General features: G+C 41.5%; 3 protein-coding genes across 3 annotated transcripts in view; 2 read left to right on the top strand and 1 right to left on the bottom strand.

Annotated features, from left to right (window-relative positions):
- The window catches only part of LOC145410629 (uncharacterized), a 47,314-nt gene extending 42,523 nt beyond the window's left edge, over window positions 1-4,791 (top strand). Inside the window, exons 9-11 of the mRNA XM_080280742.1 lie at window positions 678-907; window positions 2,813-3,003; window positions 3,515-4,791. Of these exons, the coding sequence (XP_080136868.1) occupies window positions 678-907; window positions 2,813-3,003; window positions 3,515-4,791 (1,698 nt within the window). The remainder of the gene's footprint in view (window positions 1-677; window positions 908-2,812; window positions 3,004-3,514) is intronic.
- Window positions 4,792-13,398: 8,607 nt separating this feature from the next.
- Window positions 13,399-49,394, bottom strand: LOC145410630 (uncharacterized). The gene is made up of 8 exons (XM_080280743.1): window positions 49,193-49,394; window positions 44,003-49,054; window positions 43,500-43,526; window positions 40,257-40,474; window positions 39,417-39,592; window positions 36,861-37,071; window positions 35,848-35,988; window positions 13,399-13,826 (listed from the first exon to the last, which is right to left on the bottom strand). The coding sequence occupies exons 1-8, from the start codon at window positions 49,392-49,394 to the stop codon at window positions 13,644-13,646; spliced, it is 6,210 nt and encodes a 2,069-aa protein (XP_080136869.1). The 3' UTR covers window positions 13,399-13,643.
- LOC145410831 (uncharacterized) lies at window positions 27,211-32,454 on the top strand. The gene is made up of 4 exons (XM_080280952.1): window positions 27,211-27,572; window positions 28,424-28,612; window positions 29,949-30,179; window positions 32,015-32,454. Exons 1-4 carry the CDS (start codon window positions 27,378-27,380, stop codon window positions 32,195-32,197), a joined length of 798 nt encoding a protein of 265 aa, XP_080137078.1. The 5' UTR covers window positions 27,211-27,377; the 3' UTR covers window positions 32,198-32,454.
- Window positions 49,395-72,089: the final 22,695 nt, after the last annotated feature.

A 72,089-nucleotide genomic window follows, 5' to 3' on the forward strand; every position in this document is an offset into this window, starting at 1 on the left:
TTATAGTTGTGTGTAAGATTAAAATACACTTCACAGCCAAACTAAAGTGATTATCATGGTGAACACACACACACACACACACACACACACACACACACACACACACACACACACACACACACACACACATGAAAAAACAATTCGATTTCTGATTACACTGCATGATTTTCGTTTACCTTACATACTGGTTAGGATCTTGAATAAATAAGTGGACAATCTAACTCGGCAATGAAGGTGATTGTGATGAGACATCTAATACATATTAATAATGAAGTGTAAACATTCAAGATTAACCTATGGTGCATCTGTTCCAACCTGATAATGATCCTTAACTCCTTTCAGCAAATTTAATTAGATTGGTGGGTTTATTTAATTAGTAACCTCATAACTAAGGTTCATCGAAGTTCATGCAACCACGACTCTGTATTTAATTTCCATCAGGAGAAAACGAACTGACTATAATTCCCTGGTATGGTACACAAGAGCATTGAGTCCTGTTTACCCTGGCGGCTTATAGAAATACCTTGATAAATACAAACCCACGCACACCAGGGAAATATTATATCAGTGACAGTGATGACCTCCATGATGACGACAGTGATGGTTTTTTAACCCAAATAAATAATCTAAAGTAATGAAAACCATAAAAAAAAGAAAAAAAATCTCACCTATTTCAGATCATGGAGACGATCGAAGCGGGCGGGCGTCCACCATTGCCTTCAGGTGGCGTTTCTCCGGAGCTCAAGGAACTCATCACATCCTGCTGGGCCCAAAATCCTTCACTGCGGCCGAGTTTTGAGGAGATCCTGGGGGCCCTGGATACGGCGGCCGTTCCTGTATCCTGGCGGGGAGTCCTACAGAAAGCCAATATACCGAAGGCGTTGCTCTCAGATGTTATGGCAGCCAGGTGAGAGACATCTGTTTCGGTTCCGGCATATGGAGATGTTTTTTGTCTGAATCTGGTCTATTTAACGCCTACCTTGATATTTATACTTTTTCCTCCATCCATTTGATACATTTAGGTCTTTCCTTCCTTAATTAAGTTTCCAAATGTGTTAGTCTGGTCACAGTACACCTGAGAGACTTCGGTTCATCCGACGTCCGAGCTATGATTAGTTAACACTTTGAATCACATGTTACACATCTACTACGTGGTCATCGTTCTGATTTCGGTATTCACAGTAGTTTATATATATATATATATATATATCTGACCTCTTCTTATATATAATCTGCATGCTTTTTCATTTGTTAGATTTATCCGGGCCCTTTCTTGCTTTCGATTTTTTTTTTTTTAAGTTTCATTTAGACGCACGGTCCTGAAATTAGGTGTATTTTGATGTCTCCATGCAAGGTCTAGTATTTCACTAGACCTTGTTTCCATGTAGCCTATCTAAATCTATCATTTCATGTAGCTCGGTTGGATTCTTCCATCATCCATACGATAGAACTCATATTTACGTCCATACATCGACATGCATAATTTTGCATCTGATGTGTAGCTTCACATTACCTCTGATTATCCCATTTTCTGAATCCTACCCCCATTGCTGTAGTGGGATATTGGTTTCATTTTTTTTTTTTTTTTGCACCTACCTATCTATCTATCTTTAGTCAAACGCCTTAATCCCATCTTTTTTTGGGGGTGGAGGGATTACTGCATACTACCTCCGAACTTTTTATTCAACATAAAATGATGATTATGATGATGATTGGTCGGCAAGATGATCATGGTGGAGCAGTGTGTCGAGTTGATAGGTAGTTCACTTCAGCTGTACGATGGAAGAACTATTTGTAGGTTACTGTTTGCGGTGTTAGGTCTTACAAGCTGCACGTAAGTCTTACAATTTTGCCGCAAAGGGAGAGAAACTAGGCACTGATGGGATTGATTAATGTGTTCGACCAATATTATAACCTAATCGACTTCTTCCTTTCCTTTGCAGGCTAATATTTCATAACAGAGAGAGGCTTAGTATGTTTCTCTGCCCTTAGATGATGTTCTTCAATATAATACATCATGGAGGAAAGTGAGGACATGCCCTAAGTGTGAAGTAGACGTAGTGGAGTACTAGGAAATAATTTTCCACACTGAACTTGTGGAACGCGTCCGAGCTCGCCCGGTGCGATTTTTGACACATAGCTACTAGTAACATTTCACACCTTAATGCTATTAGAGCTCCCCCCACATGGTGATAGTAGCCCTCAGAGATCCCCCCAAATGGCGATAGTAACCCTCAGAGATCCCCCCAAATGGCGATAGTAACCCTCAGAGATCCCCCCAGATGGCGATAGTAACCCTCAGAGATCCCCCCAGATGGTGATAGTAACCCTCAGAGATACCCCCAAATGGCGATAGTAACCCTCAGAGATACCCCCAAATGGCGATAGTAACCTTCAGAGATCCCCCCAAATGGCGATAGTAGCCCTCAGAGATCCCCCCAAATGGCGATAGTAGCCCTCAGAGATACCCCCAAATGGCGATATAGTAGTACCCCCTAGAGATCTCCCCAGTTGGCGAGGGATACCTTTTTGCAGCCCAAGCTGAACATTTCTTAAGGTGAACTGCGGCTAAAGTAAGTCGTCCTCGCTCTCGCTCGGACAAATAAGCCCACTTTTATCTTTGACTGTACAAGTGACTGTACATATTTTCGTAATCTTACTGCAGGAGCTTGGATTCCTGGAGCTTGAATGGTGAGTGAACGAGTGTGGTTCATCCAGTTGGGCATATTTTGGCTATCATTTTTTTTTTCTGGGTCTTTGGACCCCACCACACCCTAAAGGAAATCTGGATGATGATGATGATATACCGCAGGACGATCATAGACGTGGTGGAGCAGAGTGTGGAGTTAGTTCGTCGCTCACTACAGCTTCAGCGAGCCTCCAAAAACTCGAGTAATGACGTGAAGAAGCGCACCAAACAGCATGCCAACCTCGCCGAAAGCGATGATACGGTCCAACTTATCGCCGAAAGTCCAGCAAGACGGTGCAGCAGGGAAAATAAAGGTGGGTTATTAATATTTTGTTCATTATGCTCTCCTTAACTGAAGAAAATTTGCTGTGGACTCACTTAGGTATTTTATATTCGGTTTGTGTTCACTTGACATGTGGGCCGCTCCCACAACTTAAAAAAACTGGCTACGTGAACATCGATGAACCTCAGTTATGAGACACTTCCTGCTTAAAGTAAAATTAGCCCACCTGTCTGGCTACATATGGCCATCAGCTGACCTGAAAAGGGTTGGGGATCCTTATTAGAACAGACTGCACCTTAGTGAGAGAAACATACTTAGCCAGGGAAGTCATCTGTAGCCGCAGTTAATAATTCAGTTGTCCTCTCACTTGTATTGATGAATTTATCACTTGCGATTACCAGTGCTTTTGCATTTTACTGTGGTTAAAAACATTAACTGTATTAACTGTTGTGTTGTGAAAGATACTGTGACCAAAGCTGTCCTGTCGTGTGTATTACTCTCTTATGCTCTGCCAAAGTTCTAGTACCCTCCATACTTTACAGGAAGGCCACAGCGTGACTCTAAAGTGGGTCCGTCACAACGCAGCTCCCCCTCCCGCCGTCCCTCCCCCAGCAAGCAGTCACAGGCACGGGAATCGGTGTCTGTGGCTGGTGGCAGTCCAGTGAAAGGCGGGCAGAGAAAGACGGAAGCCCGAGAGGACAACAGACAGCGCTTACAAGACAAGAGGGCATCCCATTATAGTAATTCAGGGAGGGAGAGGCAGGGAAGGTTGGGCCGGGATGGGAGAGAAATGGAGGAACTGATGATGGAACGGAGAAATGACTCCGAGGATATTCGAGAACGCCACAACAGACGAAGCTCTCGTGAAAATAGGGAAAGCAGGAAGAAGGAAGGAAGGGGTAAAGATGAACGTAAGAGAGAAGGACGCAGAGCTAGCTTGGCATCACACAGTCCAAACAAGAGAGACAGAGATGATCAGAGATACAACAAAGCAAGACGTCCACATAAAGAGCTCTCAGACAACCGAGATGGCTACGAGGACTACCAAACTCATCAGGGGAAGCGATCAATAAGTTTAGAGGGACGCAGAGTGAGGGAAAGTCGACCACTGAGTGGGAGATACCATCAGTCTAGCAGTAATGAGCGCAGATTTAGCAGCAGTGATCGGCATTCTGAACTGAGGAGAGAGATACGCCGTGGGAACTTTCATAAGGATAAGTCGTCCAGGGAGAGATGGGGACAGGGAGGAAGACAACCTTATACTCGTGAACACTATGCAGACAGCAGAGACAGTCTCGGAGAAAGTCACGACGAGTCCTGGACCAGTCTGGAGGGAAGTGCCACAAGTTCTAACAATATTCCAGATGACCCCACAGACAGTCTCATGGTAAAAGATGCCAGGAGAATTTCATCCAGCCCAAGACGGCGTTCACCAGAGAGGCGACACTCCCCTCCAAACAAGGTATCGGAACACTACCATCAACGCAGCCCAGAGCGACGCCACATCCCTCGGAGTCCAAACAGACAACGCAGAACGCGCAGCCCGCAAAGACGCACCTCTGAATCTCGAAGAGGTGAATCAGGCTCCCGTCTGGGACCCCTGGTGACCTCTGAGCAGCTGATGAGCCAGAAGCAGCGGCTGAGGCCCGTGCGCCCAGCAGCACTGTCCGACCTGACACACATCCCTGAAAATTCCCTCAACGACATCTCCCTCATCCTCAAGACTGCCATGACCAAGCGTCGGGATGCTATGGACCAGGAACTCAGTGGACGGGACACATTCCGATCAGAGGATATTGAGTGGTCAGACTATCACTGATCCCTTATTTGATACAAGCAGTCCTCGTTACAAGCAATATTTTGTTATGCACATTTCCCAATAAGTCCACATTAACTACAGAAAAATTACCTGTTAAAATTCCAGAGCTAACAACAAAGATGATCTGCTACTTTCACTATTTACAGTAACAACTGTAAAGAAAATAGTTGGTATTTTGGAACACATCTCTAAATTATAACGTGAACTACCTGTATCATCATTTACAATTACTGTACTGACAACCCTCGGAACAACCCAATAATTCCTTGTTACCCACACTGTAATGCCACCCTCATACCATGGTACATTCACACGTTCACAACTCTGCAGAACTCAGCAACACCTTGTCAAAATATTTCTGGGTGTGTCCGGCTGAAGTGGCCAGATGTTTGTAACCTACTGAGTTTCCATCCATATGATCCAGGAGCATCAGGATCACCTCCAGTACCCTATTCTCGCATGCCACTCACACTTCGTCAGTAACTTCCCTTCCTAGTTGTTCTTCATCACCCTGTAACAATATACATACTCTCCACATCAGCTACTCATTTGCATGCCACATATCATGCAACTGAAAGTTTTTCTTATAGGTTATGTAAGGTAGATTCCGCAATGAATCTACAGATATTCATATATTATTCTGTGTACTGTTGTACATGCTCTTGTACATACTATATGACCTGTTGATCATATAAAAAATGGTCTTCAAAATTTCTCTTGGATGGAGTATGAAAACTTTATCAGGTTAAAATTCAGATCATTTTCTGCAAGGCTGCATTAAATTTAAGGTACAGTGCAACACAATTTTTACACAGCACTGCTCGTCAGAATAAGTTATACAGTATTATAATGTAAGCTTTCTATTACAAAACTGCAGGTAAACCAGTCACGGTGCAGTTTTACAGGTATTTTTACTTGTTCGTTTTGACCTCACAACCATAGTAGGCTCCATATCATTTTTTATATCAATTACAGCAGTAGCAAGTGAGAAAGTATTTCAATGAAGACTTGTTTCTAACCATTTTGATCAGAATGGCCTCACATGCTGAACAATATCATCTGGCAGTGGCTGTCTGACCAATGGAGTCAATGTAGTCTCAAAGACTCAACTGAACTTCACTGCCAGTCATTGAAAAGTGTAATATATCATGTCAATTATATCTAAACTGAAATGACTTAATCTTTCTAGTGCTGTGGGTTTCATACCTTGTCTGCTACCAGCAACGTATGGAATGATCAAGATAACAAAACCATTTGCAAAATATCGACCCAACCATGTAGTAAGAATAACAGACATTAGCAAAGTTACAAATACAAGGCTATCGCCACTAGCCAACAAAATGTGCTAAGTATATGTGTAAGTACCTTAACACACTTTTCCTGTACAGGTGGATAAGCCAAGACATGTAAACCTTACCACCCAGTACCATAAATCTTGTGATCATAAACTTAACACTCAAAATCCTATGACTCAGTCTCAGCTGAACTGAACTGTACAGCACACGACTAAACTTGTCCTAACCATGAAAGGCTTCATTGTGACAGTATTTTCACTCAGCTATACTAAATTTGGCATCAACTCGAACAAAATACTGAGCTGTCATGACTATGGTGACAGTACAACTCAGGATCCTATGATTCACTCTCAACTAGAAAAAAAATAATGATAATTTGACATCAACGAACAAAATAATGAGTTGTCATGACTATGGTGACAGCACTAATTCTCAGGAGCCTACGAATTACTCTCAGCTAGAAAAAAAATAATAATTTGACATCAACTGGAACAAAATAGTGTGTTGTCATGACTATGGTGACAGTACTAACATTCTCAGGATCCTACGACTCACTCTCAGCTTAAAAAAAAAAAAAAAAAAGAAAAAAAAAAAAAAAAAACGCTGCAATAAAATGCCGAGTTGTCCTGATCTTGAGAAGGTTAATAGGCGCCCATGATGGTATATAAATGCTGAAACGACTTTGTTTTCAAAGTGGTCATTTAGCATTATAATGTATCGACTGTAATATAGGTTATAAACATTACCTTATCATTTACAGACTTACTGATGCTTTTACTGTACTGTACATTATCAAAAAAGTGTAGTTATTTAATGTATCCTCTTTATTTCTTGTTATTCCCATCCACCAGCCTTGCAAAATAGTCTATCCAATATTACCTTCCTTCCCTCCCTCGGGGGTAAGGTGGCTCAGTGGTGGAGCACCTGACTTGAAACCAAAGGGTCAAGAGTTTGCCCCGGACCCGGGTAACTGCCCTGCCGGGAGGGGTAGCGTTCTCCCATCACCTAGTGGGGCTATATGATCTATCAAGGCCTAACTCGAGGAATTCGTTTCTCCATATAGAAAAAAAAATCCTTTTCCTCCCATTTGTGATGATGTTTCTTTACACTGGCACCTATTCACCCATCATCTGGTCCTATATTGACCCAACAGGAGCACAGCTAGGGTCAGAGGCTAGGTTACTGACCCAACATGAGCATAGGAGTCAGGGGCTGGGCTACTGACCCAACAGAAGCACAGAGGTTAAGGGCTGGGCTACTGACCCAACAGAAGCATAGGGGTCAGGGGTCAGGGGCCAGTTTATTGATCCAACAGAAGCTCAGGCATCAGTGGTTACACTACTGACCCAACAGGAGCACAGGAATCAAGGGATAGGTTACGGTTTGTGTACGAACAATTAAGGCAAAACTTGCCCCAAGTTCATTATTTGGTCAGTTAACCCTCGATCATCCCTCATGCTTAAACGCCTATGGGTAATATTCAGTTGAAATACCTTACCCCACTACTCTACCACATGGCCATTCTGTGACAAGGCAAGTGTTTTTTCATAAATGACATACCGTACAGAATAACTACTACATAATGCTGTGCTAGGGCATGATTAATCCCTTCATTCTTGGAGATGTCCTTTTACTTTACACTTGCTAACATATTTTATTAAAATTAAGACAGACCTCACGTACTAAAGGGGTTCTATCAAGGCCATATGTAACCCCTCCAGTTTGTGAAGTCTATCCTCAGTTGTACAGACTGTAAGAATAAAATAAAAGGCATCCCGGGACTCAGTGGGTTCATGAAGTTAATATACCAGAAGACAGTGAATGTTCAGGTAAGTATGAAGAATCACAACAGCGAGAAGTGTGTTAACATATGGATACAAAGTCTGATGTGAACATGCTGCATGCAGTCATTACTGTGTTGTCCGAGGAAAAACTTTACCTACTATTCCAGTGTGTCTAACGCACACTTTAAAACCATGTCTGTCACATGTCTCCCTAATATATAAAGGAGAATTTATCTACTGGCAGAGAAATATACCAAACTTCTCTCAGCTATTGAATATTGAGCAGCAGAGGAAAGTTGCAACATATAAAATTGCAAACTTTTATCCCCAACTATACCATCATCATCATCATCATCTAATCCTGTGTTGCCCCATGAGAAGCACAGGAGCCCGGGGCTAGACAAGTTGGTCCTAACATTTTAAGATGAGTGTGATCAGCCTCACACATCCCTGAGTGGCATTATGTGAGCAATTAAAACCAACTGTAACACCCTCTAAATATTATCTTTATCCAGTATGTAACTCAGCAACAGTAATGGCCAATACTCTATTATCCCCATCATGGTATATGGACCCATGGTTGGGACATTGCAGTCCAATACATGTATGAGTACGCTAGTAATCTCTCGATTATCCAATGTCGCAAGATCCGGCCCAACGCAGTATCCGGTGCATTTTGCTCAGCTCTATTAAAACAATATCTGGCAAAATTAGGCAATATCCGACTCAGAAACAGGAAACAATCGGCAGTACTATGCACTTTCTGGCGGTGAGGTGTATCATTCAGCTCACACTCAGGACCCAATTGGTGAGTGTGAGATCCCTCAAAACACCAGCCAATCACAATGTGTTGCGGAAGCAGTCCACCCAACGCACCAAGCCCTCTCCAAATGTCTCCCATGGGTGCTGCACAGTGAGGATGTATCTGTGCACTCTGCATTTGTGACTCACGCAGTGGCTAACCCCTAGTGCTGTGGCATAGTCTGTGACCTCACTTGTTGTAGTGCTGTGACTAACCTTGTGGCTCCTCAGTGCTCTGTGCCCTAGTGTTCTGACTACTGTGTAGTGAGGATATATCTGTGCATATCTACCCTCCACTGATGCAAACACAAGGTAATTACAGTATGATTATGATTATGTACAATACTGTATTACTGTACTATATGTACTGTATCAACACTATTGTTTTTTACGCTTGATTTTAAGCCGTTACTCATGCATAATAATGTTGGAAAGTTATCAAGATGGATAACTTAGGGTAATGACACATTATGGTTCAATGCCAAATGGATAGCCGATAGGGCATACCTATGCAATAGCTGGTGTGGGGGTTGACTGAATGATGCCGGATAATTGAGAGATTCCTGTATATGACCTGACCTTATCCCTCAACAGGGTTATGAGAGAGAGAGAGAGAGAGAGAGAGAGAGAGAATCACTTCTTGTGGATCAAACCCATGCAAGGCTGTAGTTCAACTGTGGCATTCTAAGCACTAGCAGCCCTAACCATCCCTGTCTCATACTAATACATACATCCTGAACTATAGTGTACATGCCATATTATGAATGGCATAGATGCCTTTGCAGCATCTCTTTCTTGGTGATAAATTATATATATTACACTTTAACATCCTCTTGTATCCTATCATTTGAGTATCAACACAAAATACTGTACATCAAAAACATACAAGGGGATACTAAGGTGTACCACACAAAATAAATTGCAAAGAAAGATGTGTTACAAGATCTCCTAAGACACTTGGAACACGACCTTATTTTAAAAGCCACCAATGGGGACAAATAACTGCATAGGATACTGGTGAAAATATGCATATATTTATACTTACAAACAATTTAAGTATATACAGTGGGTCGTGTACTACCAACAGAGAGTGACACAAGGGAACTAAGGCAGGAGCAAAAAGGGAAAAATGTCTGAAGTGGAAAAAGTGTGGTGCACATAGCAAAGATTGTACTTTGGGAAAATCCTCTGAGATCCGTTACAATGCCACATATCTTTGATTAAAAAGGGCTAACTAAATGAATTGAGGGGAAAAAAAATCCATAAAGCCCAGGGGTGTCTGATCAGTTTTACTCTTGCTATCTTGTGGGGATTTTTTTCAGCTCAGGACTGACTTTTCTAACTGGAGGTTTGATATAGACTCAATACACTTCTTCAATACTAGAAACTTTTACTCAACTTAGAATAAACTTTCCAAAGTGAAGGTGTTAGCTACAGCCTTAATAAACCTCCTCATTACTAAAGACCCTTCCTAAGCTGAATAAAATAATGGAACAGCAAGAATGAACCAAAAAGGACATCTCTTGGATTCTTGACGTTAACGTGCATAAGTCAATACATTACAGGACAAACAAGGTACACAATGCATTTATTAAATTTAAATTAGAAGATTTACAATAGTGTCAAAAGGAAGACGAAATCTGACTGAAATGTCAAGACCAAGAAAAATGGTTTGGATGTCTGACTAGGCTAATACAGAAATGGGACAGGAACATAATATACACAGGATAAATACTGCTTATAATTTACCTATAAAAAATCATAATCAAGAATTATGAGAATTACTAAAATATTTACACAACTTGAAGTCACTTCCCTTAAAAAAAATTCATACTAGCTACGTCACTAAGTCATAGGGTAATATTTCTGAACATTTAAGTTGTGGTATTAAAATAAATCCTTTGATCAATAGCCATAACTTTCATTGTATGATAAAGGCCAGTATCCTTTTCAGTTAAGAAGGCTCCCCAGCACCTCTTTACTATTTTATTTCTGCATATGATGTTAATAATCTCTTGTATGTTTCTATGCAATCTACGCTGTTATCAAAATGTCATAAATAATGTATAAGAGGACACGAAGGTGTTGTTCTTGTTGCTGTAACCCTATGTTCATCTGAAGGTAATTCTGGTGGACAGCAAGTTGAAGCTGCCCTCCTCAAGTCCACCACTTTCTGTCTGGGGAATAGAGAGTTGCGGAACGTATGTATAACCTGGCAGTGGAGCTACCTGATTATATCAGCACCACCATATGAAGGCACCCCTTGCCAGCTCCACAGTAAGGTGTAATATGCAGAACAGACTACATAGCTAAGGAAGAGGTGCTAGACAGCCTTCACAACCAACATGAGTACGAGCCAATGGCATGTTTCTGAATGCAGAGTTTATAGGTTGTACTTCATCAACAACACTATTCTATAAAAATCAACTACAAAAATCACCCACTTTCAACCTCCATTTGAAGGATGATGTACAAAACACTCATATATGGGAAATTATTATTTCCCAGCAAAATAGTTTTCCCAAGTAAAATATACTTGTGCACAGTTCAATTCTCTGTCATTTATATACATATATATATATTTACTTATATACAATTGTGTTGTGTGCACAAGAACATATGAAGTTCATAGTCTGCATATTTGGACATTCTGCTGCCCTCTGGTATGAAAGCTGTACCATCACCACCAGAAGTTTGTTGATACTTCCCTGCCAGCTGTTGTGATGGAAGATTTTACATGAAAAATTTTAATGAAAGAGTAACATGAAGTACGCATCAAAAGAATGAGAGAGTGAAGGACACTTTCTGATGTCTGAGGAGAAATGAGAAATATGGAAGGCAGGACGAAATGCCAGCAAAGAAATGTCGGTAAACTTTTGCCGGTGATTGCATAGTACTCTTGGTCCTGGCATGGCTACACCAAGCAAATACAGCTCTTCCACTTGATACTGTTGCCACACCACACCAGCAGATGAGTCTCAGAGAAGAAATATACAATGGGCAACATTCTCATCAACTCAGGAGGCTTTCTGGCACCTCTCCTACAGTTACTCTGAATGCTATACCTTAATATTATCCTGTATTGTACCTTGACCGATAAAGATTGCATATACAACACACAAGGCAATATTAATGTCATATACAGAATAAGTTGGTAAGGAAGAGGTGCTGAGATCCTTCTTAACTGTCAAGACTACGGGCTAATGTACATTATTGCCCCCAAGTGCAGGTCTCCACAATATCACCTGGAGGGGATGGTGGGAGAATTGCATAAAGGCCTCAAATTACTGCATGTGCAGCGTCAGATTAAAAACTTAATTATATCACACTACAACCCCAGTTTATCACACACCGGGGAGAGGAAGTATTTACAATAACTCATTCATTAAGATATAAAGTTCACTCTAAATTGAACACTGAATTACTTGAGTATAACAGAATGCAGGTATAGCAAAATCATCACATTTTCTCATAATCACTGATCGATATTGCAATGTTTTAAATTATCACTTAAAAAGGACAACTGTCGAGGTGTACTTGGGTCCTTGTTTTTACATCAAGTAATAAAGGCAGTCACTGTAAACCAGGCAACAATGCACCATGCAACCATCAAGTCTGTTCTCTTCAAATGGCCACAGACCCAATACACAAGGTCCAGGCTTACAGAAAATAATGTGCCTGTATAATGTATTTTGCTGAGGAGACTGTTGTGCTACAACGCTGTTAGATTGAAGTGAGAGTAAAAGCCAGTGTAAGTCAGGGTATTGAGCAAAGGGTAGGTGAATGAGCATGAAGAGACGGACTGTGTATAAAAGAATAACACCTCTACAAGACTCAGGTGATTAATCAAGTTTGTCAGAATACAGGGAGAACTTTGAAAAACTGAGTAGAAAATTAGTCCTTGCTATAGGTCAGGGTTAGGGCATGTTCCAAATAACCCAACTTTTTCCAAAAAACTGTTACAGAAAAAATTGATAGGATTGGGTAATTTAAGGTAGCATTGAAATTTTGAGATATATTTTAAAAAATTAACTGTGGTCTAACGAGCAAAAACAAACACGAAAAAAGTTGACCTTAATTTTACAAGGACTTATTGTACATGAGGGTGTACACAGAAGCTGCAGCAAAATGCAGAGATGAATATGTCTGTGGCACGGCAATAAAGGAATCTGCATAAATATAAAAGGTCTGGACTTAATGAATCCACTGTGTGGTAGACGTTTGAAAGTTTATGGTAGGGGAGTGAGAGTGTATGCATTAACCCTTTCACTATGATCATCTATATTTACTTTGTGGTACCTCCAGACAATTGCACTCAACTTGGGAGAGACTTTTCCAATTGGGAGGTTATACCTTAACCCATTCTCCAAAGCCAGTCACTCCCTGGCTGAATACAATAATGTGGTATCCAACATAAAACAGAACGATTATCGCCATAGTAACTGGGTAAGGTGTATGGAGGTTTATGACGGTACTTAATGTGGAAAGATATTAAAGATTTTGAACATAAATGGACTGCAAAAAATTAGGTAATAGCAGTGCTAGACAGAAAGATGGAGAGGTATAAAAAGGAAGGTCTGTATATGATGTAGCATACCTGTACAGGAGAAAGGAAGCAAAGTTTTGTATTAAAAAAGAGACGTGGTTGTGTATAAGTTGTAAGAAGTGGTTCTGTGTGGGTATGGATGAAGCACAGTATTGGTCTCAGCATACCTATGGGTAGTTTTGTAAGTATGTATGAGGCCAATGAATGAATTCAGCTGTGATAATCTGCATTTACAGCACACCACCAGAGTCAACTAGAGTAGGAAGTTAACAGGTTTCTGGAGGTGGATGTGGCTGAATATGGATGAAGTACAGTATATGGATGAAATATGGTAGCTGTATATGCATGAATTTGGGTAGGTTCGTGTGTGCATGTGTGTGTTTGCTTGCGATGATCTGCACTGCCAGCACACCACCAAGCAGTCAACTAGAGAGGGAGGTTGACTGGCTTCTGAAGGTGGATGTGGTTGGACTCAAGGAACTTTTTGCAGAGGTGAGCAAAGTGCGGTGATGTCCAGTGCTGCAACAACACCCGACACTCAGACTCCAGACTCAGCTCCAGCTTGGTGACCAGGTGGTGGTTCATTAGTGCCTTGGTAGCCTCCATACTCTGAAAAGAAATAAGACATGATGAATTCCTCCTTACACATTGCCTTTAATTAACATTTCAGTTACATCCAGCCATATCCTGCATTATTCCTGTAAAGATGTAAATTCTTGCAGAAAAAAAAAAAAAAAAAGGTGAAAGGACTTAAACATTACACTTACAGTTCACACTTCATGTTCTGAACCTGCCTGGCCTAGTTATCATCAAAAGAAAAAAAATTATTAAATAAAAAAAATAAAAATAACAGTTCAAAATTTAGAGCTGCAACACTACAAGAACTGCAAAATGCACCCTTAATGCTGACAAAGAATCTAAACACATGCATTCATGAGGCTGAAAGTGTTATGGAGGAAAAGAAGAGTTGCAGATGTTGAGATCAGTCAAAATAAATGGCTGGGGTTGGCCAAGTGATGTGGATGAGAAGAGTGGAGAAGTGAAATTAAAAGTGTGCATAGTGAACTGTAATGGTCGAAATGAAATGTAAGGAGAAGGGAATGTGGTTTTGTGTGTGGTAATTAAGACGTGAAGATGAATGAATGAATGAAGGAAGGATGGAAGGATGGATGGAAAGAAGGAGGGAGGGAGGGAGGGAGGGAGGGAAGGAAGGAGGGAAGAAAGGAAGCTAGGAAGGAAGAAAGAGTGGAAGAAAGGATGGAAGGAAGGAAGATGAGGTGAATATAAGAGGGAGGGAAAGTGCTGGGTGATGACATTAGGAGAAAAGGGGATAGACTGAAAAATGCTGATAGACTGATACAAAGAATATATGTCAACTAATTTTCTCTTTAGTGAAAATGTTAGGCAGGGGGAATTACAGGCTTGAACAGATATACTGTATACAGAATAAATGAATTATACATAAACTGTGTGTGTGTGTGTGTAATTCACCGGGTCGGTCAGGATCACTTGATGGTCGTGATGGTCAGCTTTTACCCTCCCGGAAGGGAGCTGAGAGCTCATATAGTCCGATCTAAGGGCAAGGCTGTGACCTTCACACACGCACACACCCGTCCCCTTGCTCAAGGGGGACAGTAACCACCCACTTCGTCAGTGGAACTTTTCGCAACCTGAACGAGGCGCGAACTCCCGTCCACCAGTTGGCAAGCGAGAGCGTTACCACTGCACCAGCGAGCGGTGTGTGTGTGTGTGTGTGTGTGTGTGTGTGTGTGTGTGTGTGTGAGAGAGAGAGAGAGAGAGAGAGAGAGAGAGAGAGAGAGAGAGAGAGGGCGAACTCTTGGCAAGCTACAGCAGGGAAGGGGAGGGATGAGAGAGAAGGGAGGGGAGGGGAGGGGAGGGGCGGGGAGGGGAGGGGAGCGGAGGAGGGAAGGGGAGGAGGGAAAGGGAGGGGAGGGGAGGAGAGGGGAGTGGAGGGGAGGGGTAAGCGTAATAGGTGAAAAAGGGAGGAAGGAAGGCAGGAAGGAAGGAAGGAAGGAAGGAGAGGGAGAGGGAGAGAGAGAGAGAGAGAGAGAGAGAGAGAGAGAGAGAGAGAGAGAGAGAGAGAGAGGAGGGGGTAACTTTAATTCCGCCAGCAAGAAACAGAGCACAGCCAATGTCACAAGGGTTATTACACGACAAATGTTTGAAGATAAAGGAGGGAAGGCGACAGGTTTGACTTCCTTTCTTTATGGGGAGTACAGAGGAAGGGAAAGCAACCAGAAGGGGAAAGGAGGTAGGAGAAAGGAGGGAAGTAAGGGAAGGTGTGAGGAAGGAAAGGCAGGAGGTGATGAAAGGAGGGTGAGGAAAAAGAGTAAGGAAAAGGGAGAGGAAAGGAGAGAAGGAAAAAGAAAAGAAGGTAGGGACAGAGGAAAGGGAAGAGAGAGGAAAGGCGAAACGGAGGAAGAGAAGAATAGACAAGGGAAGGAATGGACGGTAAGAAAAAAAACAGAGAGGAAGGAGATAGAAGAGACATAAGAAGCAGAGGAAAGATATAGAAAAGACGGAGAGAAAACAGTGACGGAGAGGAAGGAAAAATGCAGGCGTGGATGTCGGGTCGGGCTACCAAGAGACGAAAAAAGAAGAATAGAAGAAAAAAGGTCTTTACGGTCATTTGTACAAACACAGGGAGGTGAAGGTGAGTGGCATAATGGAGATAACAGAGAACAGGTGGAGAGGGGAGGATGAAAAGGTGGAGATGGAAAGTTAGAAGTGTGTGTGTGTGTGTGTGTGTGTGTGTGTGTGTGTGTGTGTGTGTGTGTGTGTGTGTGTGAGAGAGAGAGAGAGAGAGAGAGAGAGAGAGAGGTGTGTGTGTGTGTGTGTGTGTGTGTGTGTGTGTGTGTGTGTGTGTGTGTGTGTGTGTGTGTGTGTGTGTGTGTGTGTGTGTGTGAGAGAGAGAGAGAGATAGAGAGAGAGAGAGAGAGTGTGTGTGTGTGTGTGTGTGTGTGTGTGTGTGTGTGTGAGAGAGAGAGAGAGAGAGAGAGAGAGAGAGAGAGAGAGAGAGAGAGAGAGAGAGAGAGGGAGGATGAAGGTCAGGTAGCTGATGAAACTAGGGTGAAGAAACGGGAAATGGGGGTGGAGGGTGAGCAAAATGGAGAGGGGAGTAGGGAGGAGGAGGAGGAAAGAGAGGAGATGGGGTAAGAATGTGAGGGAAGGCGATGGGGGGAGGTGAGGGGAAGGGACAGAGGAGAAGAAGAGGTAAGGACGGGGAAAGAGAGGTAGTAAGGGCAAGGTGGGGAGGGAAAAGGGGAACAGTAGGGTGGGGTGAGGGAGAAATAAAAATTACTAAGTAGTGGCAGTGATGATGGCAGGAATGTATGAAGCAAGAGAGGAAGAAGGGGCAAGAAGAGAAAGAGAAATGAGGGTGGGAAAAGAGAATGAGGGAGGAAAGAAGGAAGGGGGAGATAGTAATGGGATGGAGGGTAGAAAAGAGAGAGGGGGGGAAGGGTAGAAAAGAGAGAGGGGGGGAAGGGTAGAAAAGAGAGAGAGGGGGAAGGTAGTAAAGGAAGAAGAGAGAGGAGAGGGGTTAAAGACAGGAGATGGGAGGAAACGTAAGTGTTGAGCGACGGAAGGACGGAGGGTAAAGAGGGGGAGAAACCGTGGAGGGGAAGAATGCGAGGGGATAGACGGGGAGAGGGGAGAGGGTACGGGAAGGGAGGACGGGGTGGAATGGAAAAAAAGGGAGACGAGAGAAGGGAGACGCGCTAAAATGGGAAGGAGGAGACATGAAGAAAAAGAAAGGGAAGGAAGGAAGGAAGGAAGGATTGGGCTTGTAAGAGGTGCAGGGGAAAAGGAAGGAAATAAGTTAGTGTAAAGGAAAAGGAGTGGAAGGAGTGGATCGGGCAAGTATAGGGAGAGAAAACATGCGGAAAAGCGTTAGACAAAGTTACGTGTGGGGATGTGAGGGACAGGAACGGGGAGATGAGACAGGGAGGGAGGGAATGAGGTGCATGACAAAGAGAAGGAAAGAGAGGGAAGGAAGAGGAGAGGAGGGCAAGGGAAGGGAAGGGAAGGGAAGGGAAGGGAAGGGAAGGGAAGGGAAGGGGAGGGGAGGGGAGGGGAGGGAAGGGAAGGGGAGGGAAGGGAAGGGAAGGGAAGGGAAGGGGAAGGGAGGGGAGGGGAGGGGAGGGAAGGGAAGGGAAGGGAAGGGAGGGATGGAGAGGGTGTTAACAAAGCAACAACAACACCTCAACTTACGTAAATAAACAAGTCTCCCCCTTCACTTGTAAACAAATCAACACCAAACTTCCTCATCCCAAATAAAAAATAAATAATAATAATAACAATAAATATAATCTTGCTATCACCAGACGTTTCGAATCAGGCTTCCTTTCACCCGTAAGCCAATCAACAGCAAACTCTTCCCTCCACAAAAATCACTGTCTAAGCAAGGCCAAGGGTCTACTCCACTACCGTCTTATTTCAACTCGCGTATTCTATTCCAGCTTAGGCCACAGTATTCAGCTGAGTGGGTCATAGGAGCCTCAGTGTTTATCTTGTAACCACCAAACAAGTTTATCCAGCTTAAGAGAGTATTTTCGTGCGAGAGAGGGATGCCTTCATGTGGTGGCACTGTTATTTATAAACGTCCTTTAGGTACTCCCCTTTTACCAAATTGAAGGATGTCACATTGCTAAGGGAAACTTCAGCCTGCAGTCAACCAGGTCCACATTTCAGATTAGCCCAGGGCAACAACAACAACAACTGCAGCGGCAACAACACACAAGACTTTTCGTGCTGAAGAGACTAGAAACAATGTCTTTCTATATGATGACAAACATTTTATTTTCAGGAACTATAATACTTCATAAATCACGTGTTTTTTTTTTACTGAAGCAATGAAAGGTATCCAAGCTAATTAAAAGCCCCTTCACTACAACATTGTCCTTATATTTGATTCATGCTACCACGTCAGTCTGTTTTCATCTGGCAAAGATCCCTAACCCCCTTCAGCTTAGGTTATGGACAAGTGTAGTTAGGCTGGAGGATAAATTTCACTAGTAACAAAGGAGACGTACTCCTGCCTCAAATCAAGGGGTCACCAAATTTCACACAACCATCACCTTAGTACTCAGGTCGTAAAGTGGCCTAGTTCCGCCAGATGAAACAAAACCAGCAATAGGTTCTATTTAGGCGAGGGGTCTGGTAGTCAAGGTGGTTAGCAATGGCAAGCTCCTATCACGCTATTCTGGTCGCATTACACCCCCTTCCTGGCATCAATCCAGTGCTTGAGAATACATTAAACCTTACTATTATTATTATTATTACTATTATTATTATCCATCTACTACGTAGGTGGAGACTATTGTTCTCGCTTGAATTATTATTATTATTCTCGTCTCAGTGTCTCGCAACGATTCCAGGAGAACCGGAGACTCTGCAAGGAATCTGACGGGGCCCAGGTTATGTGTCCTGGCATGGACCACTGCTGAAAAAAAAAAAAAAAAAAAAAAAAAAAAAAAAAAAAAAAAAAAAAAAAAAAAAAAAAATCTTCGCAATGGAGTCAAGAACACTGTAAGAAACAGTTGGTCAAGACTAGTGACTGTCCGCAGGACAGTTAGAGTTCTAGTTAATATTCAATCTTAATCATTATCACCATCGCCGTCATCATCAATATCACAGTTAAGAACATCACCCTAATCATCATCACCATCGTTGTCACCACTGCCTTTATGACCTTTTCATCATTATCATCATCGCAACCATAACCAACAAAATCATAATTACATCATCATCATCACCACCATCATCACCACCACCACCACCACCACCACAACAAAGAAAGCTGAACTCCCGTCTACGCCTGCGGGCAACAGCCAACAGTTAGGCAATTTTTAGCTTCGTTCAACAACCTACAGCAGGGCTATTCATGTACTTTAGGAGTAGGGCCGGATTATGACACAGATTAATAGAAGGGCCATACATTTATTTTAGCTCCATTTTTTCCCCCTCTATCTTAACACTTACACAAAACGAAACGAAAAATTCATATATAATCTGCTTTTACATTTTCCGCCAAGCACATAAATTAATAACGCAAAAAAGAAAAAAAAAAATTTGTGCATTCTTCCCAGTCTGTCAAAAGGGCCACTGAAAAACCACTCAAAGGCCGAAATTGGCTCCCGTGCCGCCAGTTGAACAACCCTGACCTTGAGTAACGGCAAAAGCAATGCGTGGAGCGGAAGGAAAAACCACAACACTGTGAACCTGATAAATGGATAGACTATACCGACAGACAAACAGATACTGATGGATGGATGAAAGGAAAGACGGAAAGACAGATAATATATATATATATATATATATATATATATATATATATATATATATATATATATATATATATATATATATAATGACAAACAGAGAGATGGATCCAAGGATGGAAGAAGGTCAAGGAGATACATTATTTAGACAGACTGGTGGATGGTTGGCAAGGATACACTTAAATAGATACATGGAAGGACTGACGGATGAATGAAATAACTGATTGATAGAAACAGAGATACTGAATTAGGCTGCTACACAGACCCCCAATTTCTCTCTCTCTCTCTTTCACACACACACACACACACACACACACACATACACAGACCCCCAATTTCTCTCTCTCTCTCTTTCACACACACACACACACACACACACACACAGCTGGGTCTTCCGGCGCGTTTCATCTCACTTTTTTCAGAGACTGTGACCTAAAATCTTGAGGTGTGCTAGTGCGAACTGAGTGTGTACAGTACATGCGTGTGTCAGTATTTATTCAGTCTAAAGTGTATGAGCGACTGTGTGATTACAGTAAGAGTAAAAACTTTACATGACTGTGATTGAGAATGTATGCGTGAATAAATGGTCGCGTGTAATGTGTATGTATATAAACATGTATTCTGAAATAAATGACTGCAAAAAGTGTGTAACTGTAAATAAATAGATGGAATGTGCATCTATGTAACCAACAGATGTGAGCGTGCGTGCAGATATTTACGTGCATGTCCAATATATAAATGTATGCTGTGGGTCATGTGGCCGGGGGCTTAAGTTCCCCCCCCAGGGGTGGTGAAGGTAACCCCCCCCAATTGGTAAGTCGGTACTCCCACACAAACCTCCCTCTTGGTATGTCCCCCACACCCTAATGGTCCTCCCACTCAAGGGGCCCCCCCAACAACCCCACTAGTACCCCCCCTCTCTCTCTCTCACACACACCCACAACCTCCACCCTCCCACCCACAAACTTCACAGCCCTCTTGGTACCCCCAAACCTTCCTTGCATACTCCCCACCTACACACCCACACCCCCTCCCTGGTCCCCTCCACATCCCCTCACCGTCTACCAGCACCCCTGCAGACTTGGCTCACACACTGTTACTCTTGTCTCGGTGAGGCGCACACTACCTACCATTATTACTATCATTTACCTTCACTACATTCACTGCAAACCAGAGAAAAATAAATGCCTGATATATTCGCGGTGCATGCCATTGCCACTATCTTCGGAATGCACACCTGACAAACTCCTCACTAAAAAATACATATAAATACAATCGTACATTATGCCAGTTTCATTATGATGGAAATATAGGTTCGTTGTGCATACCACTACCATTCTTCAGTGAAAAGAAGAAATAAAAAATGATAACGAGGTGTAGCGCCGTGTATAATTCAAACTGTACTTGTGTTAGTTTGCTGTGATACAGAGCCTACCAGTGCTAATATATACTAATAAACCAAATAATTATATTATTCGCATAGCAATCTTCCTTATTCATAATAAAAAAAAGTTATACGATCCTGGAAACTAACCCTGCCAGCCACCTAACCATCTCAATTAAACTTACGCAGATAACTGACGTATTTCTGAAGTACGGACTCAAGTGACGATATGAATTATTTTACGAAACGAAAACTTGTGCTTGTAAAAAGAACTAGAAGTTGTCTGACTGGATGTGGTATCTGCTATGGTGATATACTGTACTGTAATCAGGTCGTGAATAAGGTGGAATTAAAAAAAAAAAAAAAAAATGAAAATAAATTATGGGTGTAATCAATAATCCAGTGTGTGAGAACATTCGTGTCTGAAATTTTATATACAATATCTGTTTATCAATATACTGTATACTGATGAAACACATATATTGATTTTTGGCCCTCTGCCAAACAAGAAAGATATGCATCAAGATAAACTATATTCAATACGCGTTTGAATCTCGGGAGGTCGTAGGCAGGGTGAAAAATATAAAAAACAGGCTCTTCCCGAGTGCATCAGTTGTGTAATGTACAGTTTATGGGAAACTAAGAATTTACCAGTGTGTGTGTGTGTGTGTGTGTGTGTGTGTGTGTGTGTGTGTGTGTGTGTGTGTGTGTGTGTGTGTGTGTGTGTGTGTGTGTGTGTGCTTTGCACAAGACACCTTGACATTCTCTCGCACGCTAATAACGTCGCAGAAATAGCGACACGATCTACATCATTAACAGATACGAGGATACGGCGTAATGTGAATAAATCGATACGGATGATGTATTACGAAATCTCCAAAGCCACATAAAATTTAACATAAAGTGATAAGTTGTGCAAATGAAAAGTCTAATCACGCACTGAAAAAATAATAATAATAATAAGCCGGAAGTGAACGACTGAAGTGAGCGAGAACACAGGATGAGAGGATGGGGGGAGGGTAGTGAGTACAATGCCTCTCTCTCTCTCCTCATTACCGTCCATTGTGTCTCCCCTGTGAAGCTCACTAACAAGACGGTGTTTGAACAGTTCTGAATAACCCATTATTACTCATACACTTTACAGTATACACTACCTATGATGCTGGAGAGAGACACCTTCACGTGATGGCACTGATATCACGCAGTGGAGCTCCCTGGTTATAAAAGTCCCTCAATCCCATCCCTATCCCCCGAAAGGAGCATGCTGGACTGCAAAGGTGGGGCTGCCAGTCTCCCAGACGTACGCCTATGCACACACACACACACACACACACAAAGTATACATGTGTTGTATGCGTGTACGTATTTAATGGAGGGGCGTCTCCATGTGTTTGATGGAATACAATCCTCTGGTGGCTGCAATGGAATGTAGTATCATATAGTACATTTTGCGTGCATGAGAGAGAGAGAGAGAGAGAGAGAGAGAGAGAGAGAGAGAGAGAATCTTGGCATCTCTCTAGCCTCTCCAACACTTCCACCACCACTACCACAACACTTATCATCGCTACCATCACTACCACAATCATCACAACATCTATCACCACTACCACACCATTATGCTCATTTAAATAATACTACACATTACCTTCACCTCTATATAATGTTAATACGTTTTATGCAATGGACTGTACTCTTCCCTACCCTATTCTTTCTTTCTCTTTCCCTCTCCTACCATACACTCTTAACTTATCCTATCCTATCCTTTATTCTTACACTTTACCTTCCTTTACAATGAGCTCCCCTTAAAAAAAAAAAAAAAATAAAAAAAAAAAAAAAAAAGCCTGGTTACATTAATACTCCCCCAGTATCCCTGCTTGTCGTACGAGGCGACTAAAAGGGTTGGTGGTGGGTTAGTGCCCCACCCCGTAAAAAGAAGTAACTAAAAAAGCAAATAAAGCGCCTCGGACCCGGACGGACCATACGTTGACGACTAAGGAACGGACAAAGGACATTCTGAGAGTAGGAACGTGGAATGTGAGAGGAGTGAATGATGAAGTGAAAGAGAGAGAGATTGTCCAGGTGCTTGAGGATGCAAAAGTGGATATATGTGGATTGACTGAAACTAAATGGAAAGGTGAAAGGATGAGAGAATGGGAATACGGTGTAGGTATATGTGCGGGAGTCAGTGAGAATGAGAGGGCAAGAGAGGGAGTATGTCTGATGATAAGCAAGAAGTGGAAGGAGAATATAAGAGAGTATGGAACAGTGGGTGCAAGGATTGTATGGGTGAGGATGAAAATAGGTATACAAGCATGGGCGATTGTATGTGTGTATGCTCCAACAGAGGATCGAGTGGCAAGAGTGAAAGATGAGTTTTGGGCGAGAGTAGAAGCATGTATGGACAAGTTTGAGAGGAGCGAGAGAGTGCTGTTGATTGGAGACATGAATGGCAAAGTCGGGAATGTACGAGTGGATGGAGTGGTTGGTCAGTGGGGTGTGCCAGCAGAAGTAGATGGGAATGGTAGTGCTTTGGTGGACATCTGTGCTGGTAAGGGGTTGGCAATAGCCAACACCTACTTTCGTCATAAGATGATCCACCGGTATACATGGAGAGTAATGAGGAGGATGGATGGTGAACTTGTTGAACGAAAGGCAATGATAGACTACGTGTGTGTGGATGAGCGAATGAGAAGACAAGTGTTGGATGCAAGGGTGTGGAGAGGGTGGGGGAATGGAGTCTCGGACCATCACTTAGTGATGGCCAAGGTAGAGCTGCAAAGAAAGTGGTTGAGGAGGCGAAGGGGAAGACAGGAGGAAACAGCTCCTGTGAGAAGAGTGGAGAAATTGCAAGATAGTGAGAAGAGGACAGAGTATAAGAGCATAGTGGAAGAAAGATTGGGAAGGTATGAGCTAGAGCAGATGGAAGGGGTGGAAGACGTATGTAAGATATTCACGGAAGAGATAAGCGCAGCGTGTGAGGTGGTTTGTGGAGTGAGGAGGAGATGCAAGGGTGTGCAAGGGACAGCATGGTGGAATGATGAGGTGAAACGAGCTGTGGAACAAAAGAATAAGGCATATGGTGAATGGTTGGCGAGTAGAGGTAGGGGAGAAGATGAGAGAGAGAAGAGAGAGGTATATGTGAGCAGGAGAAGGGAGGTTAAGAGACTGGTGAAGGAGAGTAAGAAGAAAGTGGATGAAGAGTTTGGGAGGAATCTGAATGTGAAATGGAGGGAGAGTAAGAAATTGTTTTGGAAGGAGGTAAAGAAAGTAAGGATGTGTGAAAGGGGAAATAGTAGGGGAGTGAAAGATAGGAATAATAGATTGTTGGTAGAGAAGAGAGAGAAATTGAGGAGATGGAAGGAGCACTTTGAGGATTTGTTGAATGTAGAGAGTGAGAGCAGTGTGAGTATAAGTGGTTGGGGAATGGCTGGGAGAAGAAGAGATGAGAGGAGGGAGGAAGAGATCAGTAGGTCGGAAGTAGTGGAAGCGATGAAGAAGATTAAGCTGGGAAAGGCCCCAGGAATTGATGGAGTATGTGGTGAAATGCTTAGGTATGGGGGTGAGATTGTTGTGGAGTGGATATGGAAGTTGTGTAGATTGGCTTGGGAAGAGGGAAGGGTTCCAGAGGACTGGAAATCAGGTATAATTGTTCCTCTGTACAAAGGAAAAGGGGAGAGAGAAGTATGTGGTAACCATAGGGGTATTTGCCTTCTTAGTGTGACTGGTAAAATATATGGTAGAATACTCATTGATAGGGTTAGGCATATGACAGAGGAGCTAGTTGGAGAAGAACAAGGGGGATTTAGGAAGGGAAAAGGGTGTGTAGATCAGATATTTGTTCTAAGATGTTTAGTGGAGAAGTATCTAGAGAAGGGAAGGAAAGTGTACGCTGCCTTCATGGACTTGGAGAAAGCTTATGACAGAATAGATAGGAAAGGTATGTGGAAGGTATTAAGAATATATGGAGTGGAGGGGAAATTGTTGAGTGCTGTGAAGAGTATGTACGAGGGAGCTAGGGCTACGGTGCGAGTGGATGGTGAGCTGAGTGAGTTCTTTGATCTCAATGTGGGACTGAAACAGGGGTGTGTAATGTCTCCATGGCTGTTTAATATATATATGGATGGGGTCGTAAAGGAGGTACAAGGTAGGGCAGTGGATGTGGGGGTGGCCCTAACGAATGAGGGTGAGATTTGGAAGCTTCCGGTGTTGCTGTTTGCTGATGATACAGTATTGTTGAGTGAAGATGAATGGGAGTTGCAAGGTTTGGTGAATGAATTTGGGACAGTGTGTAGGAGGAGGAAGCTGAAAGTTAATGTAAACAAAAGTAAAGTTATGGTGTTTGAGAGGAATGAAGTCACAGAGTGTGCAGTGAGGTTGGATGGTGAGGATATGGAGAATGTGAGTGCATTCAAGTACTTGGGTAGTGTGATGAGTAAGGATGGAACTTTGGGGGATGAAGTGCGTGAAAGGGTACAGCAGGGAAGGAAGGTTGTAGGCATGCTGAAAGCAGTGATGAGAAATAGGGAAGTGAGTATGGAAGTTAAGAAGTCTCTGCATGATGGTATTGTGATCCCTACCCTGACGTATGGAAGCGAGGCGTGGACCTTGCAAGAGGGGAACAAGTCAAGAGTGAGAGCAGTGGAAATGAGTTACTTGAGAGGAGCATGTGGAGTGACATGGAGGGACAGGTTGACGAATGAAGAAGTGAAGGAACGTTGTGGGGTAGATGTGGATGTGGTTGAAAAGATTAGGAGAAATACACTGAGGTGGTTTGGACATGTGGAGAGGATGGAGAGTGAAAGACTGACTAAGAGGGTGTATGTGGGTGAGGTGGAGGGAGGGAGAGGGAGGGGTAGACCGAGGATGAGGTGGAGGGATGGAGTTGAGAGGTATATGAGGGAGGGGGGGGTGAGTTGGGGGGAGGGGAGTCAAATGGTGGGTGACAGAGTGACTTGGAGGCGTTTTGTCTGCGGCCACCCTTTGCGGGATTAGGGCGTCGGGCTATAGATAGATAGATAGACTTCTATCTATCTACCGTATTTATCAATCTATCTCGTCAGACGCCTTATTCCTGTCAGGGGTGGCCACAAATTAATCGCCTCTGTCACCCTGTCCTCTGCCAACTGTTTGCTCCCTCTCCAACCCACACTTAAGGTACATCATCCTTAATTAGCCATCAGTCTGAAGTGAATCAACTGTACTAATAGCACCGTCATCATCATCATTATTCAAGCCCCACAGAAAGGAAGGAGTGAGGTCTGATTCCGAAACAAGGAGGAGCACAATATAAAATCAAACAAGAACACTAATAACAATATTAATCATCATCATCATCATAGTGGCACAATGAGTGAAGAGTTCTGAGTGGGGCAGTGTAGTGGTGTAGTGGCTAAACTGCCCCACTCAGCAAGACAGACTTGCACAGGTTTGATCTTTAATCGGTAGTAGAGGTTTTTATATAATGCCAACAGAGAAAGCAGCTGGTGACCAACCCTTGAAAACTCAGACCCCTACACCTCCAAGGAGGTGATATGTATGAGACTGGCTATCATTATCTTTGGAGGTAATATTTCTCTGATATAAGTGTACCCAAGGGATGAGACTAAACTGTGTGTGTGTGTGTGTGTGTGTGTGTGTGTGTGTGTGTGTGTGTGTGTGTGTGTGTGTGTGTGTGTGTGTGTGTGTGTGTGTGTGTGTGTGTGTGTGTGTGTGTGTGTGTGTGTGTGTGTGTGTGTGTGTGTGTGTGTGTGTGTGTGTGTGTGTGTGTGTGTGTGTGTGTGTGTGCGCGCGAGCGCGCGCGCTGATACTCAATGGGAGAGAAAAATGAGTGTGCAATACATACCCAAACTGGTGAATGTAATTTAAGTGTGTGAAGAATGTGCTGCATTGATAGGATACGTGCTCTGAGATGGTTTGGCCATGTGGACAGAAGGGAAAATAAGAGACTGGTTGGGGGGGGGGGTCCATGTGAGTGAAGTGGAGGGGATGGGGGAGACTGAGGATGGGGTGGAAAGATGGGGGAAAACTGTATACTGTATAAATGACGGTGGTGTGTGCTGGAAGGAGGGTAGCCTGATGGCAGACGACAGGGTGACATGAAGGCAATGTTAGTGGCCACCCCCTCCAGAATTCAAGCCCTTGGCTAATGATAAGCAGATGGTTTGGAGTGAGTTAAATAGGATCTAATACACTGTGGGAAAACTATTATCACAGTCTTTAAAAGATGGGCACTTTCACAAGGTGACAATGATATAACCAGGCAACTCCATCAAAAAAATCACTCAACTCCCTCCTAATTCTCCAAAAGAAGGGTGGTGGACTGCAGGGGAAGGGCAACTTCAGCCTGCAGTCCACCAGGTTCTTGTTTAGATGAGCCTGGGCTCACAAGAAAAGTACTACTGTAACAATCTTAAGTAAAGTATCCCAAAGGTGAAAAAACAAGTGCAAATCAAGCCAGCCAGCAGAGGTGAAGCAATGGGTGATAGTGTGGTGAGGGTGGCAGCGGCTGCATTGGGCATGCTGGTGTTGATGGTGGCAGTGATGGTGGTGGTGGTGGGGGTCAACACATCATCCGCCACCATACACCCACACAAGAAGGTCAACACCACCAACCTCCTTCAAAACCTGACACTACTCTACAAGGACACCTATTTACTCTACGGCAAGGGGGTGAGTGTTTTACCAGATGTCTTGTGAACTTATACACATTCTTGGCCCTAATATATTACTATCAGTGAATTTGATATTTATTAAGTTCCCTGGATTTCTATAATATTCATGTTCTTACTACAGTATTACTATTATTAACACTAGCAGTGCCAATATTATTATTATTATTATTATTATCATCATCATTATTATTATTATTCTGTGGTAGGTGGGGGCACTCACCATCCACTCAATCAATGTAGCGCTGCTTTGGATGTCCTCTCTTCCTTCCTTCCTCTTCTGTCTTTCTTTCCTTCATTCCCTCCTCTTCCTTCTGCCTATGGGTGACTCTACACTCCCTCTTCTGTCTTACTTTCCTTCATTCTTTCCTCTTTCTTCTGTCTATGAGTGACTCAACCCCGAGTGACAAGCCAAATGGTTTCCTGTACACCAGGAATCCATTTACTACAATGGGTGGTAACCATATAACAATTTTGGCACCTGGTGGTTTAGCGAGTAATAATGGCACTACAATCGAACTAGGCCGGTGCAGATTTATATCTAAGGGGTGGTTGGGGATTGCTCATGTAATGCCATTCAGGGATGAATGAGGCTGGTCACATCTTAAATGTCTAGTCCCAGGCTCCCACGCTCCTCATGGGGTGGCATAGCATTGGATGATGATGATGATTATTATTATTATTATAATCACTATTTCACTCTCATCTTAAATGTCGGGACAAACTGCCTAGCCCCGGGCTCCTACGCTCCTCATGGGGCAATGTAGGATTGGATGATGGATGGATGGATGGATAATCACTATTAATATTATTATTATTATTACCACTAAAACTGTATTATCATTATTTCAGCGTCGCAGTGAGCGTGACCTGCCCGAGTGTGCACCAGAGGAAGCATGTAACCTTGCTCATCGCCGCTACTGGCTGACCCCCATCACTGAACGACTCTGCCGCTGCCCCAACCGCTCAGAATGTCCCCTAGAATACACCTCACTCAATGACTCTCTCTCACAGCATGTCTCTAACAGGGCACAGCTAAAGGTAAAGCTAACAAGAAACCACCAAACCAAACTTAAACATATACATAGCTAACCAGACCTGGCCTAACCTAAATCAAACCTAACCTAATCTAAACTAACAAAGTCTAACCCTATCTTGCTCACCCCCTCACTGAATGAACCTGTTTACCCTACCTGCTGTGTTCCTCAGACTATACATAACTGAACTACCTGTACTCTCTCACAGCACATTTCAAACAAGGAAATTATGGGAATGACTAATATAAATACCACCTAAGCTGTTACCTAATCAAAACACACCAAACCCATCCTAACCAGTAGTGAATTTCCTTTTGACTAAACTTGCCCCAACAACCCCCTCACATAGCACACCTCTAACAGGACAAAACAAACAGAAGATGTGCCTAACTTAAACTAAATGCAATCCCACTAATCACTTCTTCTTGTCCATGCAGCCTTGTAGCCGCTGGAGGTGGAACTGGGATGACCTCCTATCAATTATATCTTCAAAGGAGATCACAGAGCTTTGCTACTGATCTAACATAGAATACTGTGCCATGATGATTTATAATGTGCAATTTATAGTGCATCTGATCTAATCTGACAAAGCTCCTTAACCCCATTCAGCTTAAGTGAAGGCCAAATTTAGTTAGACTGGAGGGTTGATTTGACGAGTGACTTAAAAAGACTCATTCCTACCTCGTAACTCCCCTTCATCAAATTTCATGGATTCACAACTTGGTGTTCATGGCGTGAATTACCTATTTCTGTTAGGTGAAACAAATTCACTTCAATTTACTGGAAGAAATGGAGATATCTCTAATTCAGCCATATACAACCCATCAAAAAAAAAAAAAAAAAAAAAAAAAAAAAAAAAAAGTTATGCAAGCCTATTAAGGATGGGAAGGGTATATGTACTGCACTGATGGAGACAGCACCTGTCAGTGTGTGTGAGAGAAACAAAGAATCTACCCTATGAAAGTACAATCTAGTTTACTGCATGAAGCTAAGCTACATCCAATTAAACCATATACAACCAACCCACTATAAATACAAAATTCCCTCCTTATCCACCAAATGAGAGGGTGGTGTTCTGTACAAAATGGGTACCTTCAACCTGCACTTGACAAGGTTTGCATCCTCATGAGCCAGAGGCCACCACAATAACAACCCACCAAAAACAAATACTACTTCTTTCAGTTTTACCCGCAGATAACTATGAGAAAGAGCATGTGCAACGATGGAGACATGACACTATTGGTGCATGCGACAGAATGAAAGGGTGTGTGCTATGAAGCTGATCTATATCCAGCTCAACAATAAACAATCGACTAAAATAACTACTACTCTACTTTCAGTTTTGCACACCAATAACAGAGAGGAAGGGCACATGTAAAGATGGAGACGTGGCGCTATCGGTGCATGTGATAGAAAGGAAAAGCCTGCCCTACGAGAGCACCACTGCAGTAGAAGGGCAGGATACCCATACCATCCTGGAATGTCGCTGTCCATGGCCATATTATTGGAAGCACCACAAGACAGTATACCCATCACGTACAAAGTCAGTCTCCACATACACATGCAATAAGGTTGGTTATGCATAGTGTCACTGATTTTACATATATTTTTCTTTTATATCAACTCTCCAGCAGGTATCATTCCTTTCTCCATCATTCTTGTCACCAATAACCATTCTTTCCATTCTCTCTCAGTGCTTCATCGGACGTTACCTCCTATCAATCCTTTAGACTTCATTTTTTTTTTTCCCAATCTCACCCACACCATCCTGGCTTGTCACTGGCCATGACCTTACTAATGGAAGCATCACAAGACAGTGTACCCATCACCTACAGCCACTCCCTATGCAGACTTGCAATTGGGTTGGTCAGGTGTCATGACTTCAACTCAGATAATAAATGTTTCTCCAGTTATGACCTTCACTATCCAACCCAGCACCAAATGGCATTCTCTCCCTTCTCTCTCAACTTTTTACCAGACATTATTCTCTCCTCTGTTGACCCTGCATCACCAACACAACCTATGTCAATCCTGCCGACTTCCTTCCCTAGTCTGTTGTTGTCCATAACCTTATTACTGAAATCACCACAATGACATATACCCATCACCTTTGAGTCACTCCCTACATACACACTGCAAAGATGATTATATTAATTCCATCAACTGTTCCTTCTGCCTGTGGGTGACTCTACACTGAGCGAAAAGCCAAATGGTTTCCTGTACACCATGAAACCATTTACTAAGCTGGGTGGTAACCATATAACCAAATTATGATGCCTGGTGGTTTAGCGGGTAATTGCGGCGCTCCAATCGGATTGAGCTAGTGAAGGTTTATATCCAAGGGGTAGTTGGAGTTATTGCTCATGTAATGCCACTCAGGGATGAGTAAGGCTGGTCACTCTCATCTTAAACATCAGGACCAACTTGCCTAGCCCCAGACTCCTATGCTCCTCATGGAGCGAAGTAGGAATGGATGATGATGATGATGATGATTATTCCTTTTCCTGTCAACCCTCCATCCCACATCATTCTCATCACTTATTAATCTATCAGATACAAACACCACATATCCAATACCTCAAAGTCTCTCTCTACATTCACATGCATCAAGGCTGCATTTAGCTAATTCTGCAACTCATTCATCGGATAATATTCCTTCCTCTGTCAATTCCCTATGCCATATAATTTGCTTCACTATTATTTCTCTCAGATACAATTCCCTCCTCTATCATACCAACCACCAAACATCACTCTATCCCTTCTCTATCTAAATTTTTCTAGACACCAATCCCTAATCACTCATCTATTCACTAAGTACCATTCCCTTCTCTATCCCATTCTTGCCACCACTTACATCATCATTTCCATCCAAAACATCAATCATTACTTAGTTGTCTAACAATTTTCTATCAGATATAATTCCATTTTCTGTACAGATTTTAGACATCATCATCGCCATCAATCTTTTACTTGTATATCTTCATCCTATCCATGTCAAAACTTCATAGACATCATTTCTATCTTCAACTCTCCATCAACATCATTCCTCTCTCTCTCTCTCTCAAAGTCTCACATATCATTTTCATCCCAATCCAAACTTAACTAAACATCATTCTCTTTCAACACTTAGTTACACAATATTTCTTAATCAGTATATCACAACAATGGTATTTAACCACTTACTACCAACCTAACCTGTCATGCTTGTTTTTATCTTCAGGCTGTGAACATCGTATTTAAATAATTCCAGCAAATTTCCAAGCAATTCTGCAGTCCTACATGGTTTAATCCCTTCAACACAAGGTTGTTTTTTTATATTTTATTCCAAATACAATTTTATTCACTGACTCCTCCAGTAACAATGTAACAATGAGCCACAAATGCATTAACGTTTTTTTTGTTGCAGCTGCCAAAATGCCGTCGTGGGGATGAGTGTGGGTACATCCGCAATGACACCCTGGAGAGCTACTACACGTGTTCCTGTCCACAGCAGCATTTATGTATCTTCCATGGACCACAGACACTAAAACTCACATCAAAACTACACTTTCATGGCCTTGCATACACTGCTAAGTGCATGCTCAACTGACATTCTCACACATATTTACTAATATTCTAATTATTCCTGGGAGGTACAGCCAGGGAAGAAGAAAGTTTACCTAATATTTTACCCTGCCTACTACACATTTTCATCTGCTGGCTAATGCTCCTACGATGAGAAAGACTTTGTTTCTCTGCTCTTAGATGCTTCTCTTTAATATACCGTGTCAGGGTGGAAAATGACTAACATGCTCTATGTGTATGAAGCAGATGCAGAGGAGTAGCAGGTGAATTTTCATCCTTATTATATATATATAAAAAAAAAAAAAAAAAAAAAAAAAAAATCCAATGACCACTTTCCAACTACGCAGATATAAACACTCACATATTATTTCATCTTGTGACATGCTACACTGACCTACATACACACTATCACCTGATCCTTTACTGTCCCTCAAGGAGTATAGGAGCTTGTAGTTAGGCTACTGAAGGTGAGGATGACCAGTCTCATCTCTGAGTGGTATTACATGCAAAATAAACCCCATTCATCCCTCAAATTTAAAGCCTTGAGCCACATCCTGTTGGGACACCCACTAAACCACCAAGCACCCTCTACACAAGCAAAATATTCAGTTTTATCCCTGTTCTAAACATAGCTCAACATAATTTATCTTGGGAGGTGTATGATGAACTGAACATCTTATAATATTATATGCCAGTTTACTCTGACAGTCCAGAATGCTGTGTATAAAAAACTGAAAGTCCAATTCTGTACTGGAAAACTACAATAAACTAAAATAACTGAACTCTTTACTCAAAACCCAAATGCAGTATGTCATTAGTATACGTAAACTTTTTTTTGACATTCATTTTCCTATTACGTGCAAAAGAAGTTTAGCTATAGAACAACTGCCAACAGAAGTTTCACTGGCACTTATGCAGCTGATTCACCAGCTTCTTCCAATTTTCAGTACTAGCAACAACTAATTTCACATTACCCCCTTTGAAGTGCAGGGGCACGAGGCTAGGATGATGTAGTCAAGTATAATACAGTCAAAGAATATCTTCCAAATTCTGTCTGAAGGAATTTACAACTGACGAAACACACACAAAAAGAATCCTGTCTCAACTAATGCATGTCTCAGGTGATTCAGCTTTTCACTATGTATTCATCAAACCTAAGAGAGATACTACTGTAGATTCTTTGACTACACATTTAACCCTTTCAGGTCTCAAATAGGTCCCAAGGTATAACGTTTGAGAGACGCATTTTTTGGAGAAAAATCAAGGTCTGCAAATATAGAAAAAAATATCATATTCATGCACAAGGAAGTAATACACATCTGCTTATAAAACATTAGAGCTCTACTCATTATACAAGTGCTGCAAAAATGATGGGAAGTTACGTAGCAAGTGGTGTGTGGTAGCATGGTGAGTATTGCCGTCTCGATGGGTAGGTAATTTCTTGGTGCATAGGCGACATGATTGCATTGTTTGTTTCCATGTTTTTCCATTAAAAAAAAAAAAGTGCACTATTATATGTAAATATATGTGTCAAGTGGGGTTGGTGGAGGATTAGTGCCCCTCCCTGTAAAACAATTACCTCTAAGCCGTTGGCCACCCCGTTTGGGATACATGGCGTCTGGCAATGAATGAATGAGAATGTACATTATATCTCACGTGATTTGTGAATGATTCTTGAGATGTTTTCTTTACAAAAAAACAAACTAAACAGTTACAAGATCCATATAAAACTATCACTTACTAGTTACTACTGACTAATTTATTTTACTTTGCTCTTATTTTGCTTCGTACTGTCCAAGGGTGTGGGGATGAGGACATGGGGGTAAACCTACGAGCTTGCCTTTTGTATGTACGTATGTTTAGTTTATTGTTGCTAACTATACCGTCCTGTGTACCTACAGGCAGCAGTAAAGACAGTGATAAAATATTTATTATTTCTCAAAATTGACGGTGTTATAAGTATAACCAGGAAATGTGAGAAACTCATGAAATATAAATCAGAAAAAAGTAAGGAGACACTAACAATAATCTGTCAACGAAAATGGCAACACTCGCTGCACATGTATGTCCACCTGGTAACTAATAAAAGGCTACAGAAACAACCTTAGAAACCTAAAACCATAAATCTGTAATTATTTTCCCCCAATCAGACACTCTAACACCCAGGAAATGAATAAATATTGAGACATACAACGTGGAAATCCCTTGCTTGCCTCTGACGCGGCACCATGTGCATAGGAGGGAGGCAGGGGGTGGGGGATTGGAGGGAGAGTGGAGGGTGGAGGGTGGGAGGTAGAGAGGTGGGGGATTGGTGGGAGGTAGGAAGGTGGAGGAAGTAGGGGGTGGGGGATTGGAGGGAAAATGGAGGGTGGGAGGTAGAGCAGTGGGGAGTCGGTGGGAGGTAGAGCGGTGGGGAGTCGGTGGGAGGTAGAGCGGTGGGGAGTCGGTGGGAGGTAGGGGGCTGGAGGAAGGGGGATATGAAAGGGAAGAGGGAGGTGAGAGCTATGTATCCTCCAGAGCAGTAAAAATATATTGCAAACAATATTCTTTTGCTAAATGAACTGTCTGATACCACAATAGTAAAAAATATTGCCAGATCAACAGGATAGTAAAACCAGTATGTGCAGCCCAACCCCTCACCATGATTAGCTTTTCCCAGATGGTTTAAACTAAAATATTGTGATCTGCGCATGCCTGGTGGACGCAGAGGGGTCTGGGGAGCAGCTCGTATCCTCATTTCATTCACCAGCCTAACGCAAAAGTTTTCATTCATACCTAAATATGCTGCCACGGGAGTGGCTAGGAGACCCCTACTGAGAAAGCCACTATAGTGGCCAGGAGACCTGAAAGGGTTAAGGATCTATGACTGGCCTACTCCCCTTTGTGGCATTCCATGATTAAAAAAAAAAAAAAGTAATCTTCAGGATCAAACTAAAGCAAGGCCATTTCTCCAACTGGGATGTTCTAACCTCCAGACCACCAGGAAGGAATGGCGTAAAAGTGCTATTCATGTTTTTGTTCATCACAAGCATAAGAAATGCAACAGGTATGTACCTTGTTCTTTGTACTTAATTTTTCTCCCAGGCTCCTATTACACCTTTTTCTTTCTCTAAATATGTTACAATAAAAAGTCACGGGTATTCAGAGGAAATAAGAATTAAATAAAGAATATGCCACTGTACTGAAGAGATTTCATAACATCTCATCCAAAACTTCTGCACCCTGCACATTACCCCTTATTCTCTTGTATGCTGCAGATACAAAATATGTCAAAATAAACACCACATACCCAGCAAACTGGAGAATGTTAGAGTGTAATATGCAAATATGGCACTTAGGAAGAGATGCTACATTGCCCTCTTTAACCCTTGTCCACTTATAATAGGACCTTAAGGGTGAGCCCAAAACATGGGAAAACAAGGTGGTCCACATGCAATGCTCCTCTTCACTCTATCGGGCAAATTTTCATGTGTTGCAAGGACAGCTCAGTCAGGGTTATATATACTACATCATTTTTACTCATTTCTTACTCCTACAGCCACACCCATCTCCACACCAGCAGACTAGACTGAGCAATACGTGAGACACTGATGGGGGAGTTTCTAGCAGAGTGCTATTTATGGGCTACTCTGTATTATGATGTTTTAATTGCACAGATAAGCATGTATGACTAACCTGAGATGACTGTGTGGCCAGCAGGGCAACTTTGGGTATGAGCTGCTCTTGGAAGGTCGCCGGCCACAGGGTTTCTGAGGCCAGACCAAGCTCTGTTGCCATGGCTGCCGTCAGTTTGTACCCTTGGAATAATTTTGTGGACTGAAAGAGAAATAAATAATCATCATCATATTCTGTTCAATTTAACTGCGCATGAAACGTCTCTCCATCTCAATGCTGAGATGAAAACAAGAGCTTAACACTAGATTACGATGCTTGATATAAGGACATGTTAAGGAGAGAATGCTGAACCACAGAATAGTAATCCCTCAATTATCTGACGTAATAGAGCCAAAGGCATGTCTGGACAGTGAATACATCTGGATAATGGACTTTTCCCCTGGCACCCCTTCACATACTGTATACCCTAACTTTGCAAATCAATGTAAAAGGCCACTACAGTACATTATGCAGCACTTATTCCTGGTGTTTTACATTATTCTATCTGGTCATGCAGATTGCTAAACCAGAGCCAGGCAATCACCCTGGTCAAGCAGACCCATCAACCACAGACAAGCAATCACCACTGAAGGGTCACTCTACATTGGGGGGGGGAAAGGGGGGGGGGCTGCCAGGCTAATGTTTGCTCGGCCATAATTTCCACTCAGATGCATGCATTCTGTCTAAATAAAATGGAAAACTGTATGAATATTGGTTTCGAACAGCCAGATCACAGCTTCTGGATAATGGATTGTTTGGATAATCAAGGGATTACCGTACTGTCTCTTTCTGCCAATAAGCACCTTTAACTGTCTTGTCTTTAATAACTGTGTCAAACAGTGTGTGCCTGTGGCAATAGTTTATTCATCGTAAGAGTGCTTGAACTGGAAGGACCAAATATACTTTCCATTAATCCTTTCATTATCAGGGAATTCTCCTACTCTACATGAAAGTGCCAAAAAGACAGAAGTTCCTCATATTGAAGGGTTAAGAATACATTTGTTCAAATGTCAAAATAAGGTAATAATACTAACCTGCAATTTACCAAACATGTTGGGGAAGGTGTAAGTAGCCCCTCCCTCTGGCACCTGGCCCAGTGTGGCATATGGCAGGTAGAACTCAGCCTTGTCGTTAACAATCACAGTATCGAATAGCGGCAGCATTGTCACACCCAGACCCATCGCGTTGCCGTTGACACCAGCGATGAGGGGCTTAGGAAACTGTACCAGAACCTTCAAGAACTCCCTGGAAAATACAGGAAAATAAGTTACTTTAAGTACCACATGTAGGCAAATGAGGAGAGTGTACGTGAGCAAGGTGGAGGAGGGGAAAGAATCGGAAAGTGAGGATGAGAAGATGGGCTGGGGCTGAGAGGTATACGAGAGGGGTGTAAGCTGGACAGAGGGCAGAATGATGGTCAAAAACAAGATTTGACATGAAGGTGATTCATTTGTGACCACTCTTTAGGAAAGTCTACAAACAGGAAAATACAAACATAAGAGAAAGTACCAACATCAAGAAACTCATTCAGAAACTTCTACACCTTACTTTTTTGCCATGCACAAGGTTTGTGTTCTTCTTGTATGTCAATGTTTGTTGTTAAAGTGCCAAAAAGTCAACACCCTGACAGAATGTTGAGCCAGCCTCAGTTAACAGCATCCTCTTCATGTGTAACTCATTTACTCATTCCTGTCTCTGGAATCCTAATGCCATTTCAAAGTCCTAAACATATCCTCATATTTGGGGGGCGTCCTGCCTTCTTTCATTCCTTCCTCTTCTGTCTTTTTTTCCTTTGTTCTTTCCTCTTCCTTCCATCTACGGGTGTCTCTACAATGAATGACGGACAAAATGGTTTCCTGTACACCAAGAAACCATTCACTATGCTGGGTGGTAACCGTATAACCAAATTATGGTTCCTGGTGGACTAGTGGTTAATATAGGCACTCCAATCGGATTGAGCTATACTCGGTTCCACGGAGTCTGACGCACTGATTTTGCCAGCCGAGGACAGGCGGATCTGGTAACACTGCTCGACGTACTCGGGCTGTGATTGGTGGATTTCCGTTGTGTTTGAACGTGCACAAATTGACTTTGTATTTCAACCAAGGCCTCATTGATTTGTAAGATACCGGATTATACAGATGCAAATTAAAGCAATGATATCTTTAACGATAAATATGTGCCTTTTAAATTACTAGAGATAAACCTGAACGACAATGATTACAAAAAGTAAGTAAAGTCGTGACTGAACGCTTGCGGACAAGTCAGCGACTGTGGCGGGAATTCAGACGTTCATAGCGAGGTGGTCCCGAGGTCCTGTGAAGGCACGGATGTTTTTCCCACCACTACTACACAGTGTCACAGTCAACAGTCTGCACTATGTCCTTCATTACCTCATCTACTAATATACAACCTGACCCTAGATATGCGTAGCTTAGCTTCTAATAATTATGATTTGTGTAAGCACACACACACACACACACACACACACACACACACACACACACACACACACACACACACACACACACACACACACACACACCTCACTGGGGCCAATACATGCAATTCTTTTCTTAATACACATAGTATACACACATATTTTCATTACCTTCATAGGTAACAGTAGCTTTAAAAATCTGCATTTGTTTGTGTTGATAATCAGATTCAGTAGATTTATTTCTTACATGAATAAGTTTGGTGTTTGATTTTCCCTAACATTTTTGTATCATAAGAGACAGACATACAGACGGACACCCTATCCCTGGTCACAGTGCATCGTCAAGCATGTATCTCTGCCCCCTCGACAAAGAGCCGGGAAAGTAATGGATTACATCATTATAGAATGAACCGAATTTTTGTTAATGATGGCAGCAAGGAAAGTAAGATAAAAGCAAACTCCATGAGAAAATAATAGTTGAAATATTTTGCTATAATAAAACCGCGTAGGGAATAAACGAAATCAAACATAATGAAATGAATTTAAATCAGTCGCTGACTTGTCCGCATGCGTCCAGTCGCGACTTTACTTACTTTTTGTTATCATTGTCGTTCAGGTTTATCTCTAGTAATTTACAAGGCACATATTTATCGTTAAAGATATCATTGCTTTAATTTGTATCTGTATAATCCGGTATCTTACAAATCAATGAGGCCTTGGTTGAAATACAAAGTCAATTTGTGCACGTTCAAACACAATGGAAATCCACCAATCACAGCCCGAGTACGTCGAGCAGTGTTACCAGATCCACCTGTCCTCGGCTGACAAAATCAGTGCGTCAGACTCCGTGGAACCGAGTATAGTGCCAGATTTATATCCAAGGGGTGACTGGGGTTTATTGCTCATGTAATGCCATTCCGGGACATGCGAGGCTGGTCACTCTCATCTTAAATGTCAAGATCAAATTGCCTAGCTCTAGGCTCCTATGCTCCTCATGGGGCAACACAGAATTTGATGATGATGATGATAACGATGATGATGATTTTTCTTTATAGATGAGCCTCACGCTACCTATAAGATAAAAACTAGATGAGGGGAAGTTAGAAAAGCTACTGTACCTACAAAATACTTAAAAGTTTCAACCACTCACTTTATGCCACGCACAAGATTCTCTGCATTCTTCTTGCGTGTGTCAATGTTCGGGTGCTGGAGTGCCGTGAGGTCAACCCCTTGACAGAATGTGGAGCCGGTTCCAGTTAGCAGAACCATCTTAACTGACTCATCACGTCTCAGAAGGGTCAGGGCTTCACACAGCTCACGCAGAACCTTGACACAAATAACATCACTGTTAGTATCATTCTCTCTCTACAGAAAACCTATGATTTAAGATCAGTGTTAATTTGCTACCAAGTGACAACTAGCACTGTACAGTATGGAAGCAAACATACTGTATTCACAGTCAACTTAGTACAGTACGGAAGTGAACATACTGTACTGTTCTCACTGTCCGTTTAACACTGAAAGAAGTGTGAAAAATATATCAGCCTTGGAAAGATGCAAAATTAAAATTTACAATATAAATTCTTTATGTGATGTCTCTCTATGTTCAATAAAAAATTCTGGCAAATGCAAGAATGCAACAGAGAAAGAATCAGCATACTGAATGGGGCAGTAATAATTTTTAATTTCCTCTACAGTATCAGTAGCTAAAATAAAATAAAAGAAACTTATACTGATAATTCTCTACATTTTATGGAAATTGGTAGGTAGCAGTAATGGGAAATAAAACACATAAAAAGCAGGGAAGCCTGTTAACAGTGTCTAGTGAATCCAATTTCCAAAACTGAGACTTCCAGAAAATGTATGACAGCAACTGTCAAGAGAAGTGATGAGAAGAAATTAGATAAGCGAGAAGGAATGCAGAATATAGGAGAAGGAGGCAAAGAAGAGGAAAGCATCATGAAAAATAAAAACTTCCACTACATTTTACCCTGGAGTTTAGCGCATTCTTCATTTTGGTAGTTGATGGTGAGAGGATGATCTGCGTAAAGTTGTTGAATTTACGCAGTGATATGTCCCTGTAGTGGTAACTGCCCTCACTCTGCCTCACACTGGCTCGCTGGGACTGACGCAAGGACTCCCCACCCAACCGCTGTCTGCTCTTGGCCTGTCCACCCAATTCCAGCCCTCGTACCAGTGATGGGAAGCCTGAGGATCCCCGCGTAAAGCTGAGGTTAATTCAGTATACGAAACTACAGTAATACAGGTGCAAGACACTAACATCCCAAATCCAGCCCTTGTGGCAGTGATAGGCATCCATATGGACCCACTGCAGACCTTAGATTAAGTTAGGGAATAAAGGCAGAGGACCTTAATTCACCAAGTCCAGCACTCATAAGTTATGGAATGTCTGAAAAACCCAGCGGCATCACTGTTAATTTAAAATAGAAGAATTTTTTTTCTTGGGATACTTTTGCAACCTCCAAATGATCATGCTAACTCAGTGAAGAAATTATATATACTACCAGGGTTACAAAAGGCCTCCATTAACTTATTCACAACTGGACGGCTCTCTATAAGAACTGAAATAAAAATAAAATACTGTAAAGTAAAAACTAGAGGGGCACCCAGTGAAGCGCATCTCTCTAGCAAAGGCAACACAATTTCCAAACCACTCTTCATAATGCTTTAGGTTTTCTCATCATTGATTAGGGTTTCACAAAAAATGTTTTCCAGATCCAGAACCTGTAATTCAATCTGGACCGGTTCCAAAAGTTAATCGACTGTACCCTGGGACATGGGTTTTTCTAGCCACCAAATTTGGTCCAAATCTCTTTTAGTTTTTGAGTAATCCTGCTAACAGACAAACAAACTTATCAAACAAACAAACAGGTGAAAACATACTCTCCTTGTTGGAGATAATAAAAATTATTTCAGAAAAAAAATAACATCAGAAAATAATTCTGATGGTAGTACAAATAACACTGAAAAATCAGCCTGTGAAGTACAATCAGGATTCTGGAGGTTTGAATGGTGAGTAAATAAGTGTCTGACCCATTAATCTGACAGACTGAATAGGAAGGCTGCCACATCTCGAGCAGTGTGGAGAGCCGCCATTAGGTGACCAAGGTCAATGCATGCATGCATGTTGGAGCCTTTACAAACAAAAGAACAAATGTACTTTTGCTAGTTCTCCCTCTATAATTTTTTCTCATTCTTTATCCTACTTCACTCCATTCGTTTAGGTGGGATGAGCTTTGGATGATGATGTCAGAAACGGTCTCCATTAACCCCTTCAAAACCTGACTTCTCTCTATATGCTGAATATAATTATAAGAATCATGGGAGCACAAAGGTCCTCTTAGGTGATCACAGACAGGTGATGCTGGATTAGAACACAAAATATTAACCCAAGATATGCAATTACGTGGTAGGTGTGACAACCATCATCCACTCATATGATGTAGTCTGCCTACTTCTTCCTTCACCTTTACCACTTTTTTTTCAGTGTCTGCCCTCTCACTTCCTACTTCTCCCATCTTTCCTGTCACTTTTATTACTTTTCTTCATTTCACGTGGCTTTACACTGAGTGACAATCCTAATGGTTTCCTGTAAGTCAGGAAACCATTTACAACACTGGGTGGTAACCATATAACCAAACCATACATGTTCCCTACATGTCAGCAAGTGGTTTGAAGGCGAGCTAGGGCACCTCCCAATAAAACAAATAACTCAAAGGGAGGTGGTAGCTCAGTCGGTAGAAAAGTGGCCTGCAGTCCTACTGGGCCCAAGTTCAAATCCAAGCTGGGGCAGGGAACAGTTTAAGGATTTGAATTTAATAAAAGCAGACTTTACTGATCTACCAGAAGACCTGCCGACATGTCATAAAAATACCCCCACTAATACCAATACATCAGTCTTGTATGAGACAGCCCTGGCATTGTATTCAAAATGAACAGTGGCTGTTAGCACCAAAGTGGTGACATGTAGAGGTGTATCGTATGTAGGAGGACCACTGGGGCTTGGAAGCAGGCTGTGAAGCCTATGCCCAGAGTTGGACACACATACACACGCACACACAATTATGGTGTCTGGCTAGAGATAGATAGATAAATAAAGAATTAACAGTTAAGTCACTGTCTTAACTAACTACAGTTAACCCATGTTATAAAATGGAGGAAAAAATAAAACTGATAAACATCAAGACTAAAAAAAAAAGCAGGTCATGTGTGAAACTGACTCACTGACCTGATTGTGAAACATGGCCTTTAAAATCCCTAGACTTTTGTGATGGTTTAACAAAAGAGAAAGGAGGTACTGATTTGAGACACACACACACACACACACAAAGTATTATTTTATCAATAACTTAATAATGATCCAACTTTATATGATGCAACTTTGAATGAGTAACCATAAAAGAAAGAAAAGTTGTGGAGGAACTAGGAAATCCATTATCCTCTTCAAGCCTATATTTTCTTCTTTATTTTTATTGCTACTGGTATACATTCACTTACTTGGGAAACTTTTGAATTGGAGAGGTTACATACAGCCTTCACTAATCCCTTTAACACTAGCAACCTCTTCAAACCTAAAAAAAATACTTTGGAAGCAGCACCAAGTAGAGACTGACCAGGTCTCCATGTGGGTGAGGTGGAATGAAGGAAAGGAGAGATCAAGGACAAGATGGAGAGATGGCATGGTGACATTACTGAGAGAAAAGGGCAGAAGCTGGAGAGAGGGTAGTCTGATGGCAAAAGACAAATGATATCATGGCAATTAATTTATGTCCAGCCCTTCTGGGACTGAGGCATTTTGCTACAGGTAGACAGAAAGGAAAATAAACTACAAAACTAAGTCATACTGAAGGGATAACATGGATGAAAACTCAATCTCTAATGTTTACCTGCAGTTACAAATACACAGGACAGTATGGAACACTCATTATATAAAACACTTTACTCTTTCCACTGTAACTTGGCCTGAAATTGCTCCCTCTGTAACTTGAATTTCAAGCTGTTATGGGAGACTATTGTAATACTAAAATAGGGTGCTAGTCACCAACAAGTGACAGGGAAAGTATGTACAGGCAAAGTACTGTTTTTTCTGTCAACTAAGTGAAATAAACAGCAAAAGGACAAAATCTCAGCCAAGTTAAAGTGGACAAATTATAGTTTTACCTAAATCTACACCAATGACTTACAGTACTTAAGAAACTTTCCTTTACCATACCTGCCATCAGTCCAATGATGGGAGGTGCTATGGATGAAAAAGTCAAAAACATTACTGAACTGACTGGAGCAAAGAAATATATATACCAGTATAACCAGTATATATATATATATATATATATATTACAATGTGTGTCTCAGTTGGGCTGTGACTCTGTTTACTAGGAGCAAAAGAAAAAAAAAATTCTTTAACATCATAATGCTCATCAAGCTTACACCATTTCACTGAAAAGTTGGCAAAACCGTGAAAACCTAAAAATGTAAAAACAAGTATGCACCATGACAGCTCTTCATAAAATTATTTGGTGTGCCGGAGAGACGCACCTTCAGGTGATGATAACCAGATGGCTCCATTCCCCAATTATACAAACAACCTTGAATGCCTTCCACATCCTTTGAAAGAAGAAAGGTGGACTGTAGGAGAAAGGCAGCTTCAGCCTGCAGTTCATCTGGTGTCACAGGGACATAAGCCTGGGGCTACAAAAATAATATACCAGAACTGACCTGTGTGTGTTGTGGTGGTAAAGCTGTCTGGTCTCCTCTGCTGTGGTGGTGGGGGCGGTGGTTGCGGTGGTGGTGATGTGTGCTGCTCGGTGTTAATCACTCTGGGTTTGTCAATTCCAGGCCTCACTGCTGCTACCCGCGCATCTGGGGGTGTGGATGAGGGTCTGGCTTGGGGTCGGGAGGTGATGTCATTCACAGCTGGCTTGACTACCCCCTGTACTGGCTTGCTGGCTGGCTTTGGTATGACTGTGACCTCGGCAAGTTGGGGTACTGGGTTGGGTCTCGCAATGGGCTTTATCGTGACACTGTCGGATGCTAGCCTGATTTTCAGAGGCGGCACAGATTTGCTGTTCTCATTCTCCATGTTGCTGACTTGCAATGGCATCTCACAAAATGCCTCCTTTGCCTTCCTCAGGACATCTTGCAGCTGTGCTAGGTTCATGTTGTCATCCTCCTTACCCAACTTATTCTCATTTGCCACAACTTTTATCTGCTTCTGTTTCTGGAGTTTCAACTGCATTCTAATGGCTTTGTTCTTTTGTTTGACAGACAGTGGAAGTGTTGGTTTCCCCTTCTTCTTTGCCACGTTTATATCATGTTCAAGAGGGGCGCTGTTCTCTCCACTGGCCACTTGCCCCCTGAATTCCTCTGCAGAGGCCAGTTCATAAGGATCCTGACGGCCTTCCTGTCCCTCCTGCCTCATTCTCTTAGACTCTGGTGGTTGAATTAACTTAGATGAAGTACTAACTGTATTAGCCCCACTCAACTTCCTCTTCCTGTTGTCTGAGGAAGCATCTGACACTCTTAGAGGTTTATTTGCTTTGATGTTCCTGGAACTGCTAGTCTGGGATACATCATTGGAGGCATCATCATGGTGGCCACCCCGTCTGGAATGGGGATCAATACTCGTCAGCAGATTCAACACACCTTCATCCATGTATAATGTATCCACTTCTGTTCCTCTCTTCTTCTTCTTGGAGACAGAAGACAGGAGCACTTCCATGGCATCCAGCTCGGGGGAAGACGAAAGCATCGGCTCCGTTGCTCTCTTTGGTCGTAATTTATGAACACCCGAGTCACTGTTGGGTGAAGTTTCTGGAGCAGTGCCACTCTCCTCATTCATGCTCTTTAACATATTCTGGACCCCTTCATCCTGGAACAACTGCTTCAAAATTCTTGGCACTTTCTCCTTTGACTTAGCAGCTACAGCACCTGAACCCTCTGACAATGGAGCAGTAGTACATGACACTTCAACAGCATCTACAGTCTTGGATGAGCCCCTATGGTCAGAACTCTCTTTTCCTTGACTAACAACTTGTGATTTGGTAATTGCTGGCTTTACTATGTCCCCTTCCAATAGGATGGCAGGGGTCTGGTCTTTTTTCACCATTTTCTTAATTATTGATGCTTCTCTCCTGTCACACTGCTGGGGTTCACTGGTGGTGATTGACACTGGACTCACATATTCTTTTTTGGGACTCTTTTGTACTTTGGTGGGGGTTTGTGCTGTATTGTTTTTTACCACAGTAATTTCAACATCTGCAGTGCTCCAGTGTGTCAGATTACTGTCTGACCTACAGATTTCGGCAACTTTTGACATTTTAGTTGGCAATGAGGAGGCTGAATTATTCTTTGACTGCTCACAAGCATTAACACTTTCATTAGATGATACTTTATTTACAACTACTGGTACACAGGTCTCTTTAGGTGCACCTGCATCCTGATGCCTCAAAATACTCAGGACAGGATTATCTTTAATGGGTGAGACTCTCTCTGGTGATGGAAAATCATAGATAGTTAGTTTTCCCTCGATGTCTGACTGATCTTTCTTATATGGGCTTGCTACCTGTGGCAATCTGTCTTCCCGTTCCATTAAGCTTTTATTCCCAAATGATGAATCCTTTACACTCTCACCCTCTGTATTTGATGATTTTTCTGCCAAGTCAACTACTGAACTTGGAATGTCTTTACTACTGTTCACAGTTTCTACCTCTGGACTGACTGTCTCCTTGGTACTTGCAACAATTTCAACTTGACTCACCTCTTGTGCAACATTTTCAATTTCCAAACTCTCGTTCTGTGGGGAAACTTTTTCACTACTACTTTGGTTGTCTTCCTGAGCCTTGCACTCCTCTACCTGACTAACTCTGGTGTCTTTCTCTATGGAAGGGCTGTCGCTTTCTAAGGTTTTATTGTCAAGAGTGTCATTGTTTATTAGGACCTTGTCTTTCAGAAGTGGATCATTATTATTCTGCAAGTGCGATTCAGTTTCACTGGGCAACATGGTATCTGCTTCGGGCAATATATTATTGTTAGTCGATATGTCAACCATGTCACTTACTTCTGATAACAAATTATGCTGTGGCATGGAAATAACCTCCTCTTCCTTTGATATGATCTCTGTAGTTTCCAGCTCACAGGCTACTGATATCTTACAGTCTTCCCCCACACTGTTATCCTCAAGCACTGATCTTGCCACACCTACTTCAATCTCATGGCTAACCTTCTTCTCTGGAGAAAGTTTCTGGCTCAGGGATTCATTGCTCTCTGGAATGTCTACATTTTCAGATTTAAATGTGGTGTCTGCAGGTAGCATGCCACTCTCCAACGATATATCAACCTTTGCAGAATCAATCTGTGTAGACTCCAATTGTTCCGCTGTGTCTTTGGCTAAACTTGGTTCACTACTTTCCTCATCCTGAGCCAGGGGATCTTTTGGGATGGGTTTGGGTGGGCTTTGTTGTTTACATGCTTTGGATTCACCTGTGGATTCACAAACTTTTTCCACAAAGGGGTCTTTTGACTTGTGTATAGCTTGCTTCTGGCTCCCTTTGAGTTCATCTGCTTCTGCCACCTGAGCCTCTTTTAGACTGGACTTCTGAGGGGCTTGCTTTGGAGTCACTTTGGATTCATTAACCTCTTCTTCTACCTGGAGGTACTTCTGGGATGACTTCTGTGTGGCTTGCTTTTGATTTCCCTTGGCTACAGCTTTTCCTTTTGATGCAGTACTAGTAGCTTTTTGCACCGAGGTTTTGAACAGTTTAGACACTTTGACCTGCCCTCCAGTTTTTGCCTTTGCTTTCGAGGTTTTGGGCTTTGGACTGGATTTAACTTTCTTTTTGCTAGTGGGAAGGCTTGGTGAGGCAGTGGAATTATTACTGTTATTGGAAACAAACACAGACGGCACTTCTTTTTGTGTAGGCTTCTGAACACCCTTTGCCAGCTTTGTACTCTGAGATTTTTCGGGCGACACTTGCATTTGATTAAGTGTTGAGGCACTTGTGTTCTCGTTCGTCATTTTTAGATCATCATGCACGGGCTCATCTTTCTTCTTTTTCTTTGTCGATGATTTTCCTCTTTTAGTATCAGTTACGACATCATTAGCAACTGCAACAACCTCCTCTTCCACTTTGACTTTGACCACTTCCTTAACTTTCTGCCGCTTTGCTGCCGGGGATGCATCCTTGCTGTGCTCAGAATCCATGGCTCCAGCAACAGATGACACAGGTGTCTGTGACAGCTTTTTGGCTGGGGACATCCTTTTTCCTCTCAGAACAGGTCTGCTCACAGGAATCACTGTCTGGGGCTCGCCATTCATAGTGTTATGAACATCAACCACCACTGTAGCCACTTTTTTACCTGATTTCCCAGGTATGGGATTGGTTTCCTTCCTCACAACTGCTTTTCTCTTTGGAGGTCTGCCCCTTGGACGCCTGGATGCAGCATCCCCATCAACAAGGCCTGAAACTGGAGTGTCTACAGTCTCACTGAGAGATGGCCTATCAGCAGCTTCAGAGGTAACAGGTGAACCATTATGCAGGATTTCACTAAAGCCATTGACTGCTTTTCTTGGCTCAGACAGTGATCTTCCACTTGCTTTGGTTGCATTTTTCTTTGTGCTTCCTTTCTGACTGGCAACTTTCTTAACTTTACCAGAATTGTCTGCCGATTTTGATCTTGCTGTAGGTGGTGATAGTAACCTGGCAGTGGCTTTGACAAGAGAAAATGATGGTTTGGTTTCAGTTTTAACTTCTGAATGAACTTTCCCACCGGCTAACGACGTTGCTTCTTTACCTTCCAAACTTTTTCTCTCTACCATGGTGGAGGCAGCAGTGGCATCTGACTCAGCTGCTGGCATTTCTGCAACAAGATCCACCAAAGGTTTGGGTTCGTTATCTTCTGACACAACTGTTGTTAAAGGTATGGAGGTAGTAGTTGGAGACGTGGCTGTGCTACTATTATCATTTTCAGTTTTGGGGGGAGAAGTTCCATCAGTGCCGTTTTCTGACTTGCGAACCTCACGTAAGCCTTTGGTTAAGGATCTGGGAGAGAAAAAGCTTTTCTTTAGAGTTATCCCAAGTGGCTGGTCTGTAGTTAGAGGTGTGACTGGAGTGCTGGGCAGTGAATGCGTTGTGTCAGCATCAGAATTTCCCGCCAGTACACTCTCTGCCTTCACAGGGGACACACTGATCGGACTCCCAGTTTCTGGTGTACTCACTGACTTGCGAGTCCTTCCGGATTTTCTCCTCTGGGTGCTTACAGCTGCTTCTGTTAAAATACTTGACTTACCATTTGAAATCGCATCCGTTCCTTGCAAGAACTGCTGTTTCATACTCTCCAACACATTACTTGTCCCTACCACACTTAATGGTGAGCTTGTCATTTCAACTTTCATTGTGCTGTCACTTTTGCTGTTATTGTTATTATTATTATTATTATTCACAACATTTGCATCATTCTCACTGTTTTCTCCTTTGGATCTGGACTTTGACCTTCGGGTTTTCTTCTTAATGGATGACGACAGGGCCAGCTGCTTCTCCTCCTCAGCTCTCTTACGCTCACGGTACTCAATCCAGCGGATCTTGCGTCCGTCCACCTTGGTCACTTTGCGCACCTTGATGGCAACCTCCAGCTCCTGCAACTGACTCAGGGCAATCTTTTTCTCCTCGTCGAGAGTAATTCCGACACCCTCCCCCCCAGCATGCGACTCAGAGGGTGTGGAGACGGCCAGCTTGGTGCCTGTGGGTGTAGAGATGGGTGAGTGTTGAGGGGCTGCCATATGTGTTGCATTTGGGGTGTTTGGGGCTGTAGAACTGGATGATCGGACTGAGGAATCATGCAATGGGGTGGAACTGCTATTGGTACCTGCAGAGGCTGCTCCCCTGCGAGTCTGGGCCGCGGAGGACGCACCCAGCTCCTTGGAGGGGGTGCTTTGGGCTGTGGCAATGATGGTGGTGGAGCGGAGTGCAGCAGAATCATGCAAGGGGGTGGAATTGGTGCCAACAGCAGAGGATGCTCCCCTACGGGTCTGAGCAGCAGAGGAGGAGGGGGATACAGTGAGCTCCTTGGAAGGGGAGTGTGCACCCTCCAAGGCAGCAGCAGCAGCCATCATGCAGTAAGCCACACACTACACAACAACATACACGCAGCTTTACTCTTACTACAGGCCAAACGTCTACACCACAACCTGCAAACATAAACACACCAAAATTAACAAAACTAAGCAGAAAAACTAATCATAAAGACACCAAATTAACCCACTGAGCTCAGGCATATTTTTTCATCTCAGCATTGCCATCGCCTGATGATAATATTCAAATGAGCAGAGACTTTTTTATCCAAAAGGAGTTGAATATAGCATTAATGAACCCCTTCAGTATGAGAAGCTTTAGCTATGTTGAACAAAGTCATCTAGTAGCATCAGAAATAAACGAAAAGGCATCACCAGGATTTAAGGTTTAACCTTTTAAATCTCACTGATGTCCTTTAAGTTACTCTGTTACAACATAACTTCTTTCAACTTTGAGGCCTCTCATACTGATGGAGCGCATTAATGCCATATCTAACATCTCAAAAAAAAAAAAAAAAAAAAAAAAAAAAAAAAAAAAAGAGTATATCTTTAAAGTGAATAAAATCATCCAAAAGTGGCGAGAATACAATGAAATGAACATCCCCGGTCTCAGCATGTTAAAAAATAAATAAAAATAAACTAAGCAGAAAAAAACTAGTTAAGTAAACACACCAAAATTAACAAAACTAAGCAGAAAATACTAAAAGCCATTTCAAATTACAATTCACTCAAACATGACTTCCCCTCGCCCACACCTGCCCACACTCCAAGGCCATGTCCACACCAACCACTTGCTGGGACAGGTGGAGTTTTTCATCACAGTAACCCACAGAAGTTCTTGACTGCACCCTCCTGCATCCAGTGGTGCTAATTGTATGAGTCATAGTGATGCAAAACTCCTGCCCACACCAGCAAGCATTTGGTGTGGATTTCAGCCCATCACCAGTTACTATAATTTCTTTTTCAAATTTGGAATTCTCTAAGGTTGCAGGTGATGGAGCTAGAGGGAGGTAGTATAGAAAGGTGTGAGCTGTGACAAAGTGGAACTCTAATTCTGAATGGATTACATACTTTAAAAAATTAAATGAAATACTAAACAATTATTACAATCAATGAAACTTAAATACAGTGTATCAGCTATTTAAAAAGCAAAACACAAAGGACAACAAGCAAATACCAAGCAACTTGTTTTCTCACATAATCAGGTCTGGTAACAGCAACACACTACCCATCAACACTAACCATCACAAAAATAATATTTCATTCATTCAATCTGATAATGAAAAATAAAATAAAAATAAAAAATAAAAGTGAGGACTATTGTAATACTTCACTAACATTACAAAGGTGAAACTATCATGGCTTCTAAAACATTAACAAAAACAACCCTTCCCATCAAAACACTCTAAAAATATGAACCTGTCCAAAATACACACACATTTCCTCAGGAATGGAAGAGGGCCAATGTGGTACCAATTTATAAATGAGGGAATAAGGAAGAATCCCTGAATTATAGACCAGTGTCCCTGACCAACATGGTCACAAAATTGTGTGAGAGAATCCTGAAAGCCAGATGGATAAAATATCTGGAGGAGATGGACATTTTTGCAGCAAGTCAGTTTGGATTCAGAAATGGGAGGTCGTGTGTCTCTAATCTGTTGAACTTCTACTCAATGATGATTGACGTGCAACAGGAGAGAGAGAGTTGGGTGGATTGTATGTATTTAGATATGGAAAAAGATTTTGGCAAGGTATCCCATAAGCAACTAATGTGGAAACTGGAGCACATAGGAGGACTGAAGGGGATCCTCTTGGAGTGGATGGGAGACTTTACAAGAGAAACAGATGAGAAAAGAAATAAAGGACAGGACATCAGGGTCCAAAGAAGTAACAAGTGGAGTCCCGCAGGGCTCAGTGCTAGCCCCTGTAATGTTCCTGATTTACGTAAACAATATGGCTGATGGAATGAACAGTCATGCAAGTCTGTTTGCAGATGATGCAAAAATCATGGGGAGAGTAGAAGTTGAAGAGGACAGAAAAATGCTGCAGGTAGATCCGGACAGGACTTACGATTGGAGCCAGGTATGGGAGATGATATTCAATGCAAAAAAATGCAAAATATTGGAAACAGGTAAAAGAGCCAAGAGGCCATCACTGAATTATCTAATGGGAAAGGAACCAATCACAAAAGCGAGAAAAGAGAAGGACCTGAGGACCTGAGAGTGTTGGCCCAGGATAATCTGTCACCCAAAAAACAGATTACCAAGACTGTCAGAGACATATAGGCTCTTGACAAACATAAGAGTGGCTTTCCAATACATGGATGAAGAGATGATGAAAAAAATTGATAGTGACTATGATCCGCCCCAGGTTGGAATATGTGGCAGTGGTGCGGTACCCACATAAAAAGAAAGATATAAACAAAATTTTGAGAATACAAAGAACAGCAACCAAGACGGTGCCCAGCCAGGCAGATCTATCATACAAGGAAAGACTAGAAAAGCTGAATCTGCCTTCCTTGGAAGAAAGAAGAAAGAGGGGAGACATGATTGCAGTGTTCAGGGCCATGATGGGAATGGACAAAACTGACTGGCAAAGTTTGACTTGTTGAGACACGGAGATGGGACTCCATAAGTGTTGCTCATTTCCTGTATATCACAACTAGGTAAACACACACACACACACACACACACACACACACACACACACACACACACACACACACACACACACACAGAAAGAACTTTAAAAGGAAGACTACAGCAAAACGTCACTTAATACCAAGCTGACACAACTGAGGCTACTAACGAATATCGGTTCCAAGTTACCATTCCAATAATCCATTCACCTTGAGAGGTTGCCCTTAAGCTGAATAAAACAATCCAGCAACAATAAGACTCTAAATAAAACAGTCTGGTGGTATCACAAAAAATTTACAGCATCAGTCTTACTAAATGGATTAATGAAGACATCCTACCTGCCTCACCATCAAGCTTCTCTCCTATGCCAAATAATACTCTGTTGATAATAAAACAAAAGTCCTTGTAGTGAAGAGGTTAACACTGTACAGGTACTGTTCCACCCACAAATAACAACACAAACTCGAATTATTTCATTCTCACTGCTGCCAAAACTACAGTATATTATTCAGTTCAGGAGTGGTCTCTCATCATCTATGGTTTACCCACTCAAGATAAAACCTAAAATCTTTTATTACTGCTGGCACCATGCTTTTTTACTTACGAGCAGCCTCTCTTCGAGCTAGGATGTAACAACACAACAGCATATGCACAGGACACTTCTTATTTATTTATAACAAACAAGGTATAGACTACTAATGACATAACTGCATTGTACTGTATCTACACCTTACAGCAGGTGGAGAGGGATGCCTTCCCATGTCAGCACCAATAATATCAAGCAGTGCAGCTTCCCTGTCATACAAACGTCCCTCCCCATCCTCTATGAGGAGCATGGTGAATGCAGAAGGGCAACTTCTACCTGCATTCCACCAGTTTCTCACTCAAAAGAGTCTGGGACAGCAAAAACAACACTAATTCTACAAACTGATAGATAGTATGCATTTGTACCCTTCTGATGTGACAATGATACAGGTATAAAGTGAAGTATACAGTATCATACATTTGTGGAACATGGAATAAAAAATGATGATGTGCACTAGTCTGCATTATTTCTTTTCACTGCTATCAACTGTGTTCTCTAATCAAAACATAAGAGGGAAGATAGGTAAGAAAAAGTGATGACCAACCCAATGTAATTATTGTGACAGCTTATGCATATATAATGTATAAACTATTAATGGTGATATAACACATGTCACAGAGGGAGAGACCATGGATAACATATGCATACTGTATATATAAACTATTTATGGTGATATAACACACAATGTCACAGAGGGAAAGACCAGGGATAACATGGAGGGATAAGGGACAGGGTGGAGAGCTCGCTATATGAGTGGTGTTGAATTGCAGGGAGGGCAGCCTGATGGCAGAGGACAAGGTGACATGTAGATTTGCCTGCACGGGCATCTTCCTCCAGGATTAAGGAATCTGACTACTGATGGCTGGAATATTAACAGCCTGTACCAGGTACAGTACATATTTTAAAGTGCTTAGGTATAATTAATCACTGAGGAAGAGATGGTAACAAATACTGAGTAGACGATCATTCATTCAGCATCATCATCCGGACCTCCTTTCCCACCCAAGGGCACGGTGGGGAGAAGCAATGTCCAGGTGGCCCAAGTCTGCCCAGTCCAATAGGCCACACTTCCATACACTCAACATTCAAGCCCCTGGAATCCTGAGTCTATCTGATATGCCAAAAACATTCACCTCATTCTGTAGCTTCACATAAATGTATTCGATAGAGTCAATCACAGAGGATCAATAATGGTAATAGTAACTGCAACCCCAGACTCATCTAGACAAGAACCTGGTGAACCGCAGGCTAAAGCTGCCCTACTTCTGCACCTCACCATACTCCTTTTTGGAGGATAGAGAGGACGCTGAGGGACATTTGTATTACCAAGCAATGCAGCAGCTCAATCATATTAGGGCTACCACATGAAGGCATTCTTCTTCATCACTAGATCAATAACACTCACTCATTCTATTGCAACTAACTGAATCCCTTGAATCTAAGTAAAATTCTTCTTTTTTTTATTCAGCTTAGGAAATACCTCTCATATTTGGGAGTTTTAAAATATTTTATATGTCTACACTCCTCATTTCTTACCATTCTACTAATACCATTATTTCCTCCCAACAAATGTAAGAACCTGCATCAGCAGCTGGTTTAACAATCTATCTAATGCATTTCTCCATCAATTTGTCCGTCTGTCTCTATATATGGTCAGATGCCTTGATCCTGGAGTGGGTGGCCACAAAGAAATTGCCTCCATGTACCCTCCTCAGGTAATGTGGGGTCTGTGGGACCCCACGCTATTTTTCTTAGTGTTTTTCATATATTACTATAAGGTCTTGGGATCTGGTTTTCCCTCTACCTTCCTGACTAGTAGACTAGTTTAGGGAGGTGATGGGGTCAGTTCGGGATCTGGCTCTGTTTTCGCAATAAAGGGCCTTTGGGGTCCAGTGGACCCCACTTTACCTAACCTGTGATTATCTTCCCATATACTGTATATATCTTCCATACAATTTTTTTTTTTTTTTTTATGACGTGCTTCTCTTACTGCTTACAGAAACATTGGCCATTACCATACAGCATGCAATGATAGAACACTGGTGGAACATATCAGTGTTGGTATGGCAGCCACTAATTTCAGATGGTATAAAATTTGTCAATGTTTTTTCATTTAATTTTCCATAAAATATTTCGTCACTTATATTTCCATACATTTTGCACTAAATTAAAGGAAATGGCCTAGAGAAGCTGTGTAAAAGCGATTGTTTCAATAAAGTCGTTGTAAGTATTTTTGACAATTTTTTAAAGATTGGGGTCTGACAGACCCCACATTACCTACGTAAGGATAAAATTATAGGTTTACCTGAGAAGGGTTAACAATGCAAGGGTTTAAGTCACGACTGCGTGTCAGGCAATATAGAATAAAGAAAAAATAACTAATGAACTGCAATGACAATTCTAAAAAACTCCATTCTTTTAAACCAGATTACGAGTATCATTCTAACCCTTACTCATAACCAGGCGCTGTATGACACCTTCATCTGGTGACAACTGTTATAAAGTTACTAGACAGCAGCTATATATATGTATATACAGAATATATATATATATATATATATATATATATGTATATATAGTATATATATATATATATTTATATATATCCATCATCCAATGCTACATTGCCCCATGAAGAGCGTAGGAGCCCGGGGCTAGGCAGTTGGCCCCGACACTTAATATGAGAGTGACCAGCCTCACACATCCCTGAGTGGCATTACATGAGCAACCAACCCCAACCACCCCTTGGATATAAACCTTCACAGGCTCAATCCGACTGGAGTGCAATAATTACCCACTAAACCACCAGGCGCCAAAATTTGGTTATATGGTTACCACCCAGCGTAGTAAATGGTTTCCTGGTGCACAGGAAACTATTTGGCTTGTCACTCAGTGTAGAGTCACCCACAGGCTGAAGGAAGTGGAAAGAATGAAGGAAAGAAAGACAGAAGAGAATGGAAGGAAAGAAGGATGGAAAGGAAAGGGCAGACACCCGAGAGCAGCACTAAATCGAGTGAGTGGACGGTGATATATATATATATATATATATATATAAATATAAAAGTCCCTTAACTCTCTCTGTGTCTCCTAAGGTGATGATGGTGGACTGCAGGTCAACTTCAGCCAGCAGTCCATCTAGTTCATGTTCAAATGAGCCTGGGGGGGATAACAATCCATCCATAATTGATTTCACCCCTTCACATGAGGTAAGAATAATCCACAGCACAATATCTGATCTTCCTGGAAACAAGAAACAGAAGGAACATGACACCCTGCATACCATACAATCTGCCCCCCTCTGATATGCAATGATGTAAAATACTCTATTTCATACTTTGCCTTCCATGTTCAACACTGTGTTATCTTTATCCAAACCCTACTTCACACTAAATGGTACAGTGAGTTTTTTCATTTCGTTTTTCAAGGTTCCAGCATGCTTGCATGTGTCAGCCTTGGTCACCTACTGGTGGCTCTCCATGCTGCTCGATCTCTGACAGCTTCCCTATTCAGTCCCTTATCCCTGAGGTCACACTCAATGACCTCGTCCCAGGTCATTTTTGGTCTACCCCTCTAAACCCTACCCCTAACATTAACATTTCTTAGTTTTTGCACCCAATTCTCATCCCCCATTATCTCCACATGCCCAAACCACCTCAATCTACCTCTCCTCATCACAACACCAATACACTTTTGTCCCATCCTACCCATCAACTCTTCCATCGTAAACCTAGCCCCCCCCCGGGCCTTGCACTCCGGGACGCACTGCACATCCACCTAATTAATGTCATATCTGTATGTTTGAGACTGCGATTATCCTATTCCTTCACTGCCCAGGCCTCACTACCGTACAACATTACACTCCTAACACAGTGTGTTACAGTACATCAATATAAAAAGCTAACCCAGGTAAAAAAATATATATATATACAGTATACCTCTCATGTGTAGGGGCCCAATGCAAAGCAACCACAGTCCAATATATTTAAAGAACAAATTACCCAGCTTACTTCCCAATGGCATTGCACAATCGAAAAACCAGCAGTTATCTATTGGGAATAAAACATGGTCAATCTGAATGACACATTTTAACCACTATACCACCCAGTGTTAAATCATCAGCCATGGCAGTTTCTGAGTTGAAAACATGTAACAATGCAGAAGTGTACAGTTAACTATACATTTAATTATGAGTAGGCTACATGGAACATACACACTGTATAGCACAACACACCTGAAACCACAAAGGACTTAAGTTATGCTTAAGCTAACCATACATGCTAATTCAATACCAGCAGTGTAGCAGTCATGAAAGCTACATAACAAGCCATGAAGCTACTAAGCTGAAGCACTACCAATCATGCATTATGGGCAGAAGCACAGGCAGGTGGGAGAAGCCGTTTGGGGGTAGGGGGAGGTAAAAGCATATAAGGTACAGTAATTTCATGGATTTATGAGGCCTTATAGCATTCTCCCACAGCAACATATTTTGCCTACTACATTTTAATACCTAGAGTTCATGGGCATCTGTTCTACATTATTACTTCTATCTCAGACAATTTGGAATCTGTTTTACATTATTACTGCCATCATCACATTTAATTCACCTTCAAACAGAATTTTCAAACTGGAGGGAGTAGATTTACCCTTCAATAATTCCTTCATTGTTAAGTGGCTCTCATAAACCAAATACTGTACAATAACCTGATAGCAGTTCAAACATACTGCTAACAAGACATCCTTTCAACAAAGATGTTAATATCCTATTACAGTACTTGTTGATAAATACAATAATATCAACAAATTGGTATGGAAGAGATTATAGGGACCTCCCTAAACTGAAAAGAATACAGTTTTAGGTTACAATTGAAAATAATCATCATCACCTCAACCCACTTCCCATTGCTGGCAGGGGTGGGCAGGACCTGAAAAGGGAAAAGGATACATAGAAATACCTGCGTAGAAAGCACAGATCCATCCACCCATCATCCAATCCTATAGTGCCCCAAGAGAAGCATAGGAGCCCGGAGCTGGGCAAGTTGGTCCTGACATTTAAGGTGAGAGCGACCAGCCTCACTCATCCCGGAATGACATTATATGAACAATAAAGTTCAACCACCCCCTGGATATAAACCTACACAGGCTCAATCCGACTGGAGTGCCTTAATTACCCACTAAACCAGCAGGGGCCATAATTTAGTTACATGGTTACAACCCAGCATAGTACATGGTTTCCTGGTGTACAAGAAACCATTTGGCTTGTCAATCAGTGTACAGTCACCCGCAGGCAGAAGGAAGGGGAAAGAATGAAAGAAAGAAAGAGAGAAGAAGTGTAAAGTCACCCATTGGCACAAGGATGAGGAAAGAATGAAGGAAAGACAGATGAGGATGGAAGGAAGAGAGGAAAGGGCAGACACCCAAGAGAAGCACTACATCGAGTGAATGGTGAGCACCCACACCTACCATTATTTATGGGATGGTTAGGATATCTCCATAACGAAAAAGAAATCATAGTATGGCAGGAGTGTGAAATGTGTAAGCAAACCCAATAATAACATTAATAATGTTTACTACTACTGCTCAAGCATTCTCTTGGTACTGTGCACTCTAAAGGCTGCTCAGTACTATATATACCTTAACAATACTATAAGTACTGTTCAGAGTGATACTCAGCCACCTAGTATCATCATCATCATCATCAGTATCACACCTCAATAATATAGCATAAGGTGATACTCTAGTCACTTACGAGAGACAATGGCCTGAAGTCAAGGGGAACATGTGGTAACATCATATCCCGTGTAACCCTCTGAGTGGTGTCAAGGACAAAAGCCTGGGTACTACACTTTCTAAAGGCTGATGACAAGCCAATATAACTGCTGGCATTACATGATTAAAAAGCCCCCATCTACCACCTATGGGCATCAACTCAAAGCACCAACGGAACACAACCTTCACCTTGGCTAGCACCATTGACCACCACCACCACCACCATGGAAAAAACTATTAACTTCAGGTTGTTATTAAAGTTCATAGCTATATTACTCATGCTTACATCAGATGCTGGGAATCCTTGCGCAAAAAGAAAAGTTAAAATCCATCTCCAAAAATCCTCTGCCTTCAAAAATTTTTGCTAAATAAAAGTTACCTGAATTTGGATAAAATAAAATGCTTGTGTGTCAAAAACAATGAAAAAGGTAATACTGCATCCCACCCTATTTATGAAAACCTGTTAAGACATCATCAGTATGTACCAGGTATTACAGTACTGTATATTGGTTCAGGCCTAAGAGTAATTGCATATGCCTGTATAATATGCAGTAGTATGGATGTTACTTGATAGTTATGGAAATGTTTACAGTAAAAGAAAGGCAACTTACCCAACAACTTCAGATGCAACTCAAAAAAATGCTTCTTCATAATGCTATGCAGCATTCTAAAAATAAGCATGCATATTATGCTACTACAACAACCAATACACTAAACAACCTTTAAAATACATTTATATTATTTTGGCAAAGCTTAAGCGAGTTACTAGGTTATTACATCATCATATACAGTGACCTGATTCACTTCCATATCCTGTAATAAACACAGTCAGCTATTCCAGCTACAATTTTCATCACATCAAAGCATACCGTAACAATGTTAAGCAATTTTCTTCATATCAATTTATACTCTCATCTTATCATCATCATCATCTAATCCTGTGTTGCCCCATGAGGAGTGTAGGAGCCCGGGGCCTGGCAAGTTGGTCCTGACATTAAGATGAGAGTGACCAGCCTCACTCATCACTGAGTGGCATTACGTGAGCAATAAACCCCAACCACTCCTTGAATATAAACCTGCACAGGCTCAATCCAATTGGAGTGCCTTAATTACACACTAAACCACCAGGTGCCATAATCTGGCTATATGGCTACCACCCGGCGTGGTAAATGGTTTCCTGGTGTACAGGAGACCATTTGGCTTGTCATTCAGCGTAGTCACTCACAGGCAGGAGGAAGAGGAAAGAATGAAGGAAAAAAAAAAAAAAAAAGACAGAAGAGGGAGTGCAGTCACCCACTGGCCTAAGGAAGAGGAAAGAATGAAGAAAAGAAAGACAGAAAAGGACAGAAGGAAAGAAGGATGGAAGAAAGGAAAGGACAGTAACCCGAGAGCAGCACTACATTCAGTGACTGGATGGTGAGCGCCCCCACCTACCACTCTTAACACAATCACCACATTTGGAGTCAATGAACAAGGTATGAAACAGTAGTATACTGGGATTTAAAATGACTGAAACCAGACACTTTTTCATTTAGTACCTGCCAACTAACAAAAACTGAGCATAGGACTGACTTTTCATGACCTTATTAGCTTATTCTTACTTCTGCCAGATGATTTTATTCAGTCTAGAAGAGGTTTCTCATAATGATGTCTACCTGGGTTGATTTAACCTCTCCAGTCTGGAAAGAATATCCTAAACTGAATACAACTGCCAAAGGGTGGCAAAAATAAGAGGAAAATGACACTGCCTGGCAGAACAGATGACATTACACCAAATTTACTCCTAACACAGCAATACAGCAAGTACATAAACACCATTCAAAATGCAATTGTGCTTCCTTCCTGATACACAATTTACAGTCAGGCTTTGCTTTACAATGAGGTTACAGCAAGTGAAAACTCATAGCAATTTACTGTATAGCACGGTCAATTCAATGGGGATAGGGAGGGGGAGGTCTATTACCACATAACCTGAGGGGGACAAAGAGAGAGAGAAAAAAAATCTAGGTTTGTCCTTCGCTTCCTCATTAGCACCACACTTTCCACTACAAGTAGCATCCTTGCCAGACACAATTTCCAAGTCACACGTGTCATTATTTCGAACAAAACAGTTTTCACCTCATATAATGCTGCACATTGCACTACTTTTCAGCACTTGCACTGATATCTAGTGATATGTTTTAATGGTCTTTCACATATGAAGTGGAACGAAAGGGAGATGATCACAGTGAATGCAAACACTCGGCAACCACCTTGGTTTAAACAGCTGATCGGTGGCTTGCACAGGCAGCAACGTGTACACACAGAATCATTATAAGCGGCCACTATAATTATCTATCTATCTATTGCCAGATGCCATAATCCCATAAGGGGTGACCATTTGACTTTGAGTTATATGTTTTACAGGGAGGGGCACTAACCCTCCACCAACCCACTCGTTGACATGTAGGGAGCACGTATGGTTTGGTTATATGGTTACCACCCAGCGTTGTAATTGGTTTCTTGGCTTACAGGAAACCATTTGGCTTGTCACTCAACGTAATGTCACCTGGAAAGGAAAGATAAGCAATAAGAAGTGACAGGAAAGATGGGAGAAATAGGGAGAGAGGAAGGCAGACACAGAAAAAGAATGATAATGGCTAAGGAAGAAGTAGGCAGCACTACTATATTTATCATTTTAGCAAATTTGGGATCATTTCACCATTGTTATAACAAAACTGGATATAACTTTCAGTTCATCGTTCTAGCAATTTATCACATCGCGAACAAATGTACAGTGAGGTCTGACTGTACACAATTTATACCATCATCATCATCTCCAATGTATTGCTCCCTCCTGGGAATCCCCAAACAGGAGATGGCTATGCCAGACACCCTCTAGGCTACTCTATCCTCACACACCTCTCTTCACTCACACATTTTTCTTCTGCTTCCTTCTCTTTCACCAATATACCAGTACCTCAGACTATCCTTTCTAATACATTGTTACAGTGTAGCCTACACTGATCACCAACTAAATATTCTAAGCAAAACTAAAGAAAGTTGGAAATTAGTTACTGGCAGTACTTAATCTTATTTTAAAAATAATCAAATATACTGTAAATAAACAAATGCACTGATTAAGGAACCCTAATACTTCCAGTATACTTCATATTACCTTACTGGTACCTGGCTGCCATAGTACAGGCAAGACTGAGTGAAGTACAAGTATTGGTGGTAGGTGGTGGCAACCATCATCCACTCACCTGACGTAGTGGTGCCTACTTCTTCGTTCACCTTTATCATTCTTTTTCTATGTCTGCCCTCCTCTCTTTTTTTTTCTCTCATCTTTCCTGTCACTTTTTAGTACTCTTCTTTCCCTTTCTGGCAGCTTTACACTGAGTGACAAGCCTAACAGTTTCCAGTAAATCTGGAAACCATTTACAATGCTGGGTGGTAACCATATAACTAACCTATTTGTGTTCCCTACGTGTCAACAAGTGGGCTGGCGGACAGTTAGTGTCCCTCCCTGTAAAACAACTCAGTCAAATGGCCACCCCATTCAGGATTATAGTGTCTGGCTATAGATACGGTAGATAGACAGAAGACTGAGTAAAGTACATGTGGCTTTGGATATTTTGTAACACCTCTTCCTTAGCAACTAAAGCTACGTTACACCTCAATATCTTCTTATAAGTTACTGATGCAAACTATGTTGTACATTAAAATTATAAAAACATATGTGAGAATGGCGAGGTGTTACATGCAAATTAAATCACTAACATGTGCTGTGAAGCCTCCTATGCCAGTGAGAAATGAATAATGATAAACTATTTTGCTGTAAACATTTGAATAACACACCTACACAAAGAGCCTCAAATAACTTGCACATGCCTGTTATTTGCTACAGCTGCATCCCCTACTCTAAAAAAAAACTATATAGCTATACCCTTCTGTTTCAACTCACCCTCCCCCATTAATGTTTTAATAGTGTTTGTGAAGTGTAGTGTTGCATGGAGGAGGGGATATGTTACAGAGGCATCATGCAGTTTTTTCCCCTTTGTGGTGGAGGTCATGCAATATAAAATTACATGGGTGGGACTGATCTTGAGTTGAACTGCCGAATTATGTGCTTCTCATGGTCACACGGTCCTTCATTGGGAGTAATCTCACTACTTCATGTAAATTATCTGTATTTGTGGTATTTGTGCATCCTGTTATTACTTTTAAGGATTGGTCTTCCTTACAATATATGAACTGACAATATCCAGAACAAAAATTTATATAAAATGACTACAGTATCACTTTTCCTACAACCAGTTCACAGACATATAAAGATTCATATTTGTCTTGGGTGCAAAAACAAGCTATGACTACCACATAAAGAACATGAAAAACTAAAAACACAGCTGACACAGAACTACAACAACTATGTGAAACAAATGAGGTACTATAGAATGCACATGCTACTTACGAGCAGACACATCTCTCAAAAATAGTGAACACCACAACACAAGTGACACTGAAAGACTCATAATGAAAAGTGGATAAAAAGGGGGGCAGAGAAACACATGAAAGAAATGAACCCTCCATACCCAAGTGATGTCATATGCATACACTTCCTTTTTTTTTTTTTTCAACTCCATCATACATACAGTGGGTAGCCAGTCATCCCAGTCAGTCATGGCTGGGTCACTGAACAGTAAAGGTCACCCACTCTGCCTCTGTTAGACCTAGGTATCTGAGATCCTCTCATCTCTGGTATTAACTACTGTACTATTTTTTGCTGCAAAAAGGCCAAAGGTTACAAAACTTTGACTTGCCACAGTGGTGTTATTAATGATTATAAGCAAAGAAAAGAATGGAGTTTTTAAGTATGCCCTTAGTTTTTTACAGTACTACTTCCACAACTACTTGCAATTCCATTAATGAAGAATTATTTAACATAGAACCAAATTTTTTAATATGACAACTGTTAAAGGACTTGTGTTACTTTTCTCTAAGATTCTGAGGACAGACTGTGTACCATACCTAGTCTCTGTTAAATTTAGAGAAATAAGGAATTGAACCTCTTCAATCCAATGACATTTTTTATTTCAGTCTTCCTGCCTGCAGGCAATATTAATACAATCAGGATCTGTTGTGGCAGTTGCAATCCCAGGATCACCTGACTGTGAAGCAAATGGACGACTGGCTGAAGCTGTCTTCTTCCTGTCCACTATCCTCCTTTCAGGGGATGGAGGAAGGTGTAGAACACTTTTACTTCATAAAACTGGGCAGTGGAGTTGCCCAGCTATATTGGTGTCACCAAAAAAGGAATCTCTCACCAGTGAAGGGGATTAATTAAGTCTAGGACTAACCTCTCCAGCTTAAGAAGTTCCTCTAACCTGAATAAAAATTCCTGGAGATTGCAAGACTAAACTTAAAAAGACATCATTAGACTTATGGAGGTTACCTGTATATTCTTATGTCTCCTTCCCACCCATTTCATCCACAAGTGACACAGTATTGAAAATAAAAAACTCTGGCAGCCTCCAGACACAGGAATTGATAAAATAAGTGTTGTTGGCTACTTACTGACATTACCTTAGGCTATTTTGGCATATAGACCCCGACCAGCTACCCTCAATGTGACCATCACTCCCTGACACAACACAACCAACACAACCAGTAACACCATCTCTCTGCAAACATACACAGATGCTTGGGTTAACATTGAGGAACTTATTATATACACTGCTACCTATCCACATACATCATACTTAGCCTAAAACAATGAACTACTTATGAATTTTGACAAACAATATATCACTGTCACCCCAACCCCAACACAACCAGTAACATCTTCCCTCTGAAAACATACACAGATGTTTAAGCTAACATTGGGGCAATTATACACACCACAATCTATGTCTATTTATCTATATACATCACTCAGCCTAAAAGAGCTGAATATCAATTCTAGATTTATATAAACACAATACTACTGTATATCATCACCATCATCATCCCAACCCCAACAAAACCAGTAATACCATCTCCATACAAACACACGCAGACAGATAATGCACTCAGCACAGTGGACACACATGGTGGCAATTATATACAGAACACTTTCCTCTGCAAGTTATATTGCATATTATATCTTTATATTCTCTTATATGTTATTCATATCATCTTTACATCAACAGTTTGGATCAGTATCATACAGGAGTAATGTGCATAGTAAATCGCTTTGGAGGAGGTACTACGAAACCTCCTATGATACCTAAAAAACAGCATTTAGTCTAAAATATACAATGAACTTTCAGTAATAGGCCCTATTCACTGATTCAGATATCCAAATTGAATATTTGATCACCAATAAGACCAACTGTCTGTAAGCACACACAGGCACTTACTGTAGGTTACAATGGTCACACACTGGTAACAATTACATACATCAAACTTACCACAAAATTCTGTCTATAACATCTAAGTCTTTATTACCCCAGTAGGGGTACTGGGGCCAGGAACTAGGCTTGTACTTAGTCCAGACATTTAGGGCAAAAGTGACCAGCCAATGAGTGTCATTACTGGGTATGTGAGCAATAAACACCAACCATCCGTTAGATGTAATCCCTGATGGGTCACACCCACTTGGAATGTCAAACCACTAAGTATATCATCATCATCATCATCATCATCATCATCCGGACCTCCTTCCCCATCCTAGGGTGCAGTGAGGAGAAGCAGCATCTGGACAGCCAAAGTTTGCTCAGTTCAGTGGGCCACGTTTCCATTCCCTCATCATTCAAGCCCACGGAATTCTGGCTCCATCTGATGGGCCAAATGGTTTCATCATGTACCGCAGCTTCATATATAGCCTACCCATCTGCCAGGGCCAATCCAAATGCTGTCATGCTAAAAAGGGGTGTCATGCACTTCACACAAAATTCATCCAGCCAGCTCAATCTTTTGTCAGTCCCTTTGCCTCACCAACTTCCATATCTTTCTTCCTCACACACTTATCCACCATATCTCTCCACCTTCTCCTACTTCACCTCCCTCCTTAAAATTCGCTCACATATACCCTTTTCACCATGCTATTGTTATCCTTTCTCTCCACATGACCATACCACCTGAGTACACTCTCTTCGATTCTGAGGCCCACAGACTTCCTCACTCCAAGTCTTTCACGAATCACATTATTCCATATCCCATTCACCCTATGTACTTCACATACGTTCCTCAACAGTCCTACCTTCATTGCTCTTACTAATTACTTCATTTTCATGCCACACCATAGTCTCACACCCATATGTTGAAGTTGGCACTACTCCTTGATGTATGCCTCACACTGCAGCAACACTCAAGCCTCTTATTTCTTATTAAGGCCTTCATAGCACCAGCTACTTTCCTTCCTTGTGTCACTCTACTTTCCACTTTTTTGGTACATTTTCCTCTCTTTTCTATCGTTGTACCCAGGTACTGTGTTTGAACTCCCTTACCAATTCCAGTCTCTCTCCATTTGCCATAACATCACACTGGGAGTCTACCTCCCTCTCAATAACCATCACTTAACGCTGTTCTACATTTACTCTCAAAGAACAACAGTCACAGACATCTGCAAAACTCTGCTCTACTTTACTAAGCTCTTATCCGGCATTTGAAAGTAGTACTGCATCATCAGCATCCAACAAAATTGAGATATTGGTGCATCACCATTCATTACCAACGCCATCCCTCTCTCCATTACTCGTCTTTTTACTTCTCTCATCACTCCATCCATATATATATTGAACCATGGGGACATCACACAACCTTGCTGCACACCCACACTGATTGTGAACTATTCACTTAGATGCCCATTTACCCTTACACATGTCTCACTACCATCATAAATACTCTCAACGACACCTAGGAGCTTGCCATCTACAATGTACATGCACAAAACCTCCACAATCCTTCTCTGTCTACTTTGTCATATGCTTTTTCCAGATCCATAAATGCCATAAACACCTTACAGTCCTTCTCACAAGCCTTCTCCACTATCTCTCCCACTGCAAATATTTGATCAACACATCCTCTGCCACTCTTAAAGCCACCCTGTTTGTCACTCACTTGGCCTTCTGATATCTCTCTTACTTTCTCTATACTGTACTAGTTCTTCCATACACCTTCCCTGCAACACTCAATACACTTATGCTACTAAGTATAACAAACCCTAATTACTGATCTGGATGATGACTATTACATCATCATCATGCCACCCCTTTTTCCCATCTAGAAACATAGTGATTTTTTTTTTTTTTTGAGGGGGGGGGGAGCTAGGCTTCACAGCCCATTCCCAAGGCCCAGTAGTCCTCCTACATACCATACACCTCCACATGTCACCACTTCAGTGCTAACGCCCACCATCCATACTGAACGTTTGCTAGGGCTGTCTCGTATGAGATTGGTGCATCGGTATTTGTGAGTGGACCTGTATTTTTGTTGCATGTCGGTGGGTCTTTTGGTAGATCAGTAAAATCTCCTTTAATGAAATTAAAATCCTTACATTGTTCCCTGCAGCAACTTCAAATTTTTCATAAGATGAAGAAACTCTCCTGGAAGTAGCAAGAAAAAAAATAAAAACTACAGTACATAACCTGAATCAGGGAGATAAGTGCAGGGAGCTTCACTCAACTAAACTAAACTGAAGAACAATATCCTACCATGTCTATCTTTGGATTTCACAGAAATTTTGATTAGGCTGTTTGCTGGTCTACTCATAGGGGAAAGGGTTTGGACTACAGTAATTTTTGAAAACCTACAGTGACTGCTGTATGAGACTGCCAACCTCAGCTGATAGGCTACATGGCATTGAAGTCACCTTTTGTATGACTTTTATAGAAGCTTATTCATATACCAATATTATTTATTCCAAACAGCCCTGAAAAATTGACAGAAATGCATTCTAATGATACAGTACTGCACAGACGGCGGAATCGGCACAAAAGTGGAGGAATACAGTGACCCACCCTTTTATGCAGACCCTACTTACGCGAATTATGCTTACACAGTGCCCATGAGCTGTTCCAAAAGTTGGTGAGGTTCTTAAAAAGAAAAAAAAAAAAATCAGTGATGTTCTGAGTAAAATACTGACAAGTGTTAAGAATCTGAGAGGCTTGAGCTTAGTACCTAGCACCCCTATAGAGGAGTTGGGGCCACAGAATCAACAATTTGGAGTCTATCTAGGAGAAGGTTCCCCCCTCCTCTCATTTTTTTTCTTTTAATCCTTTGTATTTTTACGCCTGCATTAAAAAAAAAAAAAAAAAAAAGAGGCCATCAAGAGCAATCCTTCAAGTAAAAAAAAAGACAAATTGAGATTACAATAATCTGTAAAAAGTGGAGAGAGAAAGAGAGAGAGAGAAAGAGAGAGAGAGAGAATTATGTTAATAAGCTGATAAATCAGCTTATGTCTGATCAGACTGGTTTGTTTACCTCAGATGATCAGGTACATAAAATAATAACACAATCATAATCATCATCATATTAACTGTTTAAGGTGTAAGGGCCCGAGGTTAGGATACTTTAGTTCAGTACCCTGTACATTTATGGGTAAATGACCAGCCAATTTCCTTTCATAACAAATTAGCTACATGATGGAATAACACCCACTTACCTCTTGGGCCTTGATGACTGAATCTATATAGGACACATATTTGGGGTATTATTCTAACTGGGGCATTCTAACCACTATGTTACCAAGCATCACTGGGCTCTTGTTTGGCGAACCACAGCTCGCAAATGCGAGTATTTTCTCCCTTCGGCAAACAAATTTTACATGTAAGTTGCCTTTTGGCGAGGAGAAAAATACATCCACTTCAAAACCCAGTAAACTACAGAATAAGTAAATCTCACTTAAATGAACAAAAAAGCATATCGTGATCAATTATTAAGTCTTTCCTTGTGGCCATTGTGAATGTTTAAAACCTCATTATATGATTCTAATCATCACTAAGTGTAAATAATTAAATATATTTACTGCTCATAAAATATTTCGGCTCGTAGTCAGTTTGGTTACTAAAAATTTATTTGGCTCGTAAATCTGAAACCTTAGGAGCCAAATGGCTCGCAACCATCAGCAGTCAGCAAGAGCCCTGCATCACATACATACGTTTCATTAGCCTATACAGTACTTAGTCACTCAATCAACAGTGTATAAACTGACTAATTATTGTGACTAAGTACAATGTCACTCTCATCAACAACAACCTAACTTCCCCCACTTCTGGCATAAGTGAGACTGGCTCCAAAAACAAGGATGAGAAATATGAAAGTGGGAGAACTATCAACTGCAGGCCCAGAGAAATAGCCACACAATCATTCATGCATCAAACAAATCAGATTTCATAAACATACTAGCTGACATCTGATGCCATTTCCTTTATTGTCCACTTCCCCACAAATTCTGAAAATGTTTACCTACAGCATACTGTACACTTCTAATCACAATGAGTTAGTACCTGGTACTGTAGAATACAGGCAGCAAAACGAACTATATACAATTCTACAACAAACATACTGTATAGGGAACAAGAAGTAGTAAACAATGTAGTGCATCAGAGGCAAACACAAGATGTCTAGTAAATTTAGTGTCTGAATGTTTTCAATATAAGAGTAAGTAACATAGCAAAGCATAAGAGTGTATCTTTATAAAGAGTTGTATAACATACTGTTGAATATAAGTGTGCAGAAGAGTATTATGAAATATACAGGTACTGGTAATACCACAGTGTATGAGAGAAGTGGCATTCCAATTACAGTAAAACCTCGATAAAATGGACTTCAATTGACAGGAATTCGCTTGTATTGGAATCGAGGAGCTACCAGACTTAATTCCTATGTATCAGAAAAGGTCTGATAAAGCCAGAAGCAGTCCGGACTTAGCTATGTTCACAACAATAAGGTAAATAAAGGACATGATTATCAGTGTACAGTACAGTATTGTTATATATATACTGTAATACCTTCTGATTAATGTAGTCAAGGTATAACATGGTACAGTACAGCAATGGTAATCAAAGCAGTTTAAAAACCGTTCATGTGATCTGGACTAATATCTGACAGCCTATATCAGAAAAAGTCCAGGTTAGCAGGGGGAAGTCCAGATGTCGCTTTTATTGGAATTTCGTATTTTTTGGAATGTCTTGGGCCCCAAATTAGTCCGTTATAGTGAGGTCTTACTGAACTTGTAGCTTTAAGCATACATAATTCAACATTACCACTCAAACTGCATGAACATCTATCCATCCATTATATGACATTCAATAAATTTCAATGAAATGCAACCATAGCAAATTCCATCAAATACTAGACACCTTCTGTATGCCCTAAATGAATTATATCTGTACAGTATTTCTTATGCACAATGAAAGTAAATTAGTATGTAAAACACTCAGTGGGAAACAGGAATTCATAAGCCTTTGGTGTGCTGCTGTAAAGTCTTCAACTACCTGTACCAGTGCATTACTTATCAAAATTTCATTTAAATACAATAGTATATGAATCTCCTGAGCTCTTGGATGAAGACATTAACAGAAATGATATTTACATCATATATATATATATATATATATATATATATATATATATATATATATATATATATATATATACTGAATATGATGTAAACATCATTTGTTAACTAAGAACAGTTGCAAGAAACAAGCAAATACTCTCCATAACTTTCAAGAGCTTTAATGGTACCAATATCTTTACTTCTTGTTATAGCATATTACCATGCCAGAAATTTGGTAAGAATACACCTCTGATTTATTGTATGTAGTGAGACAAATACCAGGTACACTCAAACACACTACTGTAACTGTAATAAATGTAACTTAATTTATAACACTCCACAAAACAGCCAAATCCAATATGCAAATCAGAAAGCCTACGCTTAAGTGCTGCATAAAAAGAAAGCAGGTATATAATAACAGAACATACGGTAATATGAAAGAAATGGAAGTAAAGTTATTCTATCTGACTGGTAAGAAATGTAAACAAGTAAATAATACTGTACATAAATCATTGTGGAAAAACCTAGGTGAGTAATGTCCACCTTCTTGACTTGGAAATGATGTACATAAGAAGAAGCATAACCTACAGGCCAGTACCTATTATCCAATCCTTTCCAGCCACATCAGATGCATAAGGGCCTGGAGCTAAATTACTTAGTCCAGACACTGAGGACATGGGTGACCTGTTACTGTCCCTGAGCAGCATTATATGTGCAATAAGTCCCAACCACCCTTCCAATATAAACTCTTACTGACCACATCTGGCATGAAAGCCTTCATCCACTAGACTTCAAGCATCCAGGAAAATGATAAAATACTCCATGGCCAGGTATATGAAGCAGAAAAAGTTATTTCTGCCCATATGACTAAAACAATGCAAACAAGCAGGAACATGAGAGTAGCTTGATCAATTATGCTAAGTTTGTTCTAACCAGACAAAGATCGGTAACTTGTTACTCTCCTTCTGAAAAAGTCAGAGGAGGGTGCTGTTATCACTGGGATCAATAGGTGTCCATGGTGTCTTATGGTGAACAGGTGCCTTTTGATAGGTTGAATGATGTCTGAAGTAGTTTTCTGAAAATAATGAAAAACTAAAAAAAATAAATAAACAAATAATAATTTTTTCCAATTTCAATGTGACCTGTGCAAGGAATCTTAAGGGCCCAGGTTATGTGTCCTCAAGGCGTTCGCCTTACCCCCACCTTTAAACAAGATGGGGGGGGGATGAGGGCCACTATGCCCTTGATTAGGTGAGCAGGGAGGTGGGGAGGTATGTGCTTGGCCAGATGGAGGGTTGCAAAAGCGTAGTGTTGTCTACTGTATGTTTTACCTTAAACATCTTCCAAGTGTGGCCAAACTGACGGGATGATATTATCATTAACCAAGGAGACTCATCACCACCTCATAACTAAGGCTTATCAAGTTTCATGCGACCATAACTTACAGTAGTATTCAAGCTGTGTGTGGTCCAGTTCCAGCTACAGTACTGTATACAGGTGTATACTCTCATGTACAAGTGGGTGGTAGGTGGCAGTGTCCACCATCCATTCATTTCTGTACAGCTGCCTACTTCTTCCTTCACCTTTATCATTCTTTTTCTCTGTCTGCCCTCCTCTCTGCCTATATCTCCCATCTTTCCTGTCACTTTTTATTACTCTTCTTTCCTTTGCAGACAGCTTTACATAATGGCAAGCCTAATAGTTTCCTGTAAGCCAGGAAACCAATTACAACACTGGGTGGTAACCATAATTATTACCAATCCATGTGTTCCCTACGTGTCAACAAGTGGGTTGGCAGAGGGTTAACGCCCCTCGCTATAAAACAACTACCGTAACTCAAAGTCAAGTGGCCACCCCTTATGGGATTGTGGCATCTGGCTATAGACTGATACACAAGCAAACAAGAAAGCAAGTAACTAATTGCATAAATCATCTGGCAAGAAACTAGGTACAGTACTTCACTGATATGTCACATATAGTATCTCTGTTCTGACTGATAAATGACATAAACAAGGACGAAAGCAACATCACAAATTAATAAGCAAGGAACCCAGACACTCACTCAAATGAACTTGACTGATACTGTATAATGTACATAAGAAAAAAACAAATAACGGCTGGAGAAAAAAAAAAAAAAAAAAAGCAAGAAATTAATAACATCAGCAATTACAGTACAGTAATTGGCAAAAGACTAAAAGCAATATCTATATGCAGGAAAATAC

Source organism: Coenobita brevimanus, chromosome 86, assembly GCF_032717465.1.
Source record: "Coenobita brevimanus isolate Jiangsu-jjx chromosome 86, ASM3271746v2, whole genome shotgun sequence".
NCBI classification, from domain to species: Eukaryota; Metazoa; Arthropoda; class Malacostraca; order Decapoda; family Coenobitidae; genus Coenobita; species Coenobita brevimanus.

Excerpts from the sequence above, each read along its gene's own strand:
- LOC145410831 (XM_080280952.1), top strand. The coding sequence starts at position 27,378 with ATGGGTGATAGTGTGGTGAGGGTGGCAGCGGCTGCATTGGGCATGCTG. Across the intron at positions 28,613-29,948 it reads CTAACAGGGCACAGCTAAAG|TTTTGCACACCAATAACAGA; the intron begins GTAAAGCTAACA and ends CTCTACTTTCAG. Across the intron at positions 30,180-32,014 it reads CCACATACACATGCAATAAG|CTGCCAAAATGCCGTCGTGG; the intron begins GTTGGTTATGCA and ends TTTTTGTTGCAG.
- LOC145410630 (XM_080280743.1), bottom strand. The coding sequence starts at position 49,394 with ATGATGGCTGCTGCTGCTGCCTTGGAGGGTGCACACTCCCCTTCCAAG. Across the intron at positions 49,055-49,192 it reads CACCCCCTCCAAGGAGCTGG|CCCCTCAACACTCACCCATC; the intron begins GTGCGTCCTCCG and ends CACATATGGCAG. Across the intron at positions 39,593-40,256 it reads AGAATGCGCTAAACTCCAGG|GTTCTGCGTGAGCTGTGTGA; the intron begins GTAAAATGTAGT and ends ATTTGTGTCAAG.